Source organism: Magnolia sinica, chromosome 13 (genome assembly GCF_029962835.1).
Source record: "Magnolia sinica isolate HGM2019 chromosome 13, MsV1, whole genome shotgun sequence".
Taxonomy (NCBI): domain Eukaryota; kingdom Viridiplantae; phylum Streptophyta; class Magnoliopsida; order Magnoliales; family Magnoliaceae; genus Magnolia; species Magnolia sinica.
In genome coordinates, this window is record NC_080585.1 from 59,085,389 (window position 1) to 59,157,477 (window position 72,089).

Genomic DNA, 72,089 nt, shown 5'->3' on the forward strand with positions numbered 1-72,089 from the left:
TGGTTATGACCGCCTTACTGGGCTTGACAACCATCTCGGGAATCAAGTCCAAATAGTATCCAGAAACGCACAACTTGAGCCCGGAGCAAAGTGTGTGAAAAACGTAAATATCTTTAGAAATTAGACTCAAACTTAAGTAAATTGAGCCGTTAAGGTTTCAGATCGTCAGATTCTGACCCAACTACACCCTTGGATCAGGAAAAATTCCCAACACATGTCATTATACTTGTGGCCCAGATCGAGTGACGATGACCGTTGAACTGAAACTGTTCCTCCGCGGTTGATCTACAAATCCGATCGAACCAAAACTTTAACCTAACATAGATCCATTGTCAAGGAATTTTCTCTGAACCGTATGTAGAAAATGGGCCTCCAGAAGAGCTCTGTTGGCCCGAAACAGCCACCATTTGGCTATATCCTGAGTACACCATGGCCCTGGGGCCATTGACATCAATTCTGAGCTTATATAAGGGCCTTAACCCACCTCTCTCTCATTCCATACGAATTTTCAAAAATCTAAGAGAGAGAAGAGAGAAAAGAGAAGGAAAAAGTGAGGAGAAGAGAGAGTGAGTGAGAGATAGTTACTGGGATTCGTTTCCGCCGCTCCTCGTATCGAATCGTCTCCCCCGTGTCACTATACTGGCGATTTTAACTCCGTTCTTGGGTAAGAAATCCTAACCCTAATTTGTGTTAGGTATCCAAATAGAGTAAATGGTGAAATAGCTAACCTATTTCATACTATAGGTTGCCGTTGTGTCGTAGACAAAGACGTAGTGTTCAAACTGAGTACGATACGAGTTTACCGATGAAAGGTGTGGACCATAAACATTTAGGTTATGGTTTTTAAGGCTTTCAGTGTCAGTTAATGATTTATGACTGACTTGATTGCTATCACATGTACTTAGATACAATGATTGTCGTATATTACACATATATATGAACTATGATGAATAAAATGCATTCTATGTGTTTGATGAAATGTTTAAATAAATATAGAATTATGATTTGTGCTTGTCATGATTATTGATTGAGAATATATGATTGTTGTACGTGTGACAACTCCTTTGTGAAAGGATTTGCCCTAATACATGTTATAACCAAGTTATATCATGTATGTCGAAAGGTGTAGCCTAAGTGTTTGATAAAATGTCTGAATGAGTAATTGTTTGATAAAATGCATTTATTAAAGGTGTTGAGATAAGATTCTCAACCACCTTAACTATATGCATTGATTTCTTTATGTAACCTGAATCTAACTACGCGATTTAGGTACGAAATGAATATGTACGATAATATGTTTATTCTGTATTTTTATGAAATGTTTAAATGATTACAATGCTTGCATTGTTTACTCTATACTATTATGACTACCATATGTGAATGCTATTATCTTGGAGTGTGATTGGGACTACGACATAGTCCAGGCATTCGGTAACAGATTTCGTTAGAGTGGACGGATTGGTTCCACCACCAAGGACATGTTCAATGAATCCGAGTCGTACGGTAATTATTGACCGTGGTTAGGCCATAAGGAGTGCATATGCGCTCCATGTCAGTTAACTTAGAGTGCGCTCGTACCAATCGGACTTGTCAAGTAACCCGATTGGCCTAATATGTGTTTACCATGTATGGACACTACTACCTGAATCTAAGGTACCACTTACTAGTGCAAAGCCCATTTAACCTTGGTACCACGATCCGCTAAGACTCATGAGCCGGGCATAGTGGTGTATGGGACACCGTGGTCGAGCTGTTGGCCTACGCTGGGGTGACGAGACTTCTCGTAGTGACCAGTGAGCAACTCAAACTCATGGGCCAAATATGGTGGTGTATGGGATACCATATTCGAGCTGTCGGCCTACGCTAAGGTGACGAGCCTTCCCGTAGTGACCTTGAGTATAAAATAGGCCTATGATCAGGTAACGAGTCTCTCATACTGACCTTGAGTATGAATTAAGCATACGCCGAGGTGACGAGCCTCTCGTAGCGACCTATAGTGTAAACTCGCAAACTTACTTATCATATATGATTAACTAGGATTGACAATCCTAGATGGATCATCGTTTAGGTCAATGATATAAAGGGAGGTACCTTAGCTTTCCAAACCTGCTGTATGAATAGGTCTAATTAAAAACTTGGCTAATCACGCACATACACCGCATTGCATGTGCCTTTGGCGTTAGATTTGAGCACAGCGAGAGTGTTGCATGCGCGACCGTGAGATGATGTCACAGAGGGAGTGCAGGCGAGGGCATACATCATTATCGCATCCCATCCTTGCATTAACAAGAGTACTTAGGGCATGATTGTTGTACTTCATCATTACTGCTTGGTTGATTTGATAACATGTTAACCTTTGCCTTATAGCTCCACTGAGTTGATCACTCACTCCCACTCTAGGATGGTGTTTTAAAACACCAACCAGATTCTGTTATAGTTTCAGATGACGGCGAGGCTTATGAGACGGAGCCTGCCTTCTATGACGATGAGGAGTTCTCCTATCTGCAACTCTCTAGTGGGTCTATGTAGATCTGAAGTTGCGTCACCAGGGCTACAGGGATATGGATTAGATGACATTACACTTTATCGTTTTGTAAATTTGGAATTATACATGTAATTATTTAACCTGATGACATTCATACTTTGGGGACTTACAATTACTTATATGCTCTATATATTTATCACAGTCTTCCACTTGTGTAATTTAACTGTCTCTGGAGTATGATATGCTAATTTGGTACAATCTCACTCATGTTTAATGCACTAATACGAACAACATTTAACCATCATTATCTATGTTGCATAAGTGATGCGTTGGAACTCGGGAAAGTGATGCGTTGGAACTCGGTAGTTGAGCTTCTACTCGACCCTCGATTTTCAGGGCGTTATAATAATACTTTGGATTAAAAAGAAGAGAGGATTCCTTATTAAACAATAAATGGTTTATCTCGATAGCATCTTAGCAAGGTGAGATCCTAACATTCTTATACTGGCCAAAAGATGAAGGATATACTTCATTTGGGAAATAAAAATGCCACATGTGGATCATTTAATTTTTATTCAAAAAGGTAATGTAGAGGCCCCCAATCCTCAAATCCTTAATATCAAATTGATGTAAGAAATTGCTTAACTTCTAATATTTCTCCAGTGCTATCTCCTGTTAGGATGATATAATTAATATACACTGTTAAAATGTGATTTAAGAGCATTTTTCTTGACATATATTGGGTGGTTAAGAGGCACAGCTGGAAACCAATTTGAATGATATTTAAACAGAAATACTTAAACCAACTTTAGGATATTAGTTAAGACTATAAAGTGCTCTCTCAAGACGAAATGCTTTACCATCAAACCTAGCAAACAAAAGCCTAGAGTAGATGCATATAAATCGCTTCACATAATGAGTGCATTTTTTATGTCTAGTTGGTGAATGAGCCAATAATGGTGTGTTAAAATGGAGAGAATTGCTTGGACTAGAGTTTAGCTTGGCTACAAGAGAAAAGTATAACGATAGTCAACTCCTGATTTCTGTGTGAACCCTTTTATGACTAGACGGGCCTTGTACCAAGTAACCAACTAATCAAAATTGTACTTCAATGTGTAAATTCTCTGGCACATGACAACATGTTTTTCCTTAAGAAGACTAATTAATTCCTACACGCTTGTTTCTCAAGAGCATGCATCTAATTGAGTATTGCTACTTTCCATTGAAGATCCTTCAGAGCACTTACAACTATAGAGGGGACAAACACAGAAGAGATGACCCAAATAACTGCATGGTAAGGTGGAAGTAAACAATCGAGGGAGACATAGTTACCAATATGATAAGTTGTGCTTAAATCCCTTTGATAATGCTCAAGAATGACAATACTATGTTTTGCTCTATTAACCACAATGGAAAGATCAATAGATGGGACAGCAACTTCAATATTTGTAGGCAAGACATCTAAATGTAAAGACCTAATAGTTGCGAAAGGCATTTCATGCTTAACATTGGTAGTGGCGTCTAACATAGGAAGATGAATTTGATTGGGAGACGTTGAGGATTCCTCAGGAAGCATTCTTAAGGAATGTAACATCTTTTGAGACAAATTGTCACTTACTAATCAAACAGTAATACTTGTAGTCCTTTTGAACACTTGAATATTTTAGGAAAACATTAATTGAACGAGGCATAAGATTATGTGAGAATGGACAATTGTATGTACAAAACAAACACACCAATATCCGAGGGGGCGGAGCAAACAACGAAGTATTACGATTTAACATCCGAAGAGGATAACTATTACCCAAAAATTTAGATGCCATTTTATTGACCATGTATGAGGTGGCCATTATAACTATTTCGTCCCGATAGACCATTGGTACCTCCATTCCAATTATTATGGATCTAGTGAACGCTAATAAGTGACGATTTTTTCTTTTAGCTAGCCCATTTTATTGATGGATATATGTAAGGTTTTAGCCTAAATACCTAATTAGTGAAAAATATTTGTTACTCAAGAAAAGTATACTCTTTGCCATTGTGAAACCAAATCACTTTAAGCTTTCCTGAACTAAGTTTTCACAATCTAGTAAATGCCTATACAAAAGGCGGAACCATAGTTCTACTTTGAAAAAATAGCAATGTAAACTATGAAAAATCATCAATAAATGATATAAAAATGTGAAATCCAGATATGGGTATAACTAGGGAAACATTACAAACATTTGAAGAATTTACTCAAAAGAAAAAGTGGTGTTGCTTTCACTATAATTATATATAATACGAACATGCTTTGATAATTCACGTCTCACAACTAAACAAAGAAATAATGCTAAACTTATTAGGAGATAATATGTAAATGGAACGTATTGACATGTTTTAGATGGTAGTGCTAATGGCAAAAAGGCTCCTAATTATTACTTTTCGACACAATGGCATAAGAAGAGGAGGCCTTGTTCATAAGCAAGTGGAGACCTCCTAACTCAAGTCCACAACTAATTTTTTACCTAGTATTTAGATCCTGAATAATATAATACCTTGATAAATATGTGACAAAGCAATTCAATTGTTTAGTTAACAAGCTCACCGAAATGAGATTAGATGTGAAACAATAAACATGAACAATATATGAAAATGTAATAGAAGATTTAATTTGATAAGTTTCTTTTCCAAACAAATTTGGAATAAGATCTTCCTTTTAATTTGATCTTAACATGAATAAAAGAGAACATAAGGAAATTACCTTCTTTATTTATTACGTAATCATTACCACCTAAATTAGTGGATAGAGGATGGGAAACAAGGTTCCATGGTGTGCCGTAAAGGCCGTTACGTAAAGGTAAACGGTAGCAACCGTTACACATTATGGGGTCGTAACAGCCGTTATGGGAAAAAAAAAAAGGAAAAAAAGACCCGTAATTGCCTTTAATGGCTCGTTACGTCCGTACAGCCCCGTAATTGTCTATTATGAGGCAGATACAGGTTTTCCATACTTTTTAATCAACATTACAGGGCAAATACATGTTTTTCGGGATTTTTTTTCAAAAAAAAAAAAAAACCGTAACGACCGTTACGGGGACCGTAACAGCTGTTACGACCCGTATCGTAAAGGTAACGATGATGGCCATTACTACCACCATTACTACGCCCCAAAAAAAAAAAAATAAATAAATAAAGAAAAAGGAAAAAAAGATTCGTAGCAGGAGGAGATGCCTAATGACTAGTAACACCCTAATGAATTGCGGTGGTGTATGCACTGTAAACAATATGCATCTCTCCCTTAATTGTAACAATATTAGCCTCTCTCTTGGGCTTAAACCGGAGATGTGGGTGAAGATCATAGTAGCGATATCTGGTATGTCGATATTTACCATAGTTGGTGCATATATATGTCCGAATCATCATTTTGTGAGGGTGCACAATCCTTTGTTTACTACTCTGCCCCTTTGCAGGAAGCCCTTCCTATTAGGTTTGGGTCTAACCATAAGACAGATCGCTATGTGATGGAAGACAAGTTTGGGGATCACAAGTAGCCTTACTGCAGATGTAATTATAAACAGTCTCAAGAGGGGGCCAAAGACTCACATCCCAAAGCCTGAAGCTTTTGAGGTTGAAAATCATTATTGAATACGCCAAGAAACTTGAAAATATGAAGCTCCTCATATTATTTTATATATCTTTAGGAAGAAGAGACTTTGGCATGTAATGGATGAGTTTCTTCCACCTCTAACAAAGAGAGGCATAACAGAACTTCACAGAAGACTCCCCCGTGGATTAGTTATCTCTATAGTCAATTGACATGTCCTGGTCAAATTATTACATTAAGAAAACATTTTTGCATTACCATCCTAGATTTCCTGAGTTATCGAGTACATCATCAATGGGTCACTCATGTTAGGATGTATGGAATGAAGTAATCAGTCCATAACCATGAAGTTGTCACTCTCCTAAACTTTCCAGAGATGGGTCTCCATCAGGTGGTGTCGGCTTAGTCACAGAGATAAAACCCAACTTCAGTTCGCCCCCAAGGTATATTTTCACAGAGTATGCCCATTTGAAATAGTTACAACCATCTAACTTAACAATGGTAATGTAAAGGTTAGGGTAGCGGTTCACTCACAAACCCATCTTCTGACTATTTATACCATACTACAAAATGAACAATGAATGCATAAACCAAAGAAACACTTACCTACAACTGGATGGTCACAAACGCAAGGAAGCAACAAGAGACTTCTTACATACGGCAGGGGTGACAAGGAAGTCAGTGATTGCAGCTCTGCTGAGAGGAGAGCGATCAAAGATGGAGTGTGACAAGGACAGGCGACTCAATGCCATTATAGTGCAACAAGTGTGTGTGTGTGTGTGTGAGAGAGAGAGAGAGAGAGAGAGACGATTGAAGTTCTGTTTTGCTAGTAGCATGGAGTGGGTCAAAACGGTTGAAGATCTGTTTTGCCAGTGTTATGGAGGTGGTCAAGGCAATTAGGGGAGAAAGGCGTGGAGAATGTTTCTTCTTGCTAAGTTTTTTGCTATTTGGAATGAAAGGAATAGTAGGTGATTTCAGAATATTCACGGTTTGCCTTAGAGCTAAATTCTGTGTTAGATTGGGCAGCTGCGTCCCTTCAGTTGTGGTTTCCTATGGGTTGGGCAGCTGCATCCCGTAAATTGTGGTTTGCTACATGCCTTTGCATTTGCGTTTTGGTTTTCCCTTTTTATTCTGTATTCTTTCGCCTTTGCCATTTCTTAATAAATTGTCATCCTTCAAAAAAAAAAAAAGTATAGTTGTTCAAGTGACCACCACCACACTAACAGACTTGCTGGTTAACTATCTCTTACTTCCATACTTATGGTTGAACACAAATTAGAGTTTCAAAGCTTTCAATGGTAGTGGAAGACAAAACTTCTGTATTATGTACATTATGACTAGTATTTAGTCATGTGGTTTCCAAACATGGTTGATCCGATAATGGTTTTATTTGCAAGTCCTATTTGCAATTAGCAATTGCAATGTAGTACAGGTTACTGACATGGCTCAATGATGAAAAATATTATGATGCATTCTCTGGTCAACGAGTAGATGTAGAACTGTTGGAAATATAGCCATATTCAGGTTAATAGAGTATGCTATTGCTCTTATAGAATCAGATCATATTTTAAATTTCAACCAATATTTGAGGTGTGGAGGCTCTGGAATGAACCATTAAAAAATAATAATAATAATATAAAAAAAATAGGACTACTACAGATGAATCTTTAAAAAAATAAAATTGAGGTCATGTTATTTGCACAGTAAATATTTTATGCCGTAGTTGACCTACGTATTTTGTTTTCTTATACAAATGGATACCAGGTCAATGAATTTGTGATAGCTGTCTCATACCAAACGTTAAATTTTTATATATAAACGATTGCTCTTCAACCATGCGATGGATTGATAGTTTTGAGTGGTTTAGATGATAATCCCAAAACCCAATGACTCAACTTGAACCTTGGCCAAGTGAACTCAACCCCATGAGTGGTTTAGATATGATAGTCCCGAAACCCGGTGACTGTACTCGAACCTTGGCCAAGTGAACTCAACTCCATGAGAGGTCAAGCCAGCGCAACAAGATTCAAACCGAGCAATTCACACAGTCAACTATGTTAAACACGTAAAACACAAAAATGCTGCTCTTCAGATTCCAACTGACGACCTTCTCAAGGCAGGAACCAGTTTGCCATGAACAATAAATACATTAATTTTAGCAATTACATTCAATTCAGGCATGAGATATGTATTGTCACTTGAGCCCACTACATCCATTCTTAATTTAATCATTAAAGAAGTCTCAACTCTCAAGTCCACCTGGTTGAACCATAATTTATAATCCACACAGCGGATAACTTCAAACCTGTCATGTGCATGCAACATCCAAACAGTCCAATATGTTGACCCACCCACCACATGGATCTAGTAGGAAAATCAGCCCAATCTATTCTTCAGCTGGGCAACACGATTGGTAACAATATCTCATCATTGATAAATAGCCAAATACATAGTATGGGATGCTCAATTAGTGGCTACAGCTGATTTTTGCAAACAAGTGAACCCCTGGATGTGGCCCACCACCTATTGAAGGGTTGGATGCAGGATGCACTCAATATAATGTATCTACTGGGAGAACTGTAACTTGTGGTCCAAACAGTTGGACTTTGACCTCACTACCAAAATGTGGTCAATGTGGTTGTAATTCATCGAGTCTTCAGATGTCAACCTGACCCAGCCGAATATTGAGTTGAGTTTTTGAACTGCAGTCAAGACTAATAAGTCCTAAAGTCATAGCACCTAGGATTGATTTTATTACATCCAACAGTCTTTGCTGTTGGTAGGTGGGACCACTTGGCCTTAACAAGGGATTCACAGTACAACAAAGTGTGAAGAATTTATACAGGATCGTTAGCTCTGGAATAGATTGGTGGAATGAAGCTGACCTATAATAGCTTGGAAAAGGATACAACAATGATCATGCCCAGGACTTCTGCCCATCCATCACGACCATGGACTTCATATATATTAGAATTACAGGGTATATATAGATTTATACGGTCAAAGACCCTCATCTGTAGTTCAAAAATTGCCTTTTGAAGGACCCATGAAAGATATACATAACCCAGCCCATGAATATATGCTTATAGACAGACGATCACCTTTGAAGCCAGTTTCCAGCACGTCCACCAGACCCAAAAATACAGAACAAGTCAATACAAGATGTGCAGCAGAATTACCCGTGAGATGACAGTCGAGTGGGCAGGCGTTTTTGGAGCAGCATTTCAATGTGGTGATGAAGCAACCTTTGTCAACGTTTAGTTTGCATCTTTGGCCAATTTAGAATAACTGGAAAAAGAGACTCGTAGAGCCATCACCGAATGATCTCAGGTCTGCTGGTTTCACCAGTGCCCTGCACAAAGGGCAGGTACGCTCTCTTTCAAACCTGAAAAAAGTGGGGTCCGAAAAGAAAAAGGCAGTCCCAAAGGACTGGTTAGAAGAGACTAAACAGAAAAAGATGCATCGAAAATTTGCATGCTGTGTCCAGTGCATGCAACAGTAGCTGCATGCTGTCTGTCAATCATGTACATTCATATATAGCAACTACAGAAATATGGATGCATGCACTTACCCCTACTTGTATGGTGATCCCATATGTTAATTAGGGTTCTGCAATCTCATATGTAGCACATGCTGATGCATGAAACCCAACTAGTGTCCCCAGCAGCCATGCAAATGCATGCATCATCCACACATGATCCCATAGCCTGTACATGTATGGAAACTACATGGATGTGCATGCATCACATTATGCTTTCTCAGATGGTTATGCACACTGAGGCCCACAAGCATAAAACCATCATCAGGCGGACAAGAAACGACAAATAGCCAAAGAGGGAAACAAACTAGACCAAAAGGACTGGAAACTAAATGCTCTACCATTCAGATACGCAGTCTTCGCAGAAGATGTGTTTACACCTAAGCAAGATCGGTGCATGCATCTTCTCCTGGCAAATTGCACACAGATCTCCTGCTGCAGTAACCTGCATCAATCCACCAATAGCTTAGAATATACAATGGAGAACCTGGCAATGAAATTGGATAGTTGCATTAAGTAGCTAATGAAAAATCCTAATCTCTGCACGAGTCCAAGATATGGGTCAGTCATCTGGGGGGACCACCATGAAAGTGGCTTTCAACTGTGGATTATTTCCCTTTAGTATATATTATGATTTTTCTCACGGGTACACATTATGCTCTTCTCTGAACTAATATTTGTACCATGGATCATTGGTCAAAAGTGCATTGGGACAACTACCAAGTGCCAACTTACTGAACTGGGGAAGTACTCATCCAACGTACACAGGGAATACATGGACATCAATCAAGACATATTGATATGGAGGCCATTGTAGATTGAGAGTTGCGCAAAGCTCTCACTGATTGGACAATCATAATAATCCAATGGGCTGGCCATCGAATCATCATCTTCACCTCGTCCCAGCTATTTAGGGGTCTGCTATTCTCATGATTGCTTGGAAAAGCTATCACTGATTATTGACAATCATAATAATCCAATGGGCTGGCCATCGAATCATCATCATCACCGTCTTGTCCCAGCTATTTAGGGGTATGCTATTCTCATGATTGCTTGGAAAAGCTCTTGTTGATTGGACAATTATAATAATCCAATGGGCTGGACATCGAATCATCATCATCACCTCCGCATCCCAGCTCTTTAGGGGTCTGCTCTTCTCGTGATTGCTTGAAAAAGTTCAATGACTGGCTGCTTACCTGTCATCAACCAACCTTTTATCGGACTAGGGACAGGAAATAGGTGATTAGAAAAGGAGATGGTCTTAAGTCCAAATTCAACAGGCAAAATCAGATGTTACTAATGTCTATTCAGTTTTAGCTTTTGCGCTATATGCTTCATCCAGAATGGAGACCAGCACGGTATGTCATGTGTATGGCGAAGAAGAGATGAGCTGCCACCATCCAGTAAATGTTCACCATTTGACACCATTCCAGTCCTCGCACAACAGAAATAAAAACAACTCCCAACTCAAAACTGTATGAAGGTAAGATACAAAGTAAAATGAAACCGTGTACAACCTTTTGTACTCAAAACTGTATGGGGATATGTGACAGATGTCTACAAGATCCAAACCACTCACCTGGCGAGACAATATATAGGCCATGGCCCAAAATCTACTCAGATGACAATAGCTGCTTGAACTGAACATAGCCAAAGCCAGGTGATAATCCATTCCCTTCCTCCAACAAAGGGCACAGGATAACCAAATAAGCCATATATTTGGGCTGTTGACCCTTTTCTGTAGGCCTATCCACTTGAATGGTTCAGATTTTGTGCTGCAACATGACTCTTTGGAAACTCAGGTGCAAAAATGAAACATGCCCCCAACCCCCGCAAAAAAAAAGGGGCGGGGAAGAAGACAAAAGGAAGTGGGTATGATTTTATCTTTGAAAAATAGGCATAATAGAACAACTTGGGACTAAAAAGGTTTGTGAGGGGCTGATGCCATCCATGTGCTGACATCGGCGTCGCCTATCGAATAGGCACTGCTTCGCTTAGAAATGGTGTGCGTATGGGGTATTTTGGGATATAAAAGAGTTGTGAGGGAAGCTGTCAAAGTGGGGGCTGGTGTATAGTTATGATGTAGGATTTCGTTCCTATTTCTTTGGAGTCTTTTATGGTATAGTTTGAATGGTTTTTAGGTTGGAACGCTCTATCTTTTATAGACAGAGAGGCAAAAGTTGGAAGGCTTTGAAGCCCATCCATTGGTCCAGAAAGCAGACACCACCAGTGTTGACAAGAGGGATTACAATGCTTTCTTTAATTTCTTATAAGAAGAGGTATTATATGGGTTGAGATTAAATCTAACTCAGGGCTGAGATTAGAACTAAGTGTTTGGGTTAGTGAAGATTACAAGGCTTTCTTTAATTTCTTAAGAGTGCACAGTGACTCCCTCTCCATATGGCATCTGGCAGTGATGGCTTTCTTCTGGGCCCTTTGGAGAGAGAGGATATATAGATGCTTTCAGAACGTTTCCTCTCACTCATACAGAGTTTCTTCCCTTCCCTTGCGCGATCTAAAGTTGTGGGCCGTCAATCTTTTGGGCAGAGACGATGGCATGTGCTCCTTTTGATTTCAGGCTTCGGTGTACCTTCAGGCTCTGCTGAGCCTTTTGTCTTTCGAGTTGCATAGGTCGTCCGTCACCACCCCCCACCCCCCCCCCCCCCCCCTTCTCTCTCTCTCTGTTTGTTGCTTCTTTTAGGGTTGCTTTCACTCCCTTTATAATAATATTTTCCAAGCTTGAGAAAAAAAAAAAAGACCTACATAATGCCTGTTCTACAGATTTTTGCAAAGTCTATGTTTGAAGATTGGATTATTTTTTTTGAAGGATTGGATTATCGCTATTGTGGCTTGTTTTATTTGTGGGGAAAATGCATATTTGGGTTTAAACTCCTGTTTCTTTGATGCTTGAAGTTCTTCTAGTGGTGTTGCATCACTCAGGTTAGTTTATAGTTTTTTATTGCAGGTATCTATTTATGTTATTGTGAGGAACTTATTTTGGACGACCAAACTTTCAACTTTATTTTCTGGAAAGTGCATCAAAATTTCCAGAAACTGTCAATGGCTGCTGGAAGTTTAGTTTACACGCTGATTTCAAGGATATTTTGCAAATACTTCATATTTGGTGTGGGAAAATGAAGTATGGCATACGCTATACAGTCGGAATTGAGTTGCCATCCATTGAGTCCTTCGAACCTAGATCTATCCTGCATCAGTGGGCCAATGAAAGCAAGACAGAATTCTTTGGAAATGATTACTTCTGTTTCTGGTCCTCTTTGGGGCATCCAAAAAGAAAGAAACAAAAATGATTTCAGCAATGTGGGTCAGAAGTTGGGGTTGAGAGTTAACAACTCTCAATCACCAATTTAGGTTCTCTGAAGAAACAAATTCAAAGGGGTTGCATTATAAAAGCGGAGAATGACAGTAAACCAGCCAACCATGTACTCAAATTGAGCGGTAATACAACTCAGTGCGTGGTAGGGTTGTAGTTATGGATTTGAATGGGGTTATTCAGCTCTTTTCCCAGTCCAAACATGAACTCAAATTAAGCAGAGGTGCAAGGCCCCTAGAGAAGGCCTTCATGTGTGCATGTGAGTGGGAGGAATGGGAAACGATGGAACAATTACCTGCTCAGATGTTGCATATGATCCATAATGCACCTCTTTACGTGACAAGGCCTTCGATGCAGCAAAAAAGGATTGGACCTGCACATGTCAATTTAAGGATGCTTAGCAATCAAATCATTCTTGTTCCGCGTATGATTGGCAAGACAAGATTTATAATGATGATACAATATATATATATATATATATAAGGTTATGATAATGATGACGATGATGAAAGCTTAGCAATCTGGTAAAGGACGTTGTCATTGTCTGCACGAATGAACACAAGCCCCACCATGTAAAGATAAGTGGTAAATGTGAAGAACACGATGATAAGCTATATGGAAATGCGCACCTTCTCAACAACTGATGTCAATTTAAAAGTCAGGTACAGCCCTGTGGTGAGCGATGAAAAGAGGCTTCCATATTCCTTGTTCAAGAAGAACCGATACCAAACTGGTGCTGGCAGCAGAGCGCGGTACAGCAGCAGGAAATACTCAACTAGGGTTAGCATTTGACCCTAAAATCCAAAGGAGAACTATGTAAGAAATCATCATCCCAACTAATTGGGGTCGGCTCCATGCAAGAAAATGCTTCCTTAACAATCAGTAAAGATGTCTATCAATGCAAGCAATGTTGCAAGCAGCATGAAATACTCAACTAGAATTAGCATTTGACCTTAAAATCCAAAAGGACAACAACCATGTAAGAATATGTTTCATTAAGAACCACTAAAGATGTAATATCAATGCAAGAATTGTTGTACGATTGAATAGAAAATTGCAATTGTAAGAAGTTTCCTCTTGTTAAAGTCCCTTGATATACATTGATACAACATCCTCTAACGGCTCGAGCTTTTGGAGCAAGTGGTGATTTGATATGGTATCAGAGCAGAAGGTCAAGTATTAGAATCCCGGGGCAGCAAATATGCCTCCATAATATATTCTCCCACGGGGTCGGCTACATGAATCATGTTCCACCATTCTACTCCATCAAGGGCCACGCCTTAAGTTAGACCATAGGTGATCATCTTCTATTACTACCTCCATCTATGTCCTTTTGGGTCTTTCCCTTGCCCTTTCAGAGCCTTCAACTTGTACCAAGTCATTCCTAACCAGTGCGGTTCTTGGTCTCCATTGCATGTGACCAAACCATCCAAGTCTACTATCCCTCATCTTACACCTATTCATGCTACTTTCCCTCATCTTAAGATCCCTCCTAAGAAATATATACAACACAGTTTATATAAGAATTGATCTTATCATTCATATATAAAATGATGAACAAAACTCTTATAAGTCCCACGCACATAATATAATGGGTGCATGATGTTGAATAAATGAAAGTATAAATCTCTACGTTCTGATTTTTTATTTATTTATTATCATTATTATTATTATTATTATTATTATTATTATTATTATTATTATTTTGAGTTATAGAGTGACATTACACGTTAATCTACACTAGGAGTATAGGACCATAATTTTGAATCAGTAAAAATAGCGATCTGGATCAGAAACAATCCATAATTCAGACCATGAGATTTGGAACAAAGAACATAAGGAGTTGGTGATTTAGGTAGCAGTGAGGCAGGAATTGTCTTGACCACCCAATTCATGGATATTGTAGGCTTCTTGCACATAGTTCAGATGACCCAATCAATCTGGGTTTTGCCCAATCACCTATCCAAGAAGAGCCCATTCTAATGAACAGACCCTATCAACACACACTGTTTCATATATCGATTGTATCTGCTGATATTATCAATATCTCACCTAGGCAATATGAAACCCACATGCATTCGTGAAAATACATATCAATAGATCATGATATATCAATGCGAATACAGCTCAATAAATGTGTTTCAGATCAATACTTGTGATTTTCACAAGTATAGTATCGATACACAACGATTAGTGTGAAATTCATGCAAAAATAGGGGGAAAAAAAAGAGGAATTGGAAATATTCGATTTTGTGTTCTGGTGTGTTTTCTATTCTCCACTCAAGTCATTTCACATCAAAAGACAAATTTGGTGGAGAAATCATGATCCAAAAGAAGATTAAAACTGGAACCCCAAAGGTGAGAAAAGTTTGCTTAAGTTCCTTTATTTATTTATTTTTTACAAGGTTTTTAAGCAAGAAATGTGGCAGAGGGAAATGCTCTAGAAATGTCTATCAAAGGATTTAGTCACATCTTTGAGGCAAACGCAAATGCACTAGAAATGCCAAACGGAAAAGATGAAATCTGGTTGGCCATGGACCAGCTGGGTGTAGATAAAGCCCCAGGCCGGATGGCTTTCCTATCCTCTTTCTCAAGAAGTTTTGTGGTGACGTCAAGGAAGATGTTTTAGCATTCATCAACAAATTTTATGAGAGTGGAAGATTGGCAAAAGACTTTGGGGCTTTGTTCATAGCCTTAATTCCCAAAAAAGAAGAGGCGAAAGAGATCACCAATTACTGCTTGGTACTTGGTACAAGCTCGTAGCTAAGGTGGTGGATAATCACTTATGGAATTGGTTTAGATCACCAATTACCGCTTGGTACTTGGTACAAGCTCATAGCTAAGGTGGTGGATAATCACTTAAGAAGAGTTATGGAATTGGTTTCGATCACCAATTACCGCTTGGTACTTGGTACAAGCTCAAAGCTAAGGTGGTGGATAATCACTTGAGAAGGGTTATGGAATTGGTTATCTCCTTTTCCCAGGGAGCATTTGTCAAAGGAAAACAGATACTAGATGGGGCGTTAGTAGTTTATGAATTCATTGGCCATAGATATTGATCTCGAAAACCAGAAGTATGCAAAATTAATCTTAAGAAAGCGTGTGATAATGTAAGATTGGGACTTCCTGGATTACATGCTTCATAGAATAGGCTCTGCGTTTTGTTGGAGGAAATAGATACCGGTGGAAATAAATACCGGTGTGTCTTGTAGGGCATAGTACTCAATTTTAGTCAATGGCTCCCCAAAAGGCTATTTTGAAGGCACCCATGGGATTTGACCAATGTTGTCGAATCGCATATGCAATCGCACGATCGCATATGCCTATGCACATATGCGACCGCATATTTAAAAATAAATTATATATATATATGGAAATTTTCAAAAAAAAGTACCAAAAAAAAAAACCTAAGGGGAACTTTTCTATATTAATAGATAACTAATTTTATTATTTAAAATACATTTGAGAGAGAGAAAATCAATTAAACATCAAGTCATCGACGATCAACAATATAGCTAACAAGAAGTAACAACAAAAATCAACAAGTTATTTATTTATTATTGTAGAAAATCAACAAACTATCTTCCTTGAAACTTATAAGTGCTTGAATCTTGATATTCCAACTTCCAAGAGAGAGGCAATGTGAGAGAGAGAGAGAGAGAGAGAGAGAGAGATTAAGACTACTTGTAATTAAGAAATGTAAGAGAAGAAGAGAGTAAGAGAGTTTTGGAGTAAGAATATTGCAAATGGAGGAGATTTGGAAGCCTTTTTATAAGCAAAATGTTGTTTTTTTTTTTTTTGCAAAAAAAATAATAATAATAAAATTAATATGCCATGGCCAATATGCGATTGCATATTTTCGCATATGGCACACATGCGATCGCATATGTGCCATGATCGCATATGCGATTTGCATATGGATATGCACATATGCGATCGCATATGCGCATATGCGGTCGCACATGACAGCACTGGATCTGACAAGACGATCCCCTATCCATGCATCTCCTCATCATTGTGGCAGAAGCACTTAGTCAAAATCCTTGTAAGAACCAATGAAGAGGGCTCATTGAAGGGTTCAATGTTTGGAAGGAATGAGATGACTGTTTCACACTTGCAATTTGCCAATGACACCCTCATTTTTTGTGATGCAGATTTGAGGATGGTGCTAAACCTGCGTTGCATTCTCAGGTGCTTTGAAGCAGTCTCAGGCTTCAAGGCTTGCCTCAGCAAAAGTGAAATGCTGGAGCTGAATGTGGACGAAGCTTGCTTCCATAAACTTGTATTGGGATGCAACGTGGGGTCGTTACTGTCAAATATCTTGGTCTACCATTATGCATTGGCTTTTTTTTTTTTTTTTTACACACACACACACCCCACACACCCATGCTAGTGGAATTTCACCACCTGTTGAGCGGACCCACTACGATGGGGTCTGCCATTATGCATTGGCTGTCCCTCCAAGTTGCTTTGGGATCCGGTCATCGTCCGATTGGAAAGATGGTTGGCTTCTTGGAAAGGAAGATGTCTCACGTTGGGGGGGAAGACCAACGGACATTAAGGTGGGGCGGAGATGACTGTCTATTTTATGTCTCAATTCGTTGTTCAGCTGGGGTCATTGCTTACCTGGAGAAGATTCAGTGGGATTTCTATAACAGGTCAGAATCAAGCCACAAGTTCCACCTTCTTGATTGGAAGGAGGTATGCAAGCCCACCAAGCCACAAGTTCCACCTTCTTGATTGGAAGGAGGTATGCAAGCCCACCAATCAGGAAGGGGCTTAGACCTACCTAGTTGTATAAATGAATGAATCAATTCAAATCGAAAATAGGTCACCTCATGTGCCATTTAAAAGCTTGGAGGACATTGCTAACGTTACCTTTATGGTGTGGATGCTAGCAAAACACGCGCATGGGGGCGGCGCACACACACGCTTAGTCTCCCAAAAGCAATGTCACAAGAAACCATCTATGCAAGCAAAAGGGTCAAGCGGACCCACTACAATGTGTCTCTAAAATCCACTATGACCATCAAGTGTGTGATCCCATGATAGGCATAGGGCTTAATAACCAGGGGATCTGTGATTCAAGTGAGCCACACCAAGGGAAACAAATTTTTTTTCGGGGTGGGGGGCATCCTTGATTTTGACGAGGCCTGCCTTGATGTGTATGTGAAATCCACTCTGGCCATTAGATGTGCCATCCATTGTTAGGCCCGGGGCCAAAAAGTCTAACCTGACCCATGATTCAAGTGGGCCACACCGAAGGAAACGGTTGGAAAAAGAGACATCCTCTCTTGATATTTTAGAGGGCGCACTATGATGAGTAGACGAAATCCACTCCAACCATTAGATGCCACACCAAAAACTTGGCCTAGGGCCCAAAAAAGGCCCATCTAGGTGGGCCGCATCAAGGGAAACAGTTTGGAGGGTCGGCATTACCTTGTACCATGGTGTGACATAAAGGCCATTACGAGGCCGTTACATGAAGGTAACGGTGGCACGTTACACGTTACGAGGTCGTAAAGACTGTAACGGCCGTTACGGAAAAATTGACTCGTAAAGGCCGTTACACTCCCGTAAAGGCCATAACGGTCCATTATGGGGCCAATCTAGGTTTTTCAGGGTTTTTTTTTTTTTCAATAAAAAAAGAGAGCTGTAACGGCCGCTACACCCCATATCCGTGGCCATTACTGTTATGGAATACCTTGTCTTGTACACTGTTTCCCATCTTGCAGGCCGCCTCAATCATAGATGGTCTGATTTTTTAACCCTGGGCTTAACAAGAGGTAACATACCTAATGGTCGGAGTGGATTTGACATACACATCATGGTGGGGTCCACCAAAGACAACCACCTTATACCGGTATGGATACTCTTGCCGCATTGCTTGCAAGAGACCATTGTTGCACGCGCCTGCTTAAGATGACTTGGTTTCTGTTAGATCGCCATGGAGGTTTTTCACCCTAATGAATTCTAGCTCTTTACATGCAAATACGTGATTCCACCGGATCCACATCAAAAACTTTGTCAAAGCATTATCACACTATTTTAAAAGCTTAAAGGAACCAAGCATGCAAGGGAATGACGGAAAGGCGCAATCTGCTTAACCACATAACCTTGTTATTTCCTACCATGGTCTCAGACAAGGGAATAAGATATAATAAGTATTGGCTGACGTGGGCCGTCTCTAAGGGCAGCTGATGCAAACCAGTTAGAGGAGAATTTGATCACCACCTTAAATTTCCTAAAACTCATTCACTTCTACAAGGGAGGCATTTCCCCATTTCTAGACAAGACATTGTCTGACAACCCTCCACATCTTTTCCTGTCTCCAAGGTTTAAAAAAAAAAGGAGGGGGGGAGGGGGGGAAGAAACACCATGGTGCTTGAAAGGAGACTTGCTTTCCTTTGCTGCATCATCTGCCAGACTGCCACCACCACCATATATCAGTGTTTCAAATAGTACATAGCCCACCTTTGAAGCGTGACACGTAAGCTACATAGCATGTCGCGTAAGCTACACACCAATATATTTTTAATCAAGGTTGCACTTGGTTACAGCAATTCATGATATTTTTCACCAAATTAGACTGGTTAATAGTAAATTTTAACAAAATTTTATGATATTTAGTGCAACGAAACGCAACCTAAAGTAATAGGAAAGGGCAATTATTAAGTATAAAGGTAAAGAAAGAGCAACGAAACTGATTTAATACTCTTGTATTATTTTCCTAAAAGAATTGAAAAGATTAACTATTTTTTGTTGAAAATTAAAAAAATGTTACAAACCAATGAAAACATCAACTGATTTTAATGTTGTAGCAGAAATAAATAGTAATGTGAGCTACATAGCATGTAGCATGTGCTATTTATCATGTAGCATAGGCTACATGCAACTTAAGCTATTTGCATGAGCTACGTAGCGTTAAGGCTAAGCTATGCTATGTAGCGTAAGCTACAAGCTACATAGCCTAGCTATTTAAAGCATTGCAATATAGTTACCGGTCTTGAAAACAGTCCAGGCTCTACCCTTGATAGATCCCTCACAGCAAGGATCTGGCATCCAGATGCATCTACTTTATTGCCCTTCTCCAAGAGAGGACATTAATCTACCCATTTCTGAATAAGGAGCTGAAGCTGATAACTTTTTCATAGATAAATTCCAGCCTGTTTGACTTCTTATCGATGCTGAAACGAACAATTGAAGTTTTTATTGTTTATAGATTCTCTTTGCTTTGAGGATTCCTCTATTTTGTTGGTATGATGCCCACGCTGGTCGATGTGATGCTAATAATATCAAGGTACAAACAACAAATTTTTGTTTCTGACATTCAATGGTGCTGGTTTTTTTTTTTTTTTTTTCACTACAATTCTTTCCCTGCATAATTTGCTTACAGAACAGATTTTTTGAAATTCAAAACTTAAAAAAAAAAAAAAAAGATTTTTGGAATTCCAATTCAAGACCTGTCTAGCATCATTTTTTTTTTCTCGAGGGTATAAACCTGTCTTGCACCAACGAGCATTATGAACTTAATGTGAGTTTTACAAGTGCTCAGCCACATTTCTTTTCTTTTCTTTTCCTTTTAAAATACAATCAGCGAACTAGTTCATCCGACATTATCAAATTTTACAATGAATGGCAAGTTGTGGCACCCTAATTGTCATGAAGCTATATGGAGATGGGCAAATGTACACATCACTCAGTCCCCCTTGCCTACTTAGCATATCTTGTGGCTTCGGCGGAGGAGATAAATGTGCAATAACATGGTCAAGTTATTGTTCAGAGTATCCCTGATATTATCCGTATCTCCAGCTTGGCAATACCAAAACGCTGGTAGTATAAAAAAATTCCAGGTATTGGCGATATATCGCTAAGTATCATGGATGCATCAATAACGCCAATGTACCGCCAGTATTTTCGACTATGTAAATTCCAAGTGTCACTTGCATCGCCAATGTATCGATATCGCCAATATATTGCCAATATTTTTTACCATGTAAATTCTAGGTGTCGCTTATATCACCAATGTATCAACGATATTTTGATAATATCGCCAATGTATCGATATCACCAAAAATCTGTTTATTAAAAAATGTTTGGATGGATGTGATGGGATGGGATGGGATGGATGTTTGGATGGGATGGGATGGATGGAAGGATGGATAGGATGGTTGGATCATCATGAATGTGTATTGTGTTTATATGCTTATTTATGCATGAATGTATAAATGCAATATGCATGTTAGTTTGCTTATTAATTGGTTTAATGAGATTTAAGTGATTGTTGTGCTACTATTGGATTGATTTCTTACGACAACACATATTTTTAGGCCCCATTAAATGGAAACTTATTATGTATGCATTCTTTTTGCAATTTTTTTATTCCTTAATATGCAAATATGTGTATTTTAGCATCTCCTGAAGTTTCACTGAAAAATTCCATTGTTTTCCCCATGTTTCCCTTCATTTTTGGAAATCAATGATAACAATATTGTTTTTGTCCTCGACCAACGAAACTTGTAGCGATACCGATACTTCAAATCCTAGTCAAGTATAAAATTATAACGGTAACAATGAACCCCTAGATAAACATAAAAATTTTATGTATAAAGTAGTAGAGATTGAGGGAAAAAAAGGCCTACCTGCTTACGGTAATTACGACCTCTATTGTTCTTGTAGTACATTAGTAGCATACACTTGAAAACCATCCCTGCTTGCCGTACCATGGTATCTGGAGAGCAAACCAATTTTGTGTGTTTAGAAGATCGATTTCATCCTTAAGGCTTACTAAACCTATTCACATGCACATGAACCCAATATAGAAAAAAAAAATGATGATTATAAGTATAAAAAAAAAAAAGTACTCAACAGATGCTCAGAGATAAAAGGCATCAGACATCAAAATACAATGCTCACAATGAGATATGAACCACAAAAGAATCTGGTATTGTTTATTTAAGAATACACGAACAAATTACAATGTAAAATGAAGATTAATTCTCCCATAAATACTAATGAAGATTTGTGCGCATATTCAGAACAAGTCTCATGATGTATCAAATTTCTTTTTTGCAAATTCAAACAACAGGATATAAGTTGCATGTAAAGAAAGAAATTTCTATGGCTACCATGGAATATTTGTTAAAGTACATCAGTGATGCAGGACATGAAATTCAAATATGATGTGCAAGATTTTCAGGCTTTAGATCACACTAGTTCAGAAACAATTACACAAAATTCCACATCCCACACAAAAGTTCAAGCACTCAATCAAGGGAAATCTATGCAGGCCCAGGCCTACACAAGTTAGGGCTGGATCAATCACATTTATAGACAAAACGATAATCAGAGGGTAAATTCATCTACACATGCACAGAAATAATTTCTCAATCCAAAGGATTCACAAGTTTCAAATCGGGGAACCCTAAGATTAGAAAATGGTCAAATAAATTGAAATTTAAGACAATCTAGGGTTAGGATTAGAGAAATTAAGCCAGAGAGGAATGAAGGAGAGGAAAGATGGGACCTGATGACAGTCCATGCGTGTGGACAGCGGGTCAGACCTAACACACATGTGCAGGGGCCTGTTCGCACGTGCGTGGGGGCTACAAACCCGGAAGGCGACTTCTTGGGTTTGGTCGGCCAAGGGTGGGCTCCAAAACTTCCGATTTTCAGGTCGATCCGATATACAGTCTGTGCGTGGTGCTCCGTCAAAGGTCCAGCCCTCCTGCAGGGCCAGATTGCAGAAATTTGCAGTAGATGGGAAACGTCTGCAAATATTTATCAATTTGCAAATGGGATGATTGTAAGAAAAGAGAAATATGGATGGTAGAAGGTGGGGGCAAATCGGGATAGGTGTGGCATCGCACCACGGTACTCAGCCCTTCGAGGAAGGGAGGGTTTCACACCCAATTGAATCTCCACAACTCAGGAATTTAGAGGAGCAGAAAAACGCAGAAATTTTATTAATCTTCAATGGGAAAAAAAAAAAAAAAGACTACAAGGGGTGCTTATTTATAATAAAAACCTATACCCTAAAACTCGCGCCATGTGTGCAACCTATTACTTGGAAACGAAGTAATAAAAAATAACAACTAATCAAAGCAATCTAAACCATCTATGATATTCCTAATAACAACAATAAGCAAAACCTAAAGTACTAGATTAATTAGACCAGTAGGCCATGATCATGAGAACCCATGGTGGGATTCACATGACTATCGGGTCCACTCCAACAAACCAAAATGTCGTCCTCTAACTAGGAGGCCCTCCTTGGACGTCGTCATCGATCCAGATCGATGGCGGGGCCCTCCTCCTTACATATGTGCATAGAGGGGGCGTGCGTGTGTGCGTGACGTCCCCATCAATCAGTAATGTCACTAGTTTGTTATACGAGTATTGAATATATATTTTTTACTTTTTCTTCTTTCTTTTTTGTTTTTTTAAACACATGCACCCACCACACACCAGTGGGATTTCACCACCTATGGGTTTCGAACCCAAGACCTTGTGTTGAAACTCCTCAGAGTCTACCACTCGGGCAAGGACTGGAACCCAATATATATTTTTGACTAGGATATATGGGTCGACATTAAGAGACCATGCACATGTCAAGTCTAATGATCACCATATTATTGATTGGACGCATGGCAGATTGAAATTCAAACAGAGGTGGGTAAAGCGATGCCACCAACCACATCATTCCACTCAATTAAGCCCAACATTTTTTTCCATGTTTAGGAGCGCTGAAGCTCATGAGAGTTGCGTCAAGGACTCAAATGATCATATCTTGTGGGACCTTGGCATTCTTTACAGTAGGTGATTGATATGTAAAGAAATAAGTAGTAGGTCCTTCAAAACAAGAAGGGTCAAGAAGGTTTTTAATACACCCTTAACAAAGCATCTCCTAGGCTCCTATCTACAAGGAATTTGACATGCTTCGAAGGTTGCCTTGGTTATTGGTGGATGAATGTGGTAGGAGGTAGAAGTGGGATCTAACCTGCATCCATGGAGGATGCATGAAGGTTTTTTTTTTTTTTTGAAGGTTACGATTTTATTGAAAGAAATCGAAATAACCAAAAGAATTACATAACAACAAACTAAATACAAAGGGGATCCCCTTCGCCAGTAGCACTAGAGTTTGAAACTCAATCCTTTACACCCAATTTGGCTCTCCTAAAGCCCTCCAATGCCCCCCAAAATAGGGCCCAGATACTGGCCAAAAAGGCCATCCTCCAATATCTCAAACCATTCTTCCAAACCCCACCCTCATGCCATGAGCGAAGAAAATTGTCTATTGTTTCCGACATCACCCATGACACCCCAAAGAGATCCCAGAAGTTGGCTCATACTACCCTCACAAATGGGCAATGGATGAATAGATGGTCAACCATTTCCTCATTTCGCATGTAGAGTAAGCAAATATTGGCGATTGTCATCCTCCTTTTCTGAAGATTGCCAATGGTGAGTACCTTGTTCCACCCCACCAACCAAGCCAATGTGACCACCTTAGGAGGGGCCCTGTCGGACCACAAACAGAATGTGTGTTCAAATTCCTTTACCAGAGAGATCCCTGTGAGCAGCCTGTAAAGTGTAGAAGGATCAAACTAAATATTTCCCAAACTTATCTATGCTCCACACCATTGCATCCAAATCTACTAAAGGACAAATACCAGCAAACTGCTTCGACAAGCATAAGAATCTTCCTCCTCTTCTAACAAATCCACGAATCCAATCTGCTCCTTGAATCTATTACCTAGTCCAGAGATGGCTTTTCACATGTCCGCGGGGCCCTATACAAGCCTCCATTTCCTAGTTATTAACTCCTTCGAAAGGTTGCCCTCATCCGTATCAAACCTCCATAGCTATTTACCCAAGAGAGCATCATTCATAAACTCCAAATTCTAATACCCATTCCCCCAACGGCTTGCACACATCCTCCCACTTCATTAAATGGAACTTGTTCTTCTCCTCAACTCCCCTCCACAAGAAGTCATGCTTAAGCCATTGCAACCTCTTCAAACCTTCCTTTGGGCGCTTGAAAAATGATGAGTAATGATGAGTAATATATCGGGAGTTTAGATAGGGTCGCTTTAATGAGAGCTAACCTTCCTACCAAAGAAAGATGTTGTCATTTTCAAGATGACAATTTCCTCTTAACTTACTCAACCACCTTATACCACAAGTGCTTAGTTGGCTTGCTAATACACAAAGGAAGCCCCAAATAAGTAGAGGGAAATGAACTTGCCTAACACTCGAACACCTCCTCCAACAATGGAACTTCCTCCTTTGAGATGCCAATGCCCTACATTTTGCACTTCTCCACATTCACATTAAGACCTAACACCACTTCAAAGCAACAGATGATTTTCCTGAGGTTGTCCACCACATTGATGCATCCACTTCATAGAAGAGAATAGTACCATCTGCAAACTGAAGGTGAGACACTTAAAGCACTCCTTTGTCCACCTTAAACCTGCTTATAAGGCCCATCAAAACCCCTTCTCAAACATTCTAGCAAAAGCCCCTGCCATAGCCACAAACAAAAAAATGGAGATAGTCGATTCCCTTGCCTAAGCCCCCTCGAAGATTTAATGAACCCTTTTGGCAATCCGAGGACCGAGAACTTGGCAGATCTGATGCAAGCCTGAATCCATCCCCTCCATCTCTCCACATCGAAACCGACCCAACATGTAGTCTAGAAGTCTCAGTCAACATGATTGTATGCCTTTTCCAAATCAAGCTTGCCCACGACCCCACTCTTCACATGCCTGTGACAGGAGTTTATGCATTCGTGCGCAACAACGAACTATCCAAGATTTGTTTGTCTTCTATAAATGCACCTCGCACCTTGGAAGTGATTAGCCCAATGATTAAGTGGAATCTTATAGCTTAGCAATAATTTTGTACGTCGCTCTAATCAAACTGATGAGTCTAAAGTCCCATAATCACTCAACATCCTTTTTCTTCGAAATTAATGCAATAAACGACGCAAAATCTCATATGGAATCCAACTGCTATCAAAGAAATAAAAAAAAAATGAAAGCTAGCACATCTCTTTTTTACCTACTCCTCGAAAATCTTTTTTTTAAAAGGCCATGGTAAAACCACCCATTCCGAGCACCCTGTCTCCCCCCCAAAAATCCACCGCCACCTTGATTTTCTCTTCAAACACCTGCTTTTCAAGAATAGCCGCCTCATCCACAGGGATCATTGGAAAGGCAAAGTTATCAAATCTTGGCCTATCCCACCACTTGCAGGAAAGGTCCATGTCAAACTTCATTATAACGCCATACATGCTACTCCATGCTACTCCATGGAACACTTGGTGTTCCTAACCCCTTCCCTTAGCCACATGGCCCTTGAACATTGCTTCCATTTTATTTCCTCTTCAACCGATTCATGTATTCGAGTGAAGAAGCCTCCCTTCTCACCTTTTCATCCTCCGTCAACTCCATGCCCTCTTCCTCAATATCCAACGCTTGGATATCAAATAAAATGGCTCCCAACTCCTACTCCCGGCCCCCTAGCACCTCCTTTTTCAAACCCGTAATCTTGCCCTTGGGCAACTTTAACTTCTAGAATAGAATGAAGCCCGGATGACCGTCTACATTGAAAGACGCCCATCACTCCTTCACCAATCGGTAAAACCCCCACTTCAAGCCACGTGAGTACAAATATGAATGGCCTATGATCCCAACCATCCAGGTCCATCTCTAGCAAAATCGAATAATGGTTTGATATGGGTCTTAGAAGACCACGTTGACAAATCAAAGGGAATTTATCAACCTAATCCACAGACAAGGAACCAATCCAACTTCGATATGATCATCCTGTCGTGGCCATTGAACCACATGAAGTTGACATCGCCCATCGGAAGATCAACTAACTTGTTCTTCTAAACCCATTCCGATAATTCCCCTATGTGGTGGGTTATACGGCCTCCTGTTGACTTTTCGTACAAAAACCCGATAGCGGTAAAATCCCCTCCCATACACCATGGCATCCCCACTTATTCACAACCAGATCCAGTTCTTCCCACATTAGTGCATGCTATCTAGGCAAATTAGGCCCATAAACTACAGTGAGCACCAATCTAAATCTAGTAGCCAACTACCTCAACAGAATAGACATTGAGAATCGACCACACCACCAATCCAATTTCGCCCACACATTAGTATCCCATATCACCAGCACCCCACCAACTGTAACTTCCGCATCTAGAGTCACTCCCTTCTTCGACCTCCCACTCCAAAGAGCATTGACAATCATCTGATTCAATGAATTCATTTTGGTTTCCTGCAACAACACAATCTAAGGCTTGAATTGCCTACACAAATCCCCAATTTGGGCTCGTTTTAGGGGGCTCCCCACCCCCTAAAATTCCAGCTAATGATCTTCATCAGTCACCCTCTTTTCCCCTCCTACCCTAGTCCTAGCCTCTTTGCACCTTCCCTGCATCATAATTGATAGAGCAGGCTAAGAATCGCCTACACAAATCCCCAACTCTCTTTTTCCCTTCTGAGGCCTAAGAGTCGCCTCCCTACAAAGGTATGGGGCTTTCTGAATACCCCTTTCCTCAATCAATTTAAATAACAATATAGTCTTCCTCACGGTCCCCAAAGGTCACGCTTATTAACCTTCCCACAAACCACATGGCATCCCTAATCCAACACATTTCTTTAGCCGTGCAGACATGTTCCCCCTCTTCCCGCACCTGCACAGTTGAGATAGATCACGCCTCCCACAAAGTTGTATGTTCTCCACTGCATTGCCCCTTAACATCCGCAACAACGAAATATCAAGAGCCTTAACAAAGAAAGGAACACCGCCAGACAACTCCTGTAGCATTGAATCCCCTCTCCCCGATCAACACCAATAAAGACATTGCCCTGTTCAACCCCCACCATCGCTCCTACACCTTCTGTTGTTGAGAAATTGCACTCGGATAGGGAAGATGTTGTCTTTCTTCCATGGGCCTCGTTTGGGTAATGGCTCAGAGACGTCCACACTGGAGTTTCCAATTCCTCCTGCCCTAGTTACTCTACCTATCTTCAGAACAGCTCTAGACTATTCAAGTTCCCTTTAGATGAGTCGAGGATTTGTCTCACACATGCCTTCGCTAAAAGCCTCCACAACAAAAGGCAATGTAAGGGATTTCTTTGTGTGAGGGATCATCAGCACACAGGTTAATGATGTGTCACTGATGCAGGACATGAAATTCAAGTATGATGTGCAAGATTTTCATGCTTTAGATCACACTAGTTCAGAAACAGTTACACAAAATTCCACATCCCATACAAAAGCTCAAGCACTCAATCAAGGGGAATCTTATGCGGATTCGGGCCTACACATGCTAGGGCCAGATCAATCAAAATTATAGACCAAACAATAATCAAAGGAGGGTAAATTCATCCACACATGCACTGAAATAATTCCTCAATCCAAGGGATTCACAGATTTCAATTCGAGGAACCCTAAGGTTGAAGAAAGGGCATAAAATTGGGGATTTGAATAATTTAGGGTTATCGTTAGGGATTTGGGTGAAAGAGAAGTGAAAGAGAGAGAGAGAGAGACAAACCAGAGAAACACCACATACATGGACAACAGCGATGGCCCATACACACGTGTGTGTGATCCCGCTCGCATGTGTGTGGGGCCCACGAACCCAAAATCCCCCTCCTTTGGGCTGGTCGGCCAGGGGTGGGCTACAAAACCCCCGAATTTCAGTCTGATCTGATGCACGATCTGTGCGTGGTGCTCCGCCGAAGTTTCAGCCCTCCTGCAGGGCCAGATTCCGAAATTTTGCTGTAGAGAGAAAAACGGCTGCAATAGAGGACGGATTTAAAGTGTAGCTGACTGTAGGAAGAGGTAAATATGGAAGGTAGGAGATGGGGCGATTTGAGATAGGTGTGGCTTCGCACCATGGTAGTTAGCCCTTCGAGGAAGGGAAGGTTTCACACCCAATTGGATTTCCACAACTCAGAAATTTAGAGCAGCAGAAAAAAATGCAAAAATTTTATTAATCTTCAATGAGGAAAAAAGACTAAAAGGGGTGCCTATTTATAATAAAACCGTATGCTCCAAAACTTGCGCCATGTGCGCAACCTATTACTTGGAGACGAAATAATAAAAAATAATAACTAATCAAAGCAATCTAAATCATCTATGATATTCCTAATAACAATAATAAGCAAAACCCAAAGTACTGGATTAATTAGAATAGTAGGCTACAATCATGAGAACTCATGGTGGGATTCACATGACTATCAAGTCCACTCCAACGAACAAAAACGCAGTCCTCTAACTAGGAAGCCCTCCTTGGACATCGTCATCGATCGATGGTGGGGCCCTCCTCCTTGCGTACATGCGTAGAGGGCGTGCATGTGCACGTGATGTCCCCATCAGTCACCCTCCAAATCGACAAGAGAAACATGTTCATCTTCCCCCTCTCGTTCAACACCACTTGTCTCATTCGGCAGCCATGTGGCCTCCATCGCCACCCCCTCTACACACCCCTTTGACGAGAGACGAGGCACCCGTCCCATGCATAATAAAAGCACCATCTCCCCATTACTCCTTGAGACGCGTGGCCCTCTCTTCACACACTAGCTCCCTGTCTTTGTTAGACAAGACGTCAGACGACACCTAGCCCCTCTCCTTTTGTCACGTCTCCCTCTTCTTCCTATCCCGCATTCCTCTCCTGAGAAGTGTCCCGAAAAAGATCCATTGATTCACCAAACCACCCTCCACAGATACCTGCAGTCCCTTTGCCGACTTATCCACCCTTCTTTCCCCCCTTTGGTCGAAGCCCCTCCACCAACACCAAACAACGAACATGAAAAGCCTACACCATACGAGTCATGCAATATCTTCATCACCACCTTCAACTTCACCAACAGCCATGATCACTTACTATGATCCTCATGCAGATCCTTACAACTCTCAACTCATGGTAACCATCCGAGGATCAATGGATGTCATCTCCCCCAAGCAGGCCTCACCTCTATGAACACTTCACGGGCCCACAACTGCAACGGAAGGCCCCATAGCTAATGCCAAATCCATTCCCATCCAATACTCGACCAACCCTCCCACTTATAGACACCCAACACTAAGGTGTCCCTAAAAAAACTACCGGTGAGGATTGACCTCAGCTTGTGGTTTAGGCGAAATTAAAACTTCTCGTTGAGCATCTCAAGACCGATCTTGTTCCTCCACCCTCCAATTACTTTCAAGCAAAAACCCCACCTCCAAAGTAGCTCCCTCCCTTACTAACAGTACCAAGCACCACTAAAAACCAACCCTACACTCTCAAGCACCTCGAGAAAGATATTGATCATTGGGATGTCAACCTCCAAGCTCCTCCACACCCACTTCCCCTCTACCTAGCCCACGTCATCTTCCTCCTACCTCCTCTCTCCCTTCTCTGCCTCCCTCCCTATCACCACATACCTAAAAGAGAGATTGTTCCTCAAAGTAATCTCCCCCCTCCAGATCTCCTTCTCTTCCCCATACTACCCTTTCTTCTCTTCCTCTACCCTCTCAACTTCCCCAACTTTATGTGATTCCACTCTGTTAATCACCTTCGGACCATATTTTGCCTCTTTTTCATCAACAAATGTCATCCCCTGAAGGAGCTCCCATTAAGAGTTGTAATTACCTTCTTTGACAACTCCTCACCTTCCATTCTCACAAAAGCAAAGCCACGAGCGAAGCCCGAGCGAAGCCCCTCGATAGAGATAACACCACCTCTACCACTTTCCCTACCTTACGGAATTCATTATCACGATGTGTTTCCATCAACCCACTTGGAAAGTTCTCAATGAATAATGTCGGAATCTCCAACAAGGCTCACGCCCCTCTTTTCCCTCCTCCCCCTTTCCTTTTCCATTTTACCAAGACCCATTTCCCTAACACCCTTCCTCCCCTCTGGTCCCATCATTCCTACTCACATCCTCCGATATCCCCCCCCCCCCCCCCAAAACACACACTCAACCTTCCCAACCCCCAAATCCGTCCTCCCCCTCATGACCCTACTCCTATGCCCCTTGAAACCATTTTGACTTACCACCCTGCTTCTCCGTGAATCCATCACCTCTTGATCTCCCTAAGCTCCTCTCAATACCACATCACGTCTTGCACTCGACCATGCTCTTAAACAAGTCCTCATCCGTCTCTTGTCCTATTGCATCTCACGTGGAATGATGGTGTTCTTCGTGCCCTTCATGAAATAACCAAGCATAAGGGCTGAAATTAACTAGGATATCTCCATGGAGGACTTCTCATGGACATTAGTGAATTGGGATTGGGAGGAAGAAAATAGGCTGCTTTGCAAATGGCAGCCTTTCATGTTTCGCCACACAATTTTTTCTTGCATGTAAAATGATCCTAGTCCAATGCAATTAGCTAAGTTCTTCCACAAAGGGTTTCTTGTGGACTTCAGCCAATTGGTGGAAGAAATTAGGGCAGAGAAGGAATTGTGAGGTCGAGATGCCCAAACAAGAAAAGAGCGCTTATGTTATATTTGAAATGGAGAGACAATTTCCTCTTGCATAATGTTCTTGCCTTCCATTTTTAATAGAATTTCTCTTTATCGACACAAAAGAAAAGAGGGTGTCATCAAGTGTGCTCGCCATTCCTTACTAAGGGTTGCATCAAGGATTCTCGCCATTTCTCATTTTCTTTTTGAATGACAACTCAAATTATTGCAAAAGAGAAGAAAAGCCAAAACAAGAACCAGCAGAGAGGATGAGAAATCATCCTCCACAAAACAGTTCCCAAGCCCCCAAAACATACAAGAACAGCCCCACAGGTAAAAGGTGAAAGAAAAGGGGAAAATTAAAAAAGAAAAAATCCCAAACTAGACTAAGCAGGTTTCCATTAGTATCACTGCTAAAGATATTAGCAGTTTTTTAACGCAAAAAGCAGAAAAGATAATGAAATCTTGAAAAGACTCAACATGGCAAACCTAGAAATATTCATGTTGCATCGTAATTTGCCATTGACGCCTTCATACTTTGTGAAGCTTCTAAAAGTCAAATGGGTGAACTTAAGGGCATCTTAGGGTGTTGCAACGGTGGTGTCTGGTACTTAAGTCGAAGAAAAATTAACATGGTAGGAATTATGTTAGACTAGTGGGTATGGCATGTGCTAAGCATGTGGAGAGATGAAGCGGCTTTCAAGGGAGAGGGCAGAGGAGTGGGAGTTATTTGATACACTAGCAGAGAGTGATGGTTGATACTTAGCACTTTGAATGTGTACATGTGGCATATACAAACTCAATCCAAATGTCTAAGTTATGATAACCATGTTAGATAGGTTATGTTTCAAAATTCAAATTGATTTAACATACCTGATCTCTTATTAATAAGCATTTATTCATTGAATTTGGACCATTGACTGTTTTAATTCAGCTATCAATTAACTATCCATCAAGTGGTCAATTAAAAAAATCAAATCACTATCTATTTATGTTTGAGAAATGCTCCAGTGATCTTAGAGCATTATACATTATAGTGCTTCTAGTTGCATTGGGACACTTAGGCAAAACAATGCACATTTCAAACATCACACCAATTTGACAAATATTGGCCATTTATTTGACAATGGCCTTTGACATGGACATCATTTACACAAAAATTAGGTCAATTAACAATTTGACCCATCTATTTGTTAGGGCTCATCAAGTATTGCTTATGATTGTAAAGAATCAATTGTCTTGCAATTGTAATCCATGGCTTGGAAAAATAATGGCATCAGAATCAAAGCCCATAACTTGTATGACTTTTTTTCTTTTTTTTCTTTTTTACACACGCACACACACCCCCACACACTCCCGCCGGTGGAATTTCACCACCTATGGGTACTTGAACCCTTGACCGGGAGTTGAAACTCCTGAGAGTCTACCACCCGGACAAGAGTAAGGACCCATAACTTGTATGACTTATTTTCAGTTCATGGTATTCCACTTCTAAAATTTCTTAGTGCCATAGTATCAACCATCTCAGTCTACCAAAGCATCAAAGTTACTCGTATTTTAAAAAGCACGAGAGTTTTGTTAAACACGGGTCGGCCAAACACATGTAACAGAATGACTTAATACCCTTTCTTTTGGATAAATCCCTTCCCATGTCCTTCAATAAGTGAAAGTTTTAGCTCCTTAAAACTTTCCCCTTTTAAGGGTAGATATTTATTTATGAGAATAAAAAAATAGAAAACATGTTGCCTCTCAAAAAAAAAAAAAAAAGAACAAAAAAAAAAGAACAAAAAAAAAAAAGAAAGAAAAAAGAAAAAAGAAAGAAAGAAAACAAAGCAATAACAAAACAGAGGCAAAGAAAAAGGAAAACTACAATACAACAGGGAGACTCATCTCCAGTCCACAATGGACAATGAGTCAATGCAACATCCACTTCAGCTAGTGATTCAGGCTCCTTCAAACTAATTGCATGGGTAAATTTTTCCAAAGTTATTTGCATTATATATAGTAGAGATGATAGTACGATAGATCAACTTCAATGCAAGATGGAGGTGTGAGGAAAGGAAAATAGGCTTCAGATGCCACCGCGTGTCCTTCTCATGTAACCAGGTGGAGAAAGAAGTTGCTTATGAAAAAGGGGTCCAAGCTTATATAGCTCAATGGGTGGCATTCTTCATCACAACCTTGAGGTCTTGAAAATTCGTTCCTCGCTTACTGTTAAAGCACATGGTAGAAAAGAAGAGATCGGGAAGTGAAGGGTCTGGAAGGAGAAAAGATTATAGAGAGATCATGGACTCTCTCCTGAAAATATTTGATCAATTAAACCTTAAACACCATATAATACGGTATCCCACAGGAGCACCCAAAACGGTACCTACACCCCCACATACTACGTGTACACACCCACACACGCAAACTCCTACACTCCCCCTCAAGCCGGAGCATATTATCCGATGCCTGACGAGCCCACAATCTCCCTAAGATGAGAGGATCTTTTTTAGGATATCAACTAATCAATTATTGGATCAAACAAATGGAGTGCACTATACTTGGTTGAGATTTATTTTTATTTTTCTCCTAAAAGGACTGGTCAACATCACTGTGCTTATTCCTTCCATGGAAAATCAGGTTGGAGGCAATGTGGATTGCAACTTGATTGAACAAGAGTGGAGACCTCAAAACCCATTTCCTGAAGAAGGGAGTAGAACCATATAATTTCACAAACAACAAAAGCCATAGAACGATATGCAACTTCGACATATGAGTGTGCTACCATGGTCTCTTTCTTACTCTCCAAGTTACTAGATTGCTGCCAACAAAAACCTCTTGTGAACTTCCAGTCGTTCAAAGACCCTGCCCAGTCAACATCACAATACCCACACATATTAAGGCAACCATGAGTAGAATATGGTAAAACCTTTCTTGGAGCATTTTTCAAATAGGAAGAATACAATAGATGGCCTCAAGATGACGAGAACATAGACAGCAGATGAACTTTCTGGCTACACTCAAGGTATTCAATAAAGGTAATGGTAGCCATTACCATTACAATACCAGTTGTAATGGCCGTTACTGCCAAAATTTAAACAAAAAAATAATTTAAAAAAAATGTAACAGCCCCGCTAATGGCTATTACAGGCCATTTTTTCGTAACAGCCAGTATGGCCCGTAACGCATAAGGTACCACCGTTACCGTTACGTAATGGCTGTTACATAAATGTTTTTGGATGCCATAGTTACACTGATAGCATAGGTAATGTCGCACGAGTAAGCCTCAATTAAATAAGCTAGCCCACTAGAAATTGATTTATGCCAGGATTAAGAACTTCTTATCTTAAGAGGGTGATTCTCTTTGATAGGATAGGATTATATATTGGAGGAGCACACAACACCCACATATTTCCTCTAAAAGTTGAAGATCCACTTTTCAGAACTAGCAACTTCAATGCCAAGGTTTTTAACAACCCCAAGTCCATCTCAAATGTACTGGCCCGTAAAGATTTCACAACTTTTTCCACATCACCAATACCAATGATGACAAAATCAACGCAGACTCTCAAGATTGTCATCGACTTACCATTTCACTTTACAGACACGGAGTGATAAGAGGAACTCTGATGGCAACCAATTTAAGAAATAGCTTCATTAAACTTCTTGAATTGCGCTCTAGGAAACTAGAGACCATAAAGAACTTTCTTCCGTTTGCATTCCATCTCTTTCTTTCCTGGTGGGTGAAATCCATGGTGCAAAGACATGGTGACGCGGGACAACTAACCACTTGCTCTAAAAGCTCGAATTGAAAGAGCGAGGCGAATCAATCTCTTTATCTCATAGCCCAAGTCAAGCCCTCGGCTGAAACCCCCTCGTGGGCCTCACTTCACATGGGTCCCGTCTCACACGGGTCGCCCACCCTGAGTTTGCCCCAGCTTCACTCGAGCCCGGTGTGAAAATGCCACTACATTAATCATCCTCAGTGAGGAGTCTCAAACATGAGACCTCCCGCTCTGATACCACTTTTGACATAGAACAACTAGCCACTTGCTTTAAAAGCTCGAACTAATAGAGCGAGGCGAATCAATCCATTTATCTCATAGCCCAGGTCAGGCCCTTGGCCGAACCCCCCCTTGTGGGCCCCATTTCTCATGGGTCACGGCTCACATGGGTCGCCCACCCTGAGTGTGCCCCTGCTTCACACAAGCCACCCCGCTCAAGCCCAGTGTGAAAATGCCCCTGCATTATGTGGGTTGTTGTGGAGAAATGTTTTCTTCACATCTAGCTAATGAAAAGCCCAATGACAAAATGACAGCTAAAGGAAGTACTAGCACAAAATTTAACTATAAGAGCAAATATTTTCGGGTAGTCCACACCAACCTGTTGGGTGAACACTTTAGCCACAAGACAACCTTTGAAACTTGCAATCGATCATCCAAATTTTTCTTTAAAGTGTACACCCATCTACATCCAACCACATGCTACTTATAGGCAACTCACCCAAATTCTATGTTCCCTGCATCTCAAGATTACACCCATCAACATCCAACCACATGCTCCTTATAGGCAACTCACCTAAATTCTATGTTCCCTACCATACTTTTCGATGAGGATAGCCAAGGCAACTACACTCTAAAAGGAATGGACACGGAGGATGTGGATGAAAGAAATGCTTTAAAGGATGGGGAAATGGATCAATAGGACAATATTACTAATTGGATGCGGAGTGCATGACCGCTTGGCTTTTTGAAGAGCAAACGGTAACTTGGAAGTAGGAAAGAGGACCAAATCGAATAATGAGTGATGATCATGAAGGATCACTGAGGGCTGGTCCTTGTTCCTCTAAGCATACAATTTCAGTTGCTTCTCCACAGAATTAGACTGATCAGAAACACACAGAGCCATCTACCTTTTTTCTTAAAGATCATCATGAGATGAGGTAGTAGTAGCAGTTGTCTGGATGAGAAATAAGGACCATTCTCAAACAAAGTAACATTTTTAGCAATATGCCTTCTCTACTCACAAGATAATAACACTTGCTCCCCTTAGCGCCCTACACACTTCACAACTTGCGGGGCCAACTTGTTCTTTTTATGGTCTTAATACTCAGTGTTTTGAGTATCGACGATATCAACCAATATATCCCATGATATATCTTGTATCCCACCTGTGCAATACGAAACATGTGCGATACAAAACGCACTAGTAGTGGGATATATCCCACATGTTCGATCCGGTGAGCATTTTTAATTTCCAATCCTTTTTTCTGTAAATCATGTTAAATCGGTGTCAAATTGTTACAAATCCATGATTTTTCATGTTTTGCATGAAAAATCATGGATTGGGAGCTTCAATTTGGAGATTTGGAGGAGATGAGCCGAATTGTGGAAAATTGAAAAAAATAAAAAATAAAAAATCACAATTTCTCACAAATCTGTTGCAATCTTTGTTCAAACATAAAACCAAACATGTATGTAACCTGATCTAGCGATTCTTCTTTTGCTTTTGAATGTATTCCTTGTGTTTACACACTTCTTCTTACATTTATAAATTATACGAATTGACTTTGAATATACTTGCACCAATTCAGTTAGACACAAGGTGTCCCGTATCCATTACGATACGGCCGTATCGGCCGATACGTAACGGTAACGGCCGACATCGTTACGCGATACGGGGTCGAAACGGGCAACCCCCCAGATTCTGTGACCGTTACGGTCCCGTAACGGCTGTTACGGGCCTATAAAATAGGGGAAAAAATAGAAAAAAAAAAAAAAAACATACCTATTTTTTTCTCTGTTCTTCTTCTTCTCACCTTGCTGCAGCTGCGGCTGCGGCCCGGGCCTCCTCCTCTCTCTCTCTCTCTCTCTCTCTCTCTCTCTCTCTCTCTCTCTCTCTTTTTGGTTTCCCTCTCTCTCCCATCTTTTTCTTTTGAAATCGAAAGCGGATTGACTAGTGAACCACACACTAGTATAGCTGCTGTAGGTACATGTCATGCTAAGACAAGCACTGACACTCCTCGAGCTCCGAGTTGTACGAACGGTTCAAAGGAGATCAAAGTTATATGGGCTCCATAGTGATGTATTATTATATCTACACCGTTCATCTATTTTTAAATATCATTTTAGAGCATTAGCCAAAAAATGAATCGTATCCAAAGATCGTCTGGACCACACCAAAAATAGCAGCGGAGATGATGATTTTCACCGTTAAACAATTCGTATGCCCACCATAACGTTTATTTTCCATCCAATCTGTTCAAACAGTCAAAAAGACCTGAATGAAGAAGAAAAAGAAATTTCATATTGATCCAAAAGTTCTGTGATCCTAAAAAGGGTTTCAATGGTAGACGTTCAATCCCCCACTGCTTTTTGCAGTGTGGTCCACTTGATAATTAGATCTATATTATTTTTTCGTGTCAAGCCTTAAGACGAGCTCGTCAAATGAATGGACGGTTTAGATATAACACATACCTCATGATCAGACCCACAGGACTTGCTTACGTCAAATGAATGGACTGCGTACGAGTTATGCAGCACGTCGCACAAGTTAATAAAATGTATACATGCCACATGGGTCCCACCATGATGTATGTATTTTATCCATGCCGTCCATCCATTTTGCCACATCATTTTAGGTTATGATTTAAAAAATTAGTAAGATCCAAATCTCAGGTGGACCACAGCATAGGAAACAGTGGTTATAGAATGCTCACCATTAAAAATTTCTTAGGGTCCACTGTAATGTTTATTTTCCATCTAACCTGTTAATAGGGTCACACTGACGTGGATGAAGGGAAAACACACGTCAGCTTGATCTAAAACTTTTGTAGCCCCAATAAATTTTTAATGGTAGTCATTTAATTATTGTTGTTTCTTATGGTGCGGTCCACCTGAGCTTTGGATCTGCCTCATTTTTGGGCTCATGCCCTAAAATTATTTAGCAAAATGGATGGACGGTGTGGATATAACACATTTATCACGAGTGGGGTCCAAAAAACTTTGACACTCGTGTGCTACACTTCACAATTCGAGTCCTACCTAATTCGGGCCCTTAAAAAATTGTACACGAGACATGTATTAACTTAAACTTTACCAATTAAATTATGGACTGTAATTGCTAACTCAAAATGCCAAATCAAATTGTTTGAATGTTTTAATTGTTAATTTGTGGACGCTTATTTTTTAAAATAGGGCCTTTTGATTTTTTTTCATGATTCACTATCCAATAAATGTCCACCAATTCACAAGTGAGATAACGCCAATAAATTGCATGAATTTGAGGCTAATTTGGGGCATGGATTGGTCCTCCAAGTCAGCCCCAAATTGGCAACGCGATCTACCTGAATTTAATTTCATTTTTTAAAAGAACTATTGGGAGAAATGATATCAAATTGTTAAGAATATTAAATTAGATATTTAGAAAATTAAATATATGAATTTTGTAGTCAAATTCAGGTTATCTGGTTCATAAATTCATCAGACAGTCCGATACAACTTCTCACCAAAGAGTGGACCGTTACACCACCATAAACATGTTCCAATTTATAAATGAATGTATATTTGGAATGCTTAGAATATTCCAGATTTAATCCATATTTTTTCATATTTTTTTGGCAAAAAATAAAATAAAATTGCACCGTTACGGGTCGTTACGCCCTCGTATCACCATTACACCCCCGTATCCGTATCGGTATCGGAGGGCACCATTACGCCAACCGATACCGATATGGGATACCTTGGTTAGATAGCGCATATATTAGGACCCCATAGAAAGAAAACTTATTATGTGCACTTATTTTTTGTATTGTTTTGATTTATAAGTGTGTATTGTTGTCTTTTTACAATCACTAAAGTTTCATTGAAAAATTTGACCAATTTCCCAATGTTTCCCCATGTTTACAGCAACAACAATACATTATGCGACACGACCGATATATCCCATGCGATAACCGATTGTATCCATATCCCAAAGGTGCGATACGTAACGCAATACTGATATTTTGAACATTGTTAACACTTGAACAAAACACACATTCAAAGACATCTAGGGAATGGTAAACAATGGGAGATCATATTTCAAAATCTTTACAGGATAACTGTTTCCAAGAAGAAGAGTGCCCATGGTGGGGACTACCTCATCCCAATAGATTTTAGAACCAACATCTCACGACAAATCTAGCAACCTCTAAGCGATTATGATTTTTCCACTTAGCAAATGCTATTCTATTGGGGACTAGATGGGCATGAAGCTGGAATTCTATGCTGTGCTATTGGTAATTCTGTGGGCCATGCTTGATATTCCTTGGCATTGTATAAACAGGAAACTTTGATTTTGGTGTCAAACTGTGTTAGAACCATCTTAGGAAACATTTGAAGTTTTTAACAATGGAAGAAGCCTCATGCATACTTTTCACCAAGTAAACTCACAAAAATCTCAAGTAACCAACAACTCTAAATGAAATATTTATAACAAAAAAAATGTGGCAACTGGGGCAGATCTCTACAAATCAAAATGAATCAATTCAAAAGTAGTTTATTTTTATGATTATCAAGAGAAAATGAGGTTTGGCAATGTTTTTAAATTAACAAACTTCACATTGGAAATTAAGATCCTTTGCAATTTATTTGAAAATAATAAATTAACAGACTTTGAGAACAAATGACTCAAGCATGTGCGACGTGTTCTAGACCCACGACAAAAGCAGATCTCTTTGGAATAGTACAGATCTCCCCATGGTCAAGATATTCCTTCCTTTCATGAGGCAACACCATAAAGCACGGCAAACTCAACATGGATCTCCACTACACCACCCTTCCAAAATGTAACCCGAGACTATCCCAATCTCAAATAACACCCATTTGGAGAAAGGGCTTTTTTCCTTTTTAACGATTGCCCTCCAAATTCTCGATGCGACGAGTCCTTAGTGAACACCCCTACCCCCTCCCCACCAATGTATCCCGTATCGGTATCGGTTGGCGTAATGGTGCCCTCCGATACCGATACGGATACGGGGGCGTAACGGCCTGTAACGGTGCAATTTTATTTTTTTTGCTAAAAAAATGAAAAAATATGGATTAAATTCGGAATATTCTAAACATTCCAAATATGCATTCATTTATAAATTGGAACATGTTTATGGTGGTATAACGGTCCACTCTTTGGTGAGAAGTTGTATCAGACTGTTTGATGAATTTATGAACCAGATAACTTGAATTTGACTATAAAATTCATATATTTAATTTTATAAATATCTAATTTATATACTTATATCATTTCTCCCAATAGTTCTTTAAAAAAATGAAATTAAATTCAGGTAGATGGCGTTGCCAATTTGGGGCTGACTTGGAGGACCAATTCATGCCCCAAATCAACCTCAAATTCATGCAATTTATTGACATTATCCCACTTGTGAATTGGTGGACATTTATTGGATAGTGAATCATGAAAAAAAATAAAATCAAAAGGCCATATTTTAAAAAATAAGCGTCCACAAATTAACAATTAAAACTATTCAAACAATTTGATTTCATTGTGAGTTAGCAATTACAGTCCATAATTTAATTGGTAAATTTTAAGTTAATAAATGTCTCGTGTACAATTTTTTAAGGGCCCGAATTAAGTGGGACCCAAATTGTGAAGAGCACACGAGTGTCAAAGTTTTTTGAGCCCCACCCGTGATGAATGTGTTATATCCACACCGTCCATCCATTTTGCCAAATATTTTTAGGGCATGAGCCCAAAAATGGTGCAAATTCAAAGCTCAAGTGGACTGCAACATAAGAAACAACAAAATTGAACATCCACCATTAAAAATTTATTGGGGGCTATAAAAGTTTTAAATCAAGCTGACATGTGTGTTTTCCCTTCATCCACGTCAATGTGACCCAATTAACAGGTTAGATGAAAAGTAAACATTACAGTGGGCCCTAAGAAAATTTTAATGGTGAGCATTTTATAACCACTGTTTCCTATGGTGTGGTCCACTTGAGATCCAAATCTTACTAATTTTTTGGATCATGACATAAAATGATGTGGCAAAATGGATGGACGGCATGAATAAAATATATACATCATGGTGGGGCCACGCAGCACGTGTACAAAAGCGTCCTACACAGATTTCTTTAGACGCGGATTGGGTGGTGTACCTCACTGACATACATGTATTGACGTCAGTAAGTCCTGTGGGTCTGATCATGAGGTATGTGTTATATCTAAACCGTCCATTCATTTTACGAGCTCGTCTTAAGGCTTGACACGAAAAAATAATACAGATCTAATTATCAAGTGGACCACACTGCAAAAAGCAGTGGGGGATTGAACGTCTACCATTGAAACCCTTTTTGGGATCACAAAAGTTTTGGATCAATATGAAATTTGTTTTTCCTCTTCATTCAGGTCTTTTGGACCTTATGAACAGATTGGACGGAAAATAAATGTTATGGTGGGCCTAAGAATTGTTTAACGGTGAAAATCATTGTCTCCGCTGTTATTTTTGGTGTGGTCCAGACGATCTTTGGATATGATTAATAGATGAACGGTGTAGATATAACAAATACATCACTGTGGAGCCCATGTAACTTTGATCTCCTTTGAACCGTTCGTACAACTCAAAGCTCGAGGAGTGTCAGCGCTCGTTTTAGCATGACACGTACCTACAACAGCTATATAGCTGGTGTGTGGTACACCAGTCAATCGGCTTCCGATTTCGAACGAAAAAGACGGGAGAGAGAGGGAAACCGAAAAGAAAGAGAGGGAAAGAAGAGAGAGAAAGAGAGAGAGAGAGAGAGAGAGAGAGAGAGAGAGAGAGGAGGAGGAGGAGGAGGAGGCCCGCAGCAGGGCCGCAACCGCAGCAGGGCGAGAAGAAGAAGAAGGAGAAGAAGAAGAAGAAAAGAAAGAAAGAAAAAAAAAAAAAAGGTATGCTCTTTTTTTTCCTATTTTCGGCCTATAACAGCCGTTACGGATCCGTAACGGTCATTATGACACCTTGCTCCCCCCTTGATGACCTGTTTCTGTAGACTCTCTTCATCACTAGCATATCTCCAAAGCCACTTGCATAGTAGAGTGCAATTCATGATTTCAATCTTATTAATACCCAAGGCTTTTGTATATGGTCTCAGTGGGCGTATCAGCTGCCCAAAAATGATACGATACAAGACCGATGGACCTGTTCGAAAGAAGACGAAAAAAATCGCACAAAAAATCTTGAAAATTAGGAAAACTGTAAAACATCAGAATCCACCACTTCTTTGTCTTTTTAACATTAAACGGTGTTTCAGACCATTCATCGATAAGAATACTATCTGTCCACTTAACCTGCTGAAAGTCCACCAAATAGGTCCTAATTGAACATAATTCAAGCATGATTTGGTGCATTAAGGTCCATTACATTACGAATACAACAAAAAGGTCACAACTCGCTGGCGACTCAGTTGAAATGTTGATCAAGATAATAAGCAACTTCAATAATTCATTACCAAATACAAACCTAGGGGCCAATATGGATAAAATAAGTACCGTTCACCATGATGATGAATATAGCATGCCAGAAGGGTGGTATTGCTTTTGGTGGAAGCATGACCAGGGGGTATAAAAGATCATCATTTCTGTACCACCAGTAAACTCCAATCACATGAAGCATGAAAACTACTGCAATGCCAAGCAGAACAGAAATTTTTCTCTCACCCTGCAGAGACCAAGATTGAATTATTGTGTTAAGAAACGAGAAAAGAATGACAGTCGTTCTAATTTCACCCACCCCCAGATTGATGCTTGGAGATTTTACCAAGAAAAGCATTAGGAATAACCTTCAAAAACCAATAACAGAAAACATATATAATAAAACATGCATTCAGCATCTAATAAAAACACTAAAATGATGGTCCTCAAATCACCTAGTGCTGAGATCAACATACATGCCTTGAAGTTTTTAGGAGAAAATTAGAAAAGGCTGCTCGTTCGAATTGTGAAGGAAAAACTGCTACAAACTGACGAGAAGTTGCCCAGCATATCAAATCAAGAAATGTTTGTATGGCTAAAAAGTCAATAGCAACAGAAGAAAACTTTGGTTGATGATCACCTACACTTGGTCACAATAAGAAATGACACAGAATAGATTGCAGTTTTGGCTATCTAAGTGTGAACAAAGTAGTAATAATAGTTATGATTCCATGAATATGTAAAGGGGAAAAAATCGTCACAATAAGAAATTACACAGGATAGACTGCAGTTTTAGCCATCTATGGGTGAACCACAAAGTACTATAGTTACAATTCCATGAATGCATGAAGGAAAAAAAAAAAATAATGAAGTCAGTTCCCTACTGAAAATCATAGGGGCCCACTAAAACTACAGAAACGAGTGCATAGTGCTTCAAACAACAGCATAGGCCTCCCTATTCATCAAATCTCCATTCCACTCCTTATCAAAAATACCATGATGTAATCCAGATGGTGCAACTTGCAAACCTCAAGCTCAAAGTTTGAATCGTTTGTGCTGCCTGCTGCGACCCGAGAAAACCCCGCAATTCCAACCAGACATTGTAGGAGAATCAGCAGGAATATCATCAAAATGCTATTTTTCAAGTCACTCTAGTTCCATCCCATCTAGATGAACAAAAACCACAGATCTTGTACTTAACCTCATTTTTGACACTCGGGGCATTTTCATCATTTCTAAAAATTCTAAAGCTCGGGGTTTTAATCCAATCATTGTTCACCAATTAGGTTTTCTGTTTTAAAGCAATGTTGATTTTAGTGATAGTATAGGCCCTGTAGTATTTAATCCAACCATTGCTTTCCCTTGTTTAAAAAAATAAAATTAAAAAAAAAATGATAAAGTGGGTTTGTTTTAAGAGTCTTTTAAATGTTGAGAATGAGATAATTGACGGAGGGTGATTATTGCAGATAAACCTTAGAAAAATATACTAGGGTTTGCTTTGTTCTTCACTGTGTGCATATAGACACACACTCGCATAAAAGGATTTTCTTAGAAGGAATGAAGGGGATTTTTTTCCATTTCAAAAAGATTCTAAGAAATAGGGCCTTAGAGAGAATGAAAGAGTCTCTTCTTTGTTCACATACCAAGGATACAGCCTTAGAAATGATTGGCAAAACAGAATTTCTGAAGCCAACCCCAAATTGTTGGGACAAGGCTATATGAGCCTATAGATGATGATTGGGCGATTTTCTTCACTTGGGAAGTGATTCTCAAGAACATTGAGTATGATGCGCATTCCAATGAGTGTGATGCTAACCAAATCAGATGATATGGCACATTTATAGAAGGATCTTAATCTGCAATTTTAGTCATCCTTGGAATTGTTTAATTTATGTTATGAGCATGCGATTGTGATCATGGACTGATCGTGGCCATCCAAAGGCTTGCCGGCATCAACACATGCATGTCCTATCTTTAACTGCTCCCAAGTAGTTGGCACATAAAATTCCAATGAACTTTTCATTTTGCTTGAAACTCATAAAGGACCCACTTGGACAAACTTCCTCAAAAGCAGGTTTTTGGAAAGGGGGGATTTCAAGCATGATGAGTAGTAACAACCGTTATAGGGTTGTAAAGGGCATTACGTAAAGGTAACGGTGGCAACCGTTACGTGTTATGAGTTCGTAACGGCCGTGACGACTGTTATGGAAAAAATGACCTGTAACAGCCCGTTATGCCCCCTAAAGGCCGTAACAGCCCTGTAATGGTCCATTATAGAGCCAATACAAGTTTTTCAGGGTTTTTTTTTTTTTTTTTTTTTTAAATAAAGAAGAAGACTGTTACAACCCGTATCGTAAAGGTAACCGTGGTGGCCATTACGGCCACCGTTACCATTACTGAGTACCTTGATTTCAAGCCTGCATTTTCAGAGGATTAGGAAAAAACCTAACCAATTTGTTTTTGTCAATTAACACCTATTTTTTCAAGGGAAATATGAGATAGAGGTTTGCAAAGTGCATCCATACATACAACAATGACTGATGTTTTGACGCTTTGGATCAAAACAGCTCAAAAGCCCCTTTTAAGGGTGCATCCAAATAGGGTTTAAATGGATCCACAAAAGAGTCATTTCAAGGTGCATGGTGTTCCCAGATTCCAAAAACAAAAAGCATCTTTAATAAGATGTTACAAATCCTCTAATGCGATAAGAAACAAAAGCCAAGCAAACCAAACAATTCAAATTTGGATCCAGGCTAGGGGAGCTGGAATACTAAAGTCATCTCAATACAACACTTTTGGTCAAAAGTGGTCTTTAAGGTCCAACCGATCTTCTCCATGGCAGTTGTGGGAAAATTTGGTATTGAAGATTGTATCCGCTTCTGGGAGACTCATGATTGTCATCAACCTATGAAATATATTATTAGATATTGTTTGATGGTAATCAAACTATGTAATAGTCTATTCCATAGCGGTGGGAGTTTTGTGCTCATTGTCAGTCCCAAGCCAAATAAGGGAGGGTTGAGTCAGGTCGGCAACCGACATCAAACTTTTACTGTAACTTTCATCATGAATATGGACAATATGATGATGATGCTTTTTGAGAGGACCGTGGTGTGGCAACATACAGCTCTACCAAAACTTCCCACCTTTGTGCCAAGTTGCCTATGAAAAAGTTGCGATTTCAAGATTGCAGTATGTTAGGTGAAGATGTTAATTGCAACCCAGCATTTAGTAGAGCCTTAAATGTTGTTGAAGTCAATAAATTCCTTACTCTCGTGGATCGGCTGAAGCATCGTAAACAAAATCGAAGGGGGAAATGGTGGAGTCAATAGAAATGGCAAATTCACAGTCAAATCCTCTCACTGTTTCTTGGATGGAGTACCAAATCAGCCTCATCCATCTCCAGTGGCAAAACATTTGGAAGTCTCTAGTCCCTTTTGTTGGTCAGTGGGGACTTGGGACGAACAAGAATCTCACCATTAACCATTTCAAGAACAAGAATATGCTTATCACTAATGGATGATATTTATGGTCCCTCCTAAGTAGACAATTTCTTTCTTCACTATGAATTCTTGATGACCATGTAGCAAATTCTTTTTCACCTCTTCAATGTTATATGTATGAGGTAGATCCAAGACTTCTTCATGGCTTGGCAAGGAATCCAGTTCAAGACAAAGGAAATTCCTTTGGTAGGGAGCAATCCCAACAACCATTTGCTCGATTTGGAAAGTGCGCACCTTTAGATCATTTTAAAATTCTTCTTGAATCAAAAGAGGTTGTCTTTGAGGCAGGGGGGAATTTGTATAGTGGATCAGAGTTTCATTTAGTAGGCTTGGGGTCTCTTTGTTTTAGATGATTCATCATCTTTGCATATCGTAATCTTTTATATGCTTTCTTAGATTTTAAAAATAAAAATTTTAAAAAAAATAAAAAAATATTACCTCTCAACCAAAAAAAAAACTGCTCTTATTCATACAAACCAACAAAAAAAAAAAAAAACCATATATAGTGACATGCATTTTTTCTTGTTGAACCGATAACGAAATAAAAATACTAATAGAGCAACATGAGTGTAGATGAGCACATCTGGTACATATCAAAGAAAAGAGTTACATATTTCATGACAGTAAGATAAACAACAGCACCTTTAGGGCCGTCTGCTTTCGTAGAACATCATTTGACTTGAACATCACCGCAGAAATCCAAATTGTGACAAAGAAACCTGTGAGTCCTTGCAGAAAGGCGACATATCACAATTTGCAAGAAACAGTATTGGGATGAAAAGAAAAAAGCACATGCAAAACTGAGGCTTCAACCAAAATAAATTGTACTTTCAGTATTCATTAATGATGGTGCAATGTATATTACTAAAGCTTTAAAAACCTCTGGTTCACCTATAGAAAAGCATTAAAGTTTGACATGTACAGATAGTTTGTTTTCCATTCTCATGAAAATAACCCTACCCCTACCCCCCCAAAAAAAAAAAAAAAAAAAACCAACAGGAGCAAAACTAATACTACAAGAACACAAGACAATTGAACTGAAATTTGCAAGATCGAATACCTTGCAAATGCTGACGAATGAATACGACTAACAGAAGCAATGAAAATGGCAGAATCTGCTCAATCCACCTTGCAACCTGCTGAATATCATATCTCTGATATGAAGAATCCCTATTATTAGTGCTACCTCCAGTGGCATTCCCGGCCTCTCCATCCAAACCCCCACTTGGTGAACTAGGAGACATGATCGGCGATGGTGATGACGGACCCCTCTCTCCACTCCCACCATCTTCCTCATGATCTGCCCCTACCACCGCCCCATTAATCTGTTCCACAGGAACGCCATTCTGACCAGAATCCACATCCCTCGCTGGACCCACTGGCACACCTGGACGAACATTCTCATGATCTCCAGAACCAATTATCCTTATTGAGACCTCGCCAGCAGCAGAATCATCTAACCGATTCTGCCCATCAATCAGCCCCTCATTTTCCTGGTGACTCGACCGGGCTCGGAGAATACCCGAATACTCCAACAGCGCCGATAATGGTGCCTGGATAAAACTCGATGCGGAAAACTGCATTCCATATCTTCTCAAACCGCTACTGCCTGAGGAACTCCTGTATGAATCAGAATTCCCGCCGGATGTTTCCATTTCTCCAGAACGCTGGTCCTAGTCCCAACTCTATCCTTACAGATGAAAATCCTGAGAGAAATATGAACAGAAATAGATGGAACGGCTTCCAGTAGCGACAGAAAGAAACCGAAGCAATAATTCTTGCGTTACTGCAACTCCTTAACGCTAATCTTGATCTTTTTCCATCGAATACAGAGAGATTCACGGATTTCCCGTAGAAATCAGAGAGAAGCAAAATTCGAGAGCAGAGATTCTTCCGGAAGGGATTTCGACGGCAAAAAAAAGGAGATTGAAGCGATAATTCACAGATAAGGAGGATCAAGAGAGAAAAGCTACCTACCTCCGGAGCTTCTTCAACGATCGGCGAATGGTGAGCAGAGAATCTATTCACAGAAGCCCTAACCCTAATCACGATAGAGAGAGAGAGAGAGAGAGAGAGAGAGAGAGAGAGAGAGAATCTGGGGACTTTGTCTTTGGGGGTTTTGACGTCAGTTGAATGGCATTTCGAAATGAGAAGAAAATGCAAGGGGAATTTATAGGATGGGAGAGAAGGGGTTCGATAGCTTTTTTTTCCTTTCTTTTTTTTCTTTTTTCCCCTCTACCCCCCTTTCCGTCTTCGAAATAGACAAAATGAGGATTATCTGAAACGAGGCCCGCGCCTTCTTCGGTATCCGCTGGTTTTCATTTTGAGAATGACTTCGTAGTCTGGCGGACTGTGGTGATGATACGCAGCACTTCGAAATTACGAACGAGGTTTCATAAGCCAAAAATAATGCTCGTTAGGTTACTGGGCAAGCGGATTGCGTCTGACCCTACTAAACAATAATATGTAATAACTATGTAGATATAGGAGCTCATGTGGAGTCATATACTTATTTATCCATACCATCCATCCATTTTCTCGTATGAGCTTGGAAATGAATAGATCCACTGATACAGTTGATGATAGTAGAACTGACTCTTGCATTTAATGCAACCCAAGCTCATTATTGGTGTGGTTCACTGGAGCATTGGATCTTCTTTATCTTTGGTTCATATTTTAAAATGATTAGAGAAAATTTTCAGAGGCCTTGGTTAAACCGATACATCATTGTGGGCACCACAGGGGTTTTTATTGTCCAGGCCACAAGGTGCTTCCCATTATTAGACGATCAGATTGGAGGACATTTATTGGACAGCTAACAATGAAAAATATTCAATTCCCCTGTTTTAAGAAACAAGTGTTCATGAATACGAGGTCAAAATTGTTCAAACAATCGTACAGCTAATGCTTTCTGCAGTATAAATCTGAACTAAAATATGCCACATGACAAGTTATGAGTGCCTGCGAGTAAGGGCATATGCAGCCCGGTGTATGAAATAACTCACCTTTCACTTTAATTAAAGGTGGGGCTATGGTTTCTTAATGCCAGACCATTTGTCTTTTATGCTTCAGAAGTCCCTTCAGTGGGTCATCCTTGCCTTTCCGTTTACGGCCCACAGATAGACGATGAGAAAGAGACATGAATCAATGGTCCACATTCAACTGAAAAAAATATCCGAGAGAGTATTTTGGATATGGCCCATCCACGGTGGGAAGAACCAGAAAAATTATGTGGGTTGTTGAGTCATGGCCCACCTGGGGTTTGCTGGAATACACCTGGAATTGCTGCAATAAGACTCTTCGGGACTCTAGCTATTGGATTTTGGATTTTTCCAAGATCCAAACTACGTATTCACGAGGTTCCACTTGGACGTGGGATTTCTGGAGAAAATTCTTGGATTGAAGTTTCATCAAAGCAAAAGTGCCAAAACGTCCATGGTTGGAATAATCCAACTGACAAATTCTGTTTTGTTTATTTTCCACCGTACCAAGTTAGCATAATCTTATGAACCGCTTGGATGATGACTCAGATTCAAAGGCTCAAGTGCCAAATATCGTATTATAATACATCTCGATGTACTGGAGCAAACCTGCGGCGGATATCGTAGGTTCCTTTTCCTCCGTCGGTTTCCACGGCCACTCTGTCCTTCTCATGTTCTCGCTCTCCTGGCACATGGACATGGGAGAGGGATGTCGCTTAGGTGGATCACCGTATCTACCGAGGTGGGTAGATCCCTGACTGTGGGGCCCACCTTGATGTATGTGCCTTACATCCACGCGGTTCATTCGTTTTTAAAGAATAATTTAGGGCACAATCCAATAAATTAAGCAGATCCAAATCTCATGTGGATGATACCACAGGAACGGTGATGATTGAATACCCACGGTTAAAAACTCGATGGGGTCACCAGAATATTTATTTTCTATCCAAACCTGTTGATAAGGTCAGAAAGACCCGTTTGAAGAGACCACACAAATATTATCTTGATCCAAAACTTTTGTGATCCACAAGAAGCTTTTAATAGGCATTCAGCATTATTTACTTTGGTATGTTTCACCTGAAGCTTTTATCTATTTCATTTTTCAGACCATACCCTAAAATGATATGAAAAAATAGACAGTCTGCCAGGATGTAACGAAAATACATCAATGTTGGACCATAGTTAGTGATACACTCGCCTCGGTGGATCCGAAGATCCACTGAAGCTGCGCCCCCGGGAGAGGAGAAATGCGAATTATGCGATTATATCCTCTCTCTCTGTCTCTCTTTGCTCGTCCATTTTCATGATTCTAGTGAGCCGATTAAATGAGTCGATTGTTATGGATCTTTTACTTATCACGGTCGGCCCTGCTTCATGATGGAACAGGATCTCATACACGTGTTCCGCATTAGCACGTGTCCTGCAATTCCTTCCTCAGTCTCTCCGAGGATCGCCAGAGCATTTATTAAAATGCTGGGACAATTAGCGCAAGGAGACATTGGAAATTATAATAGACCACGGAAGGTCTGCAGCTCTAAGCTCCATGGGACCCACTTGGATGTATATGTTATATCCACTCCGTTAACTTGTTTGGCCAAATCATTATATGGCATTATCTCAAAAATTAGGAACATTTAAAAGTCAATTAGACCACACCACAAGAAACAGTGGAAAATTAACACCTACCATTAAACCCTTTCAGAGGCCAGATAAGTTCCGGATCAAGATGATATTTGTATTTTCTCTCCATCCAGCATCGAATCACCTCTTATGAATGAGATGGATGGAAAATAAACATGACGGTGGGCCCAGAAATATTTCAACGGTGAGCATGATTTTCTCATTATTTCCTGTGTTTCCGTCTGAGATTTGGATCTGCCTTATATTTGGGTTCATGCCAAATAATGATCTGACGAATCATGCGGACGGTGAAGGCATGATACATACATCACGGTAGGTCCGGAGATCTTGGGGCTGCAGGAATATTCCACGAGCAGGGCGCGGCGGGCAATCGGCGTTAAAATCGGAGGAAATCGTGGGCGCGGCGGCAAGATCCAAGGCATTGAAAATGGATACCCTTGTCACCAAAAAGCTCTTTAGAGCCCACCTTAATTTGTGTGAGATCCGCTCCGTCCATCACTGGGGCCACCTCAAGTTAGGACATGAACTCCAAAGTAAGGCCGATCCAAAACTCAAAGTGGGCCACACGGAGAAAAGTGCGGATGGGGATGCCTACCATTGAAGCTTTCTTGTCGCCAGTCACGTTTTGGATTGGGCTGATATTTTGTTTTATCCAGCTTACCGGTGGGACTCACCCTACGAACGGTTGGAATGTAATATAAACATCACGGTGGGCCCTGACACCCACCATTCACTGTTGTGTGGCGCACTTGTTCGGCCTGAATTTTTTTTGGTTCACGTAGCCGAACGATGAATGGAGTAGACATGATGCACCCGTGCATGATGGGCAATGGAGATTTTTGTTGCACGGACAATCTGCGACCAATGAAAATGCCTTGTCTAAAAATAGGCTGGTCCACTCATGAGATGGACCATGCGTGTCCAAGTACAACTTCTGCTTTCAAGAGAGTGGGATAAGGGTTGATGATGTGGCCAGTACCAACCATGGAGAGTGGAAGTGGATTGCCTGGTGACTCGAGGTGGCGTGATTTAATGATGCCATATGCTACTTATGAAAAGATTGCCCCACACAGAGTATGTTAGAAAAATCTTCCACCGCGGGACTCTGTCTAATGGTTGCATGTGGCTAAATCAAATCCCCACAAGCATGTCATGATCGATTGTGCCAGGAATTGCCTTGACATTGTGGTTGAAAGTCGATGCAGTTGTGGATGAGAGCCGGTGGGTGGACCCAGATTGGGTACTACCAACATTAGGACCGAGCTATAGTAGGACAGTTCTGACAGGGGCTCTGTGCGGCCCACTGCAATGCATTTGTTTTATCCGCTCCATTCATCTATTTTAACTTATCATTTTACGGCATGAACTCAAAACGGAGGTAAATCAAAGGCTCAATTGGACCACACCATGGGAAGCAATGGGGATTGAATGCTACCGTTGAAAACTTTTTGGGGGTATAAAGTTTTGGATCAACCTAATATTTATGTTTCCCCTTCATCCAGGTCCATGTGACCTTATAAACAGGTTGGATGATAAATAAACATCTCAATGGGCCCTAAGAAGGTTTCAATGGTGGGTGTCATTGTCACCACTGCTTGCTTCCTGTGGTGAAGTCCACTTGAGCCTTCAATCTGCATACCTTTGGGCTTGTGCGCTAAAATATCAATCAAAATAGATGAACTGTGTGGATAAAATAAATACATCACGATGGGCTCCATAGAGTCCCTATCAAGACCATCCATCTTTAACTAGGTCCTGGTGGGGGTAGTATCCATCCCGGATCTTATATATATTTGGCATATGATGTACGATAGGTATTAACTGAATTACTTCAAAACTTGCTAACAGCGGACCCAAATTTGGGTACTTCCCCTGCCCGTCTCTAACTAGGAGTGGATAGGGGCTCTTAGGGCCGACCATGATATATTGGTTTTACTCATACCGTCCATTGTTGAGATTCAAATATTGTATATTTAACTCTTCAATTACATTAGTTTTCTTAGATTTAAGTATTAATTCGATTTAATTATATATGTTTTCGTCACACGAGGTGATTCAGAAGCATATGATGCATATGTGCTTAAAATGATGGATTTAGAGCTCAAAAGAAAATAATGAAGAATTAGATCTATGAAGGTCAGGATTGAAGAATTCAAAGTCTAAGATACGAGGAAACCAAGCAAAGAATGAATGAAATTGAGATATCAAAGTGCAAAAAATTGGAAGTGCAAATATCGACTATTCAATGATGCTAATAGCACCTTCAATGCCATTAAAGTGTTGATGTCATCGAAGCCACCTTCAATCTCATTGCAAAAATCATGAAAATACAATTTTATTGTTGGACAAATTCAGGTATTTTTTTTTATTCCATTGAATGCATATTTAATGCCATCGAAGCAAAGTTCAATCCCATCGAAGGAAGTTCGATGGCATCGAAAAAATATGTAAAATTGAAAGTTCGTTGCTAGAAAATTTCCTGATTTCATCCAGACTCTTCGATAGGAGATCAATCTCATCGAATGTGCCATCAAAAATGAAATAACTGTGTAAAATCAAGTCAATTTTGAAGTCGGTGTGAAAGAAGGCTATATAAAGGGATGTTTTAGGATCTTCTAAACATGAATTAGGGTAGAAGGAGTGGAGCAAGGAGTTGTAGAGCTTTAATGAGTCCTCCATCCTCTTCAATCCTTCGGTTTTAGTTAGTTTTTATATTTTTCTGTTTTAGTTTTAGTTCAATCATGTCTATGGTTGGCTAATCTTTTAGTAAGAGTCAAGAGGTGAAGCTTGTAGTTCTTCTTAATTTTTATTTTTTATTTTTACTTTATTTAAGTTATTTGGTTTTCATGTTAAACAATTAATTGATATTTAGTTTGAATAAATAAGTATTTCTAGTTTATTTTGATCCATTTTCGACTCTAAGACACATTGGATACTTAGGAAGAATATGAATATGTTCTTACATGTTCAGTAATAGTTTGGTCTGTATAATCCATTGATCTATCATTAACTTCGGGCATGATAAATGCTTTAAATTCCATGCGATCAATTCATTGATGCTTTATGAGGGAACCAATTGAATGAAAGTTTCATATGTTTTGAAGTATATGAATGTTGATTTAACTGCTCTATTATCCAACCGGATAGGTTGAGACTTCAATTCCAGTTGTGTGATCTAATTAAATCAAGTAAATTAACATTAAAGAAGCTATAAGTGGAACCTTGACACTCTAGTATTTTAGCTCTGATAGTTTTTTTCTTCAATTATTCTTTAAATCAAATTTTAGTAGTTAGTTTAAATTCTAATTCTAATTTTAATGTATTTCAAAAATCGCACAATAGCAAGTCCCTCTAGGTCCGACCTTAGTCTCACCGAGTTATTACTACATTGCAACCTTGTACTTTAGGTTGTCATGACATCTATCCATTTTACCATATCCTTTTATTGTATATGTCAAAAAATGAAGTATTTCTAAGGCTTAAGTGAATTACACAGAGGGAACTAAACACCTATTGTTGAGTACTTTTTCGAGGCTATAGAAGTTTTGGATCAAGTTGATATTTGTGATTTCCCTTCATCCAGGTTTATATGAGCTTATGAACATTTTAGATGGCAATTAAACATCATGGTGGGCCCTAATAGGGTTTCAACAATGGTTATCATTATCACCATTGCTTCCTCTGGTGTGGTCCACTTAAGCCTTGGAATTGCCTCATTTTTTATTGTGTGCCATAAAATGACATGGAAAAATAGATGGACAGTGTGGATAAAGTGTATTCATCAATGTGGCCCTTTAGAGCCCATTTCCTAGCTAGGGATGGACGAGGGTGATATCGAATCCATGTCAGCTAATTACACTCGTTTGTGTGAAATTGATGGCCTTCTTTATAGTATATGGTGTCAACGAGGCGTGATTTTCTGTAGCTATGGGCCCATTCATTGGGTGGGTCTAACCATAACCACGCATGTATGGAGAAATGACAGTTAGAGAAAATATGCCACTGGTCCACACTTAATATATACGATTGGCCCACGTAATGTTGGGATGTTATCTCAATTGAGATTGGTTAAATAATATAATAAAAATGTTAGTCATTGCATTTGCATTGAATTTCATTTTTCCTTCAAAACAAATTGTAAAAGTGAACTCTTTAAAAATCTTTAATCTTACATTACTTAGAGAGAGAAAGCTAGAATAATTTATAAGCTTTGAGTTTTCTTGCATTTTTATTTAATGTTTGTAGGAAGAAGTGAGTTAGCTTGTGTGTTTTAGTGTGAAAACACTGGAACACATGCATGTGCTCTTGCGTTGGCACTGGCGCGCGTGCAGCGTAGACAGTAAGGTTAATGAGGATCTAGTGGAACAGTGAGGTTGTAGAGGCGCTGGTGACAAACTTTGTATTTCACATGTGCGCATCATGTCATGAGTGGCTGATCGAACCCATAGGTTAACAAACTTAAGTGTAGGGTTGCGATGTAGTAATAACTCAGTAAGACCGAGGTCGAATCCTCAAGGAATGGGGAACACAATATAGAACTAATATAAAGGTAATGGGTGTCTGGGTTTTTAATCCAGTAAGGTGAAAAGAGTTTTAAAGCAAGTAAATAAAATACTAAGGACCCAAAAATCTAGTTATAGCAATCATAATATCTCATTTATTGATTTAATATATAACTTAATTGGAATTCAAGTCCTATCATATCAAATCATTAACACCAATAAGATATGATTTCAATTGAAAAATTCTCTCATGAAACACTCGGATCTCAATTATCCAGGAAAGAATCTCTAGGTGATAATAGATCAATCAATTATACATATTGAATCATTCTTTAATTTAGGTTAAACAATTATTAAATCAAAATATTCATTGTACCTGTAGTGCACAACAAATTTAGAAATAAACAACTCAAAGACTTTAAAGGACAAAGGAGACCCTGGCTAGCGCAGGGGACCCTCCGATGCCAAAGTCAGGCCTGGACTCGGGGTCTTAAAGTATTGAAAAGTCTTTTGGAGGAATTTGTTTTCGTACCTCTCAAGGTGAGGGCCCCCCTTCTTTTATAGCTGCTGGGGCATTTAATCGTACGAGGATTCTCTTCCTGGTATTGTGCGCGAGATCTTCTCCTGGGATCACGGAATCTTCTCCTGGGATCACGGAAACAGGATCGTGCCCGTCTCATGCCTTCATCCGATCCCGTGAGCTTCGGGATCGGGAATCTTATCCCAAGACATCCGGAGTGCGGCTTCATCTTGTGACGGTCGATCCGATAAAGAGGTCCGCCCGAAGCATGCCCGAGACACTGACGACCCTACCGACCCGTCGGGGCCGACTCAACCTTTGCCTCGGTCTAGCGAATAACTCCTCGGATTTGACACATCCTTTGGTGGCCCGAGGCATTTAGTCCGAGTCTGCGGACTTGTATGTTTTGTCCCCAACAAGAGCCCCCTAAAATTTAAGTGAATTTTCCATATGACACTGAGGAGTAGCGAGTGCTGAGTCGGTTCATAACTTAGTCCGAGACGAGAAGTAGTCGTTAAGCGCATTCATTGAGACCTTTGATGGGGACGGTTCAGCTTCTGACATCGTATGCGCCGTCGGCCATCAAATCGCAGGTCCCGCCAATGAGGATTGGACACGTAGTAAAGCTATTATTGTTGCTAGTCGGCGTGCTCCACGTGTCGAGTGGGGGAATCGATGCAGGCGTCGAATCATTTCCCCATTAATGTCTCCGCCGTAGGGCGACCTTATAAAACGTCAGGGGTCCCACACTTCGAACTTTTACTGCTCTTGCCATTCTCGCTCTGCGTTTTCTCTGGGATTTGCGTAGCCTTTCATCTCCTTCCTTTCTTCTCTCTTTATCGTCGGCACTTCTTTCCGCCACTGTTCCTTTCTCTCCGGTGAGTTTCTCCTTCCTCTTTATTACATAATAATAATGGCGGATAGGAGTTCTCAAAGCCCCCAAGTGGGAGTTTCAGGAGACGAAGGCGAAGTGCAACGTTTTTGGAACGTTGCGGAATCGCCTTCTTTACTAACGGAGATAGCAGTGGATGCCAACGCTGCTTGTATGCCTGAGAGAGTCACCGACGATCAGGCGGAGCGCCCTGCTTCCGTCGTTCCTTTCCGTGGCGGGTCATCCTTATTAACCCGCCCGGGGAGGCCCAACTTACCAAGGGACATGGAGGAAGATGAAGAGGAAGAAGATGAAATTTTAATCGCCGGAGGAACCCCTGACCCAGTTCCTGCTGATGAATCGGCGCAGGCCGAGTCTGAAGGGGAAGAATCGGGGGAAGATTTAAGCGGTCCGGTTCCTTCAGTCTTGACTGAGGCGGACTTGGACAGAATTCGAGTCGGGTATCATATCCCCGAGTCGGTCATCACGTATCTTCCTCGCCCGAATGACCTGCCAGATCACCCTCCTGCTGGGGCAGTCGCAATTTACCAAGTATCGATGCAGTGCGGCTTGCGTCTGCCCCTTCAGACCATCGTCCGGGGAGTTTTATCTCGCATACAGATTGCCCCGGGGCAGATAGTCCCGAATGGGTGGAGGAACTTACTCGGATGTGCGGTGTTGTGGGCTGAGATGGAACAGCCACCGCTCACAGTCGACGAGTTTCTCCACCTGTACCAAGTGCGGGTAAATCCGAACTACCCTGGCTTCTACGTCTTTGCTGCTTGGCGAGGCGGAGGCGGTTCCCTGATAACCGACCCTCCCACTTCCAACAAACATTGGAAAGAGCGTTGGTTCTGGGCATGTGGTCGATGGGAGACGGACGAGTCCGGGTCTTGCGAGGCTCGTGTCCCTCGGACATTTCAGAGAGCAGGTGACTTGGGTCTTCTCTCCCTCGCCCTTTTTCATTTTTTTTTTTTTTTTTTGTTTTTGTCTGACGGACTTGTGTTTGGCAGATATTCCGAAGAAGAAGCCGAAGCTCGGCAGCACTGCCTCGGCTCGGATCAAAGAGTTGAAGTCGTTGGATCCGAGGGACAGGTCTTGGAAGGTGCTTCTTCAGCTGGAGCGCCTTCACCTTGCAGGTCTGGACTCGGAAGTTACAGGTAATTAAGAACGAATCTTCTGAATTTTTCAAATTTCCGCCGACTTACTTCGCCTTGCTCTCCCCCTCCTTTTTTTGTTTTTGCAGATCTGCCCGAAGCTCGTCCCAACCTAAGGATTGTCCCCGAACCGGAGATGACTGGAGCTCGTCCTGCCCTTAGACCAGTCACGAAGTTGAAGGCTCCTCCACGGTCAGTTCTTCTTTCAGAGCCTCGGCCACCGAAGAGGCAAAGGGTGCCGCGGAAGGAGAAAGAGCCAGCGAGCTCTTCTGCCCCTCCGGTCGTCGTGATTCCCGACCCGGACGAAAGGGCGGAAGAGACGGCGATTGCTGCCTTCGGATCCTCCGGCGGCACCTGACTCGGCACGCGTTGAGACGACGGTGCCGAGTCGGGAAGAAGAGACCGGGGCCACGACCTCAAGGGGGGAGGAAGAGACGAGGACTGCGTCCTCCCGAGGGGAAGAGACGAACCAGGAGGGGCCGTCAATCCTGCAACAAGTGGTGTCGGGGATGGTTCCTTGGGCCCTGGCCCATGGGTGTGAAAGAGAGTTCGTGAAACTGTACAACGCCCCGTCATCGCAGACCGTCAGCCACGCTGCCCGGATGCTTTTTGAACTCGCTCCTTGCTTAATCAAGGCCAGCAAGGAGCTATCCTCAACTCATCGGCTACAGGCTCTTCTGTCTGAGGCCGAGATCCGGGTCGGCGTCCTGACAGGCGAGTCGCTCGGAAAGCTGCCGAAGACGCGAGGGCAGAGGCGGCTTCTTCCAGAAGGGCCCTGGACGAAGCGAAGGCAGAGGTCGCTCAGGCACTGGTTCGACTCTCCAAAGCCGAAGAGGAGAATCAGCGAGTTCTGGCAGCCCATGCTTCGTGCGCGGATGACTTCGCTCGGCTAAGCTTGAGGCGGCGAGGCATATTCAAGCAGGCCAACGAGAAGACTCGGAGGCCGAGAAGGCTAGGCCAAGCCGTCCAAGCATTCCTCGAGTCGGCCGAGTTTGAGGACGAGAGGGATCGCCTGTTCCAGACGGATATCTGGAATGCGTCAAGGATATAAAGAAGTCTTTTCCTGACCTTGACCTTTCATAAATCGAAGGTGGAGCAGCCTCGGAATCCGAGAATCCGACGCCGCTGTTGAAACTGCCGGGGACGGGGCCGACGCATGAAGACTTTGGTTTTTTTTTATATGTAAATATTTTTTTTTGCTCCGATGTATTCGGTTGCTTTTGTACTTACACGTATTCGGACGAATGAAAAAGCATGTCTTTAAACATCAAATAGTAAGCTAAGGATAGTAGACCTTGAGGTGTTCAGCGTTCCATGGATGAGGCAATGACTGTCCGTTCAGGTCTTCCAGCCGATATGTTCCTGGTCTAATGGTGCCCGAGACGATATAGGGTCCTTCCCAATTGGGTCCCAGTGTACCCGACCCAAACTCCTTAGTGTTGGAAAACACTTTCCGAAGAACCATATCTCCCCTTCGGAATCTTCTAATCTTAACTCGGGTATTGTAGAACCGAGTCACTTGTCGTTGTCGAGCCTCCGTGCGCAGCCTCGCCCTTTCCCTTTGTTCGTCCAGAAGGTCGAGTCCGAGTGCAAGGAGTTCTTCATTCTCTTCTGCATTGAATAAGGTGATTCGAGCCAAAGGTAATCCGATTTCGACGGGAGTGACTGCTTCCGAGCCGTAAGCGAGTGAAAACGGGGTTTCTCCTGTGGCCGTTCGGGTTGTAGTTCGGTAAGCCCAAAGAATTTTCGGGAGCTCTTCGGCCCATGCTCCTTTGGCCGGTCAAGCTTGGTCCGAAGATGTTGCTTGATAATCTTGTTAACTGCCTCGACTTGTCCGTTGGTTTGAGGGTGATGCGGTGATGAATAAATATTCCTGATCCCGAGGTTCTTGCACATCTCACGAAAGCTCCTATTATCAAATTGCCTTCCATTGTCTGTGACAATGGTACGTGGTACTCCGAATCGGCAGATAATGTTTTTCCATACAAACTCGGTGATCTTCGGCTCGGTATTTTGGCTAATGGTTCTGCCTCGGCCCACTTCGTAAAATAGTCCACTGCTACCACAGCGAACTTGGTCTGCCTTTTCCCATAGGGAGCGGTCCTATGAGGTCGATGCCCCATTGTGCGAAAGGCCAGGGACCGGTCATCGGTGTCAATGCCTCGGGTGCTTGCCTCGGAATTGCCGCAAACCGTTGGCATCTGTCGCATTTTGAACGAGCTCACGAGCGTCGTGTTGGATAGTGGGCGAGTAATATCTGTCGTAAGACCTTGTAGGCGAGGGATCGCCTCCGGAGTGGTTTCCGCAGATTCCTTCATGAATTTCCCGTAACACATAGTTTGCCTCGCCGGGTTTGAGGCACCGCAGCAGAACGGGGCGTAGTATCCTTTCTTATAAAGGGTCCCGGGGAGTATGGTGTAACGGGAAGCTCGGATCCTAATTCGTCGGGCCTCGGTGCGATCTTCTGGCAACTTTCCTTCGTCAAGGAATTGGCGGATTGGATCAATCCAGGATGGTTCCGAGTCGATTGTATTGACGGCCTCGCTAATTGGCTCGTCTACACTTGGTTTATCGACGTATTCGACGGGGACGGACCTGGGTATATCGTCTTCTTCGGCCGAGGCGAGCTTTGCTAGCAAATCGGCTTTGCTGTTTTCCGTACGAGGTATCCGAGTTACACGACAGAATTGAAATCTGTTGATAAGTTCTTTCGCTTTCTCCATGTAAGCCCTTAGCCGGTCTTTCCGTGTCTGGTATACACCGGTAACTTGATTAACAACCAACTGAGAGTCGCTGAAAACGCTTAGGTGCGTGACCTCCATGCTAGCGGCGAGTCGGAGGCCGAGTAGCAACGCTTCATATTCCGCCGTATTGTTCGACGCTTGAAATCCAAGTCGTAAGGCATACTGTATATAGGTGTGATCGGGGGTTTCCAGCACTACCCCAGCCCCACTGGCCTTCGAGTTGGAAGAACCGTCGACATACAGATTCCATGGAATAGGGCAAGGGGAAGCGGTCGAGGCGGGCACTGCATCGACCTTCGGCGTATCGTTCACTGAGAGTTCGGTTGAAGGTGTTCCTTCGGCGATAAAATCAGCTACGGCTTGCCCTTTGATTGCTGCCTTTGGTCGGTATTGAATATCAAACTCACTCAGCTCGATAGCCCATTTGGTGAGTCGGCCGGAAGCTTCTGGTTTTTGCAGTACCTGGCGAAGCGGAAGGTCGGTCATTACAATGATGGTGTGGGCATGGAAATACGGCCTAAGCCGCCGAGATGAAGTTATTAAAGCCAAGGCAACTTTCTCCAAGCTTGGGTATCTTGTTTCTGCCGGCAGTAATGCTTTGCTGACATAGTAAACCGGCAGTTGCTTTCCTTCAGATTCTCGTATCAAAGCCGAGCTAACAGCTGCCTCGGACACGCTAGGTAGAGGAGCAACGACTCCCCTGGTTCGGGTTTTGATAAGAGAGGTGCAGAACCGAGATATGATTTTAATTGCTGGAATGCTGCTTCACACTCTTCCGTCCAACCCATCGCTTGTCTCCCTTTCAATTGATTGAAGAAAGGGAGACATTTATCCGTAGCTCTGGACAGGACTCGATTAAGTGCTGCGACTCGTCCGGTCAATCTTTGGACGTCCTTAATGGTTTTGGGGGATTCCATATCAATCAGAGCCTTTATCTTCTCAGGGTTTGCCTCTATTCCTCGCTGACTGACTAAGAAACCGAGGAATTTTCCGGAGCCTACTCCAAAAGCACATTTACTTGGATTCAGCTTCATCCGGAACTTCCGTAGGATTAGAAACATTTCTTCCAAATCATTCACATGATCCGCCGCGTGTATGCTCTTGACAAGCATGTCGTCGATGTATACCTCCATGGTTCGGCCTATAAGTCGAGCAAAAATTTTGTTAACTAACCTTTGATAAGTTGCACCGGCATTCTTCAGACCAAATGGCATCACTCGGTAACAATAAAGGCCTTTGTCGGTGACAAAGGTAGTTTTTGATTTATCTGTTTGATGCATTACAATTTGATTATATCCCGAATAAGCATCCATGAAGCTAAGGAGCTCATGTCCGGCTGTACTATCTACTAGCTGGTCTATCCTCGGAAGCGGAAAGCTATCTTTGGGGCAGGCTTTATTCAAGTCGGTATAATCAATACAGACTCGCCATTTCCCGTTGGACTTCTTCACAAGCACGACATTCGCGACCCACTCTGGATAGTGTATTTCTTCTATGAAATTAGCCTGTAGTAGTTTGTTGACTTCTTTCTCGATGATGGCGTATCGTTCAGGGCCAAGCGGTCGTCGCTTCTGTCGGATCGGTCGATATGACGGATCGACGTTAAGCCGGTGAGTCACCACGGAGGGGTCGATCCCTTGCATATCTTCATGATTCCAAGCGAATACGTCGGCGTACTCTCGGAGCAAGGCGATCAGCTTTTCTCTCAAAGGGGACTGCAGAGATGAGCCAATTCGCACTGTCTTGGATCCATCTGTTTCGACCAAGGGGACCGAGACAAGATCCTCGACCGGCTGTCCTCGTTCATAATTCTCGCCCGAGGGTCCAACGATTCGATTGTTAATATGTTGGTCGGAATCTTGTCGGCGGCTCCTTTTACAGCTATCATGTAACATCGCCTTGCGTCTTGCTGGTCTCCTTTGACAATTCCGACTCCTGACTCGGTCGGGAATTTCATTGTAAGATGGTATGTGGATACCACTGCCTGGAGGAGACTCAATGAAGGTCGGCCGAGTATCGCATTGTATACCGAGGGTTGATCGACGACCAGGAAGTCAATCATCATCGTCGTCTGATGTGGGGCATTGCCAGCAGTGAGTGGTAATGAGACAGTTCCTTCAGGCAGCACCTGTCCTCCGGAAAAACCGATCAACGGGGTCCGAACTGGGCGCAGTGTGGATCGTTCGATCCCCATTTTGTCGAACGCCTGGGTAAATAACACGCTGCAGATGACCCCGTATCGACTAGTATACGAAACACCTTTCGGTTAGCGATAGTCAGGGTGACAATCAATGCGTCATCGTGGGGGTGATAGATGCCTCGGGCATCTTCTTCTGTGAACGAGATGCAATATCTTTCTCTTTTCTTCTCCTTTGATGGCCGATCTATAATCATGAGCTCGGACTGAGGCTGACTAAGTTTTCGTGCGTGATTCCTTCGCGCGTTGTTTGAGTCGCCCCCACATTGTGGACCGCCGATAATCGTCCGGATTTCTTCCATAGGCTGACTCTCGGTCGGGCGCGCCTCAGATACCCCAGCTTTGACCATATGTTCTCTGAGTCGGCCGTCTTTTATGAGTCTTTCGATCTCTTCTTTTAAGTGACGGCAATCACTTGTGTTATGCCCGTGATCGCGATGATAATGACAGTACTTATCCTTATCCCGCCGATTAGGATTACTCCTGAGCTTACTGGGCCAGCTGACAAAGCCTTCGTTTTTTATTTCCATCAGTACCTCTTCCCGAGTCTTATTCAGGGGAGTATATGTGAAAAATTTTCGATCCGGCCGTTTTCCTGACCTTCGCTCGTCACGTGCTTGATCCTCTTTGCGTTTCCTTCCCCCGGCCGAGTCGGCTTCTTTTCTGGCCGACTCTTTGGCCGAGGTTTTGGTTTCACGCAGGATTCGCGCTTCCTCAGCGTTGGCATATTTATCGGACCGTGCCATAAATTCTGCCAGAGTATCGGGCGGAGTTTTGTCTAGAGATGCCAGGAATGGCTTATCCCTAACTCCTTGCATGAGTGCATTGAGGGCCGTTTCTTCCGAATGTTTCCGAACTTGAAGGGATTCGAAATTAAAACGCTTGATGTAATCTTTCAATAGCTCTCCCTGCTTCTGAACTAGGTTATTCAGATGTGCAGGGGGCTTTAATTTTTTCTTTCCGCCGATGAAGTTGGTGAGGAAGGCGTTGCTTAGCTCAACGAATGAACTGATGGATTTTGGCTTCAGCTGTTTGAACCACAGTCGAGCTACATCAGTCAATGTAAGAGAAAAGGCCCGACACATTACTGCATCCGAGGCATCATGGAGTTCCATATAGGTTCTGAAGCACTCAATATGCTCGGTCGGGTCAGTCTTGCCGGTGAAAGGAGTGATTTGAGGTAATCGAAACCTCTCGGGCAATCGGGCTTTCATTACCGAGTCCACAAAGGGGGACGCTTTCGCTTCGGACCCGGTTGAATATACATTCCGGCCGTGCTTTATGTCTGCCATCTCTTTTGCCATCTCTTCCCGCACTTCTTTTTTGAAATTTTGAATGTCGGCTTTCCAAGGTTCGCTGCTTTCTGCCGTGCCTTCCATGGAAGGGCGATTGCGCCTTCTTCGTTCTATTTCGTGCCGAAGATCAGTCGGGGAGGGAGGCGTTGGCCGACTGCGCTGGGATGGTTCTGACCCGCCTTGGGGTTGGCTCGGCGGGAAAGACGCGGCGCCGAAGGTTGAGGATCAACCGCCGCCGCTACGCGCGCCGTCTCCCCTTGAGGATGCGGGAGTGGTTGCATTTGCTGCTGATCATTCGTACCAGCATCAGTTTCAACGAATTCATATACGAACGGATTTCTTGAACCTCCTTGTCCAACCGCCCATCGTCGCGACCCCGCTGATTGTTGCTTGTTCCGGTCGCCCCTCGTCGGCGGTTGTTAGGTGCGTTCTGGGCTGGGGGAACGGCGATTGGACCGGGTGGCCCTGTAATCGCGTTCTCATTCAAATCTTCTTCTGGGACCGTCCTTCTAGTCATCACCATTGGACTCAATATAGAGGTACGGGATGGCTTTTTGCACGTTCCCACAGACGGCGCCAAACTGTTGATGCAATTATCTGGTTCGTCCTCCTGGATCCTTGTATGCCTGCACAGAAAAAGGACAAAGGAGACCCTGGCTAGCGCAGGGGACCCTCCGATGCCAAAGTCAGGCCTGGACTCGGGGTCTTAAAGTATTGAAAAGTCTTTTGGAGGAATTTGTTTTCGTACCTCTCAAGGTGAGGGCCCCCCCTTCTTTTATAGCTGCTGGGGCATTTAATCGTACGAGGATTCTCTTCCTGGTATTGTGCGCGAGATCTTCTCCCGGGATCACGGAATCTTCTCCTGGGATCACGGAAACAGGATCGTGCCCGTCTCATGCCTTCATCCGATCCCGTGAGCTTCGGGATCGGGAATCTTATCCCAAGACATCCGGAGTGCGGCTTCATCTTGTGACGGTCGATCCGATAAAGAGGTCCGCCCGAAGCATGCCCGAGACACTGACGACCCTACCGACCCGTCGGGGCCGACTCAACCTTTGCCTCGGTCTAGCGAATAACTCCTCGGATTTGACACATCCTTTGGTGGCCCGAGGCATTTAGTCCGAGTCTGCGGACTTGTATGTTTTGTCCCCAACACCTGTAGTGCACAACAAATTTAGAAATAAACAACTCAAAGACTTTAAAGTAAAATCCAAAGACTTTAAAGTAAAATCCAACTCAATTTCATTTTACTATTATCATTCAAACCATTGTTATTGAATTAAATAAACTAAATATTGTATTTGAACTATAAGCTCCTTCCCTTAGCCGTAGCTAAGAGATTAGCTTGATGTGGCTAACATCTTAAAAAGAAAAAAAAAAAACTAAGTGTTAAGCTGAATTATCTCTGAAAATAACTTATTCTTAATGGATTGTTTTATGCACATTTGGTCGGACCAAACCAATCTCATGTGGGACTAAATAGTTTATTATTTTTGTTAATGTACTGTGTAATTTTTCAGTTTTTTCTCTTTCCTCTGTACTTGGTTTTCTTAGATCTTTGGCATGTAAATTCTTTCATAGTGTCATTTAAATGTCCAATTCTTATCATGTTCAACTTTATCTCTTTTTTAACATAAATCCTTATTGTAAACACGTACTCGTCTTTAGGTCTAAAATCATCTTGTATGTACAATACATATATAATTATATCAAATTAGTACTTAAATGCAAGAAAAACCAATGTAACTAAGAAGATAAATATACAATATTTATGTATTATCATACCTTGCAACCAACATTTTGTTAGTCCTGAGCAAAACATGCGAAGAATATTTCGAAACCAATTGAATAAATTCCTATAAACTCAAGAAATTCTAAAAACAATCCAAATTATAAAAATCTAAATTAATTAATGGAGAGCACAGCTTTTATCTAAACTCTAGCAATCGGTAAATATCCTAAACAAGTTATAAGCATTAATCTTATAATTAGAAAAAACTACATTTAAACATTGAGTTCTATGAGTGCGTAATGAAATCTAGATTGAACACGGTGAAAGGTTCAGCTCTTTACTTTCATGGTAACAGGGATAATAAGAGTATTCACGATAACCAAAGCCTAAACTAAAACTTGCTTTACAGTTCAACACTCTGCTCTTCTAGCTTTTGATTTTTCCATTAACGACTTTAACACTATTTTTAAATTTTTTTACAACAGTTCTTTCATGGAACTTTGATAGGTAGCCATTTTCGATGACAAATATTTTTTTAGTTGGTATTACTCTTTTCTTTTTCACTAAACGTGATGGACAAATTCCCCATGTTTGGTTCCTATCATTCTCAATAATCATCAAGTTAAAAATTCAGTATCTAACTTTGACTTTAATATGTAAGCTAGATGTGACATGTGAATTCATAACTTAATCAATGTTTAAAACTTCACATTAAATATTAAAAAGTTCGAACTTAACTTTGAATAACTAAAATTAGACTTAAAAAATCCTCAACATTAATATTTTATTATTCTAATCTATGGATTAATTTTAAAATCACTTAAATTCACATAAAATTTAAAAAATTTTAAAGAATTTTTAGCTAAAAAATTCAAAAATTCAACATAAATGAAGAATTTTCTAATGAAAATCTACCCCCAATCTAAATTCTACATTGTCCTCAATGTATAAAATATATGCAATAAGAGTAACATGAGAACAATGACAATAAAGAGTGGATGAAAAGTACGTGAAAAACAACAGACAGATAAGCCAGTGCGAACTTCCTATCAATTGGTGTTTCAGCAACTAAACTAAACTAATAAATCAAACTAATATTGGGAAAGTAATTAAAACTCCTAAATCTAAGAAAGCAATTGAAAAAAAATACTCATTCTTGATAGATGATTTCCTCTCTGGCTTGTATCTCAATAAATTCATCAGCGAACTTCTCAACGAGATCATTCGGATGCCCATTTTGTAGTAGGCTTGGATGTCCTGGAGCATTAATGCCCAGAGAAATTTATAGCCATTAGTATAAAATCTTCTTTTATTGCCCTGAGGTATCTAGATTTTATAGAATTTATCTGTGGCGGAAAAAATTTCCATGTTAGTACACCACCATGAATCAAATAATACAATTAGTTGAAATTCAGAAAAACTCTCTTTAGGCAATGTAGTTTGTATAAATTTCAAAGTTTCAGTCCTCGATTCAAATTCCTACTCTACCTTTAGTGGTAAACATTTAGGATCAGTGGAAAGGAACCCTTCAACACAGAATTTTCCTCGGTCATTATCAAGTATTGAGGTATTGTCTTGCAAGACATTCACTATTATTTAATCACGTTATAATCTGAATCCTCAAAGTGTGCCAAGCAAACTTCTAGAGAGTCGAAACATTCAGTGAAAAGGGACCCATTCTCTATAATGGGATCAAACATCTCATGTTGGTGGATTGTATCAATATCACTATGTTTAAAAAATTTCCGTGTCTCTTTATTATTAACTAGAACATTAATTGAGATTAACCCTTGGGGAAACTGAACCATATGCTCTTGAGCATACTACGAATCCTCATCATTCTCAAATTTAGTATGCTCAACAAGCGAGTTGAGATCACTCTAATCACATTGTATTTCTGGATTAGGCTGAGGCTAGGCTAGACATATCACTTTCTCATCAATGAGGAGTGATTGAATTCTTTGAATGGAGGATGCAAGCATGCCTAATGACGTTATGATGTCTTGGAATATTTGCATGATGTTTTGGTTGGCTTTCTCTTGAGCATTCATGAACCTCTGAACTGGATCCTCCTGGGTCTTCTTCGGTGGGATCTCATAAGTAGGGGGCCCAAGGGGATAGTCATTAGAATTCATAATTGGTTTACCTCTCTAATTTATGCTCTGATGGTTCCACAAATCAAGATCATATTCGTTATATGTGGGTGTACTCGATGGTTGATAAGTGTAATCACTCATATAATAATCACGCATTGTCTTCTTAACTGGTAAAACATTATAGTCTGGTTAGTTTTCGATCGTAGTTCCAACTAATTTATGAGACACAGGGCGTTTCCTAACATAATGATCTGTTAACCATTCAATTAAATATTTTGTCCCTTAAAAGTTGATAATAGTATTTTGTGTCCACTCCAGTATGAACATAATAAAATCCTAATTCTGAACCTAAATCTAAAAATCTTTTAAAAAAATCATACAAAAAATAAAATTCTATAGAAATATAGGAAACAAGTGAAGGGAGTGAGGAAGGATGTTACCAGAAAAGAGGAACTAGACTGAAGATCCTACAAATAAAAATAAACAAACGATCATAGTAGTATTAGGAGATCTAAAAAAATTATAAACCCTAAAAAAATTCTGAAACTAGAAAACCTAAAAACCCCAGGTTAGAAAATTATAGAAAAATAGAAAAATCTAACCTAGAACAGAAATCAAACTAGAAAATCTAAACCTAATTGTGTTTACACCACTCCCCAACAACGGTGCCAAAAACGTGATCGAACTAAATGGTTAACAACCTCAAGTGCAGGGCTATGATATAGTAATAACTCGGTGAGACCGAGGTTGAATCCTCAGGGAATGAGGAACGCAACCTATAACTAATCTAAAGGTAATGGGTGTCTGGGTTTCTAATCCAGCGAAGTTAAAAGGAGTTTTAAAACAAATAAATAAAATACTAAGGATCCATAAATTCACTTATAATAATCATAATATCTCATTTATTAATTCAATATATAACTCAATTGGAATCAAAGTCCTATCTTATTTAATTGTAAGATAATTCTATTAAACCAATCATTAGCACTAATAAGATATGATTTTAATTGAATGATTCTCTCATGAAGTACTCAGATCTCATTCGCAAGGAATCAAAAGCATCTAAAGTACCCTTAGACGACAATAAATCAATCAATTATACAGATTAATACCTTTTCTAATTCAGGCTAAACAATTGTTAAATCAAAGAATTCATTGTACCCGTAGTATACAACAAATTCAGAAATAAATAACTCAAATACATCAAAGTAAAATCCAAATTAATTTCAATTTATTATAATAATTCAAACCATTATTATTGAATCAAACAAACTAAATTACATTAAACAAAAATCTTCATCCCTTAGCCTTAGCTAAGAAATTAGCCTAACATGGTTAACATCTTAAAAAGAAAGAAAGAAAAAACTAAAATGACAAACTAGATTTAAGGGATCAAAGAAGAAGAATGGCCTCGTGGAAGCTCTGCCACCTTTAAGTCTTTCTCCTAAGTCTTAATTTGTACTTAGGAAAACTTAAAATATCCCTTTAATATAGGAAAAATCCAAACCAACTTGAAACAAACTTTAAATTTACACACTTCTGTTACACTTTGATCACACCGATGGTATCCTTCGGTTGCATTGATGGTAGGCTTTGATCTCACTGAACGTCACTTCGGTTGCACCGAATGGGTTTCTCAGTTGCAACTGAATTTTTTTAATTTTATTTTGAAGTCTCTGTCTCCCTTAGGTCATACCGAACTCTACTTCGGTGGGATCGAACATGGCTTCAGTCATACCTAATTATCGAGTTGAATTATCTCTTAAAATTACTTCTTCTTGCTGGACTGTTCTGTGTACATTCAGTCACACTGAATCAACCTCAGGTGGGACCAGGCAATCTATTATTTCTGTTAATGCACTATGTAACTTTTTAGTATTTTCTCTTTCATTTGTACTTGGTTTTCTTAAATCTTTGTCATGTAAATTCTTTAATAATGTCCTTTAAATTTTCAATTCCTCATCATCTTTAACTTTATCTATTTTTGAGCTTTAAATGCTCCTTTTAAGCATGTATTCATCTTTAGGTCCAAAATTACCTCATATGTAGAAAACATATGTAATTATATCAAATTAACGGTTAAATGTAAGGAAAGATAATGTAACTAAGAGAATAAATATGCAATGTTTAGGCATTATTAGTGGTGCTCTCACGCAACCTATCAGCCACTGAGGAAATCAACCAACAAAAAAAGTTGTTGCACCGATTGGCAGACATAAATTTGCTGTTGTAAAGTTTGGTAAATAACATATGACCGTTGTGAAGTCTAGTCGACAAAAATGGTTGGTTCTTCCAATTAATCAGTTGGTCGGTTGATTTGAGTTAAGTCGTGTCTCTTCATTGGAAATAAATAAACATAACCGTTTTGAATAGTTACAGAAATAACTATTCAGAAACGTCTCTTTACAAAGGCGTATAACTTTTCATTCTCTATAAAAACTCAATGAAATTAGAGGATAAAAAACCATCATATCTTACATAGCATTTTTCATATATTGAAATCCTCCATTTAGATGTTCTATCATTTTCTCTTTACAAACACTCGAATGGTTATCTGTTCACAAAACACAGCATACCAGAATTAGAAGATTGTGTATTAGATTTTCTATTGTGGTTTCTTTACGATTGTTATAGTTAGAACCATCAAGACTTGTCATATTTTAGAATTGGTTCGTTAATAATCCGACAGTGATCTCATACCGACGAGAATGGGCAAATAATGCTTTAAGGAAAGTGTATCTAATATGTGCTTCGAGCCTAGTTTAAAGTTTGTTATTATTATTAATTTTTGTTTCATTTTCGTTTCCATCATCTTTCCCAACAATCTTAAAGTGTTATTTATGGAAATTGAAACCAATATTGCACCTATTAAGTTAATGAACTAGGATCTAGTCAAATTAGACTGGTTCGATAACAATAATTTCACCTGGCAAGATAAACTTATTTTCTTATTAACAATGCTAAATATTTTCTATGTGTTGGACCCAAACCTACCTATAATTCTTCAATCAATTGATCAAGATATACAAGAGAGAATTTTCAAAATAAAGAAAAGAAAGGAGCATGAACTGATATGTCATGGACACATTCTCAGCGCTCTCTCCAACCATCTATACAATTTGCATATAGACACATCTTCGACTAAAGACATTTAGAACACCCTCAAAATGAAATGCAATGTTGAAGAAAAAGGTACCAACAAATTCTTTTATTACCTGGTGTTTCAATTTTATTTTATTATTATTTTTTTTTAATGATAGATATCAAGCCTATTTTATCATAAGTGCATGAATTACAAGTGATGATTAATAAGATTAAGGCTTTAAAGATTGACAAGTCTAAGTCTTTCCAAGTTGGTCCTATTGTGATTGAGTTACCTCTAACATAGAAAGATTATAAAAAGAAGATATTGAATAAGTCTAAAGACTTCTCATTATAACAAATTCAAAAACATCTTCGAATTGAAAAAGGGTCACATTAATGAGATAAGAAAGATGACACAACTTCCAATAGTGTATCAAAGATTAATGCAGTTAAAAGACCATTTCAAAATAAGAGTAATCCAAATAAGAACAATTCTTTAAAACCTAATAAGGATTAAGAGAAGTTCAAGAAGTCTCAAAATAAAAATGAAAAGCCCAAGGGTCCATGCTACACATGTGGCAAGAATGGGCATTTTTCTCATGTTTATAGGTTTTATAAGAAATCTAAGAAAGAGGTGAGTGCAGTAAATAAAGACACTGTTGTCACGGTAACTGAAGTCAATAATATAGTTTAAAGATAGATACCCGATTAGTGGTATGACACTACAGCCATAGTTAATGTCTACCACGACATGTTGAACTTCAAAACATATAAAGATGTCACTAAGGACATTGATGTTTAAATGGAAAATAAAGGTTGATCAAAAGTAGTCGGCAAATTTTCTTTACTTCTGAAAGAAAAGATTACATTAACCAATGTATTACATATCCCAAATTTTTGGCTAAACCTGGTATCCTT

At 40.5% G+C, this 72,089-nt stretch overlaps 1 protein-coding gene across 5 annotated transcripts; it reads right to left on the minus strand.

Annotated features, from left to right (window-relative positions):
* Positions 1-8,977: 8,977 nt before the first annotated feature.
* On the minus strand, positions 8,978-48,654 carry LOC131223788 (uncharacterized). 5 transcript variants are annotated; one of them, XM_058219295.1, is made up of 9 exons: positions 48,325-48,654; positions 47,412-48,057; positions 46,994-47,079; positions 42,927-43,095; positions 21,583-21,671; positions 13,570-13,734; positions 13,236-13,313; positions 9,951-10,054; positions 8,978-9,456 (listed from the first exon to the last, which is right to left on the minus strand). In XM_058219295.1, the coding sequence occupies exons 2-9, from the start codon at positions 48,004-48,006 to the stop codon at positions 9,351-9,353; spliced, it is 1,392 nt and encodes a 463-aa protein (XP_058075278.1). In that variant the 5' UTR covers positions 48,007-48,057; positions 48,325-48,654; the 3' UTR covers positions 8,978-9,350. The 5 variants fall into 5 exon arrangements, with proteins under 5 accessions (XP_058075278.1, XP_058075276.1, XP_058075277.1 ...); XM_058219293.1 differs by having other exon boundaries at positions 48,329-48,653; XM_058219294.1 differs by having other exon boundaries at positions 47,412-48,241; positions 48,329-48,653.
* Positions 48,655-72,089: the final 23,435 nt, after the last annotated feature.

What these genes read in the sequence shown, in the direction of transcription:
- LOC131223788 (XM_058219295.1), bottom strand. Translation starts at nt 48,006, where the DNA reads ATGGAAACATCCGGCGGGAATTCTGATTCATACAGGAGTTCCTCAGGC. An exon ending in ATTCATCATCATGGTGAACG is followed by an intron (nt 21,672 to 42,926) that starts GTACTTATTTTA and finishes TTTGCTCTCCAG; the next exon opens with ATACCATGGTACGGCAAGCA. An exon ending in GAAGACTGCGTATCTGAATG is followed by an intron (nt 9,457 to 9,950) that starts GTAGAGCATTTA and finishes CACTTTTTTCAG; the next exon opens with GTTTGAAAGAGAGCGTACCT.